The sequence below is a fragment of the Bacillus rossius genome, chromosome 8 (assembly GCF_032445375.1).
Source record: "Bacillus rossius redtenbacheri isolate Brsri chromosome 8, Brsri_v3, whole genome shotgun sequence".
Classification (NCBI taxonomy): Eukaryota; Metazoa; Arthropoda; class Insecta; order Phasmatodea; family Bacillidae; genus Bacillus; species Bacillus rossius.
This window is the reverse complement of record NC_086336.1, coordinates 68,410,941-68,466,953: the sequence shown is the minus strand read 5'-3', so window position 1 is coordinate 68,466,953 and position 56,013 is coordinate 68,410,941. Positions and strand designations below refer to the sequence as shown.

Genomic DNA, 56,013 nt, shown 5'->3' with positions numbered 1-56,013 from the left:
CAAGGTATATGTTCAGTGACTTTAAAAAAGGGCCATTTGTATATATTTCTCATTTGTTTGTGCTCGGAGCGTGGACATGTAACAGTGTTTTACTTTTTGTTGTTGGTTGGATGGATGCGGATGAAACTTTCTCCATGCTTGTGTGTCCAACAAAGGACAGTAAACATTAAGATGGCCGCCTAGACACAAGTTGGTGCTGGGCGCTGCTAGAATTCAATTTTCTGGAGAATTCTTTAACTTCCGTAGTCACAGAATAGTATAGGTTGACTTAAATGTGAGCTGACTTGTATAGTATCTCATATGTAAACAGCAGGACAGGAATAAAATTACATACAAAACTAATAATACGTAATGGAAACTTTATATTACACACGCAAAATATCACTTCATAACACAAAACAAAAGCAATGCTTGTCGGACTTATCTTAATGTCATCGCTTATCGGCATCAGCTGAGACCAGACACAACACAGCGAGCCCACACCTTTCTTACCTCAACCTCTTCCCCCTAGTCAGAACATTGTACAGCTCTCATTTTTTTGTGAAAAATACAATTTAGTCAAGTTTTCCTTTAAAACAGATTAAAGAAAGAACTTCATATATATATATAGTGTAGACACCAATTCATCTCACTAACCTAAAATATTTGTCTTTAACTTCACGTAAATTCCTTAACACTTGAAGAACTATACAGGCTGAAACTTTCTTTTAGCTCAGATACACCTGCTAAACTATTCCGAGATGTATTTTTCTTTTTTAATTTATGACTGAAAAGAACAAGTTCAAGAAATCTAACCACATAGCATATATGCAAACAAGAAAAAAAGTGTGAAATAGTCTAGCATATTGAGCTAATCTTGGACGTGTTAATCGCAGTGCACAGTGAATAACTGCCACTGATCATTTCATTGCACAGTAGAACCTCGATGATACGTTCCCGAATCATACATTTTCCCGTGTCATACGCCGATTAATTTCGGTCCCGCCGAAAGTACTATATTTACAATGATTTACTTTCCCGGAACGTACACTTATAAAATCATTAATTTCCCGTTTCATACGTTTTTACAAAGCGGAAGTTTAAACTTGACATTGTGCTGGTATGCTAAATTGAAAAAAATAAAATTAATTATTCCCATTCCCTTTTCATACACTTTCCCGCATCGTACACCATTTTTGTGCCCTCCGTTGAAAAGTGTGTGTACATGCGTTACTAAGATGTGTCGTATCGCCCACATCGTACACGCCTACCTACAGGGGGTATCTGCAGGGGTTTACAAGAGTACAAGAGTGTTGGCCGGGCGATGGAGAGCAACATGCAGGGGCTCACGCCGCAGTGTCCTTGACGACCCTGCCCGCCACGTACACCCTCCTCACGTTGCGGTCGCCGCCCACGAAGATGAACTTCTGCAGCAGCTCGGCCGTGGTGTAGGTGGAGACCACCTCCGCCCCGGAGCCCGTCGCGGACATGTCCACCACCAGCGCGTCGAAGTCCTTGCCCAGCGCGAAGTTGCCCGTCCTGTCCCCCAGCGACAGCGCTGCCAACACGACCACGCCCGAGCAGTGACAGCAGGCCCACTGTGTTGCACAGCTCAGTGTAGCATGTTCCTTGATGGAATTGTGAGTACATGTGTATTTTAACAAAAAAAATTTACAGACAAGATTTTATGTTTTTTTTTTTTACTTTTAAAACAGAAGATTTTGGTGTTAATAAAAGTTGTTTTGTAATACTCACTCCACCAAAATTGTAGTAAAATTAATATGCGGCATTTTTTTAAGATAAAATCATTTGTAATAAATTGGTCTGAAACAGATGCATTCAGAGCAAGAAAAAATAAATCAGAGAGCAGTTGTGGTTTAAAAGTGATTCAATAAGAGATGCACAATAAAACAAATTAAAATACCTAGTTATTCTGATCCATGCACTTCTGTACAATATTTTTTGTTTGGAAATGACATTCCTTGAATTTTCAAAAATTAAAACATTTCTTTTTTATGATTTGAATAATGTTTGCTTAAAGGCTACTTAATTCCATGATAACATTCGCTTTGGTGCTACATGGTGTTTCGGAATTATGCTGTGTTTTGAAATTATTTTGTGTGTTATTTCGCAATTCACCATATAATATTGTACCTACTTATGAAATATTACATACATACTTACATACATACATACATACGTACATAAAGAAATTAATTATTATGTTGCTAAATGATGTTGGAAAATCTCTACTTCATAAAGCAATTTTTAGGGGTTAAAACAAATGTACAGCAAATATATACTTTTTAGAACCTAATTGAATTTCCAGACACTGGAAACATCCTAATTAAGTACATGAATACAGAGAACGGTTAAATAAATACTCAGAAAGCTAGAAAAGCTATACAATAAAATATGCTTGCAGGCAGCAAACTAGATACGTAGTTCACTCTCAGTTAAAACACTGAACTTCTCGAACCCACCACCACCATGTAGCTTTCTTTCAAACGTACTGTGCATATTTACTCCCAGAGCCTCTCTGGTACCGACATTGCCCCTCGGTCCTCTATTGTCTGTTTTTAATACTTTTTGCAGTTTTGTCATGAAATTTTACACGCAAAAAAATCAATCATGTTAGAGCACAACTGCACAATAAAACCTGTCGAGACAGACAAGTGAAAATTGCAAATGGTGCCAGTTCACGACAATCCCTGTGATAAAAGTGAGAGGGAAAACAAATCAAAACACTACTCGATGGTTTATTTTTATATTTCCCCCTCTCCAGGCGAACGCCAGCGAAGCAGCCAACCACATCACTTGCTGGCCGGCAGGCGGCATAGCTGCGCACAGTTCACAGAGCTTCGCACACACTGCTCGGGTGTTTAAATCAAACAATTTAAAGTTACTCGTGAATAAAGAGAAAAAAATATATAAACGTCACGTTTCCCTACATGAAACATTGCACACACAGTGCGTAAGGTAGGGGCCAAGTAGAGTTGTCGGATCACTCGACCACTCGGCTACCCTCCTCACACCAAGAGGGGTGATCCGAGGTTGATTCCCTGGGGGAATAAAAATGAGAGAAAAAATGATAGAAATAAAGAGGAAAAGAGAGGGTAAAGGATGGAAGAAATAGAAAGTGGAGAAAAATTAAGCAAGATAGAAGGTAAAGAGAAGGTAAAAGGTGAACGGGAGACTCGAGGAACTCGCTGCTCCTGGTCAGCGTGGACGTTACCTGTGGCGCCGCCCAGGGTGGCGAGGTGGAACACCTCCTGGTAGTTGAGCGGCGCGTGGCGCTGGCCGTCGCGGAAGGACAGGTGGGTGGACACGGACACGGCCGACTGCATGGCGTTCACCATGGACGGGCTGAAGCCCCCCGACACGTCTGCAACACGACACGCCCGCTCACCATTGCTTCGTCCCGGCTGGCCCGACCTACACCCGGTCGTAGCCCGCCCTCTGCGACCGGTTCCAGACCGGCGGTCTCCACAAACACCGAAGGGGAGGGACTGTAATTATCTGTGATAATTATTTTCTTTTTATTACTGGACACAAGTATACATGTATTGTAATCAAAACCAGGGCGCCAGTGCAAAATTCTATGTATATCACAAGTAAAATTATATTTTCAACCAAAAATAAAGTAATATATGGGAATATTATGAAAAAAATAATAATTATATAATTACAATATCAGAAATATCATAAACTAGTATAACCAGATGAGGCACTAAATCATAGCACCTTCAAAACTGCCTAACCCTTCGACAACTACCACACACGAATAGCTACGATAGTTAGTAGTAGCAGAGGGGTGGCGCACCGGTGCCGAGGCCCACGCTGATGCCGGCGGCCAGCAGGCGTCGCACGTCGCACTGGCCGCTGCGCAGGGCCGTGTTGGAGTTGGGGCAGTGCGCCACGGAGCAGCCGCGCTCCGCCAGCACGCCCAGCTCCTCGTCGGCCAGGTGCACCCCGTGGGCCAGCACCGTCTGCAACACCGCGCCGCGCACGCCTTCACTGGTCCCGCCCGCCATGCCCTTGCATCCTCGCACGCTCCCGTCTCTCTCCTTCTGCTACTTTCAAGTTTTATTTAGTTTGGTTATACACACTGTACCCTGTACCCTTGCATCCTTACACGCCCCAGTCACTCTCCTTCTGCTACTATAAGATTTATTTAGTTTGATTTATATGTCACTCGATATGTTTCACTTATTCAGATATAATTCTTGTAGTTTTATTTATTTATTTTGGAGCAGGACATTTTTCCTCGTGTCCGAGTGTACCGGTACGTTCGTGACGCAGCCTGTCAGCATGCCAAACTATCGGCCTTCACGGTGTTTTTTGTTTCCACACCGCTGCACGGCGACCCGCAGTGGTAAGAGCTTTTAACTACAAGCTGCGACGCTCGTCGCGTGGGCGACTCCCGACGAGAGTGGCCGAGCTGTGAACATCGCGGGCTGTGGTCGCGTTTGGGAGTTTTTGTCTCCGATGAAGAAGTTGAACTTGCCCAACGGAGGAGCAGCAGCTGAGAAGATTACCAACAAGCAAGCAATGACCTCGTGCACTTCGCAGCCAGGCATCAGGCTGCGTTTGGCGTGTGTTGCGACTGCATTTTATATGCCGCGCATTTGTTTGTCAGCCCGCTTTTCTAAGGTGTGGACTTGGCATGTCGTAAAAGCTGCTGTATTTCAGCGCAGCAATACTATTTTGAGTATAACTGAGGACAATTTTTTAGATGGCCTTTGTTTCGACTGCTATTTAATTGCTCTTTGAACCTATTAAGCAGATCTTGGCACTTATAAAATTTCAGCTGCCTATAGTAATGGTTGGACACACTTTATCTATGCACACTGGCAGGTGTTTGATGCCTTTTTTTGTGCGACTGGTTCTCTTTATAGCTTCATAAGCTACAGCGATCCGTTAGCTTTAGTGTTTAGGAGAACACTTTAAACTAGGAATTTTAAAAAATCATAAGACTGTAAACATTGTGGCCATAACTATAGACATGATCTGCATGGTTTCATAGCTTGCAGGTTTTCTATAAATTCTATTAGCAATGCACCAGTAATTTTCATCCTAGCAGAGTAAACTTAAGCATTATAATACAAATAACCTCGAAACTGACCGGGGCCCCACCGCCCCGCACCCTCGGTGGCCCTGGGCGTTCCACACGCCTCCGCACTGAGCGACGACTTGCCAGTGCAAGGCCCGAGGTGCGTCCAGAGACTGAAGCACGGCCGGACAGGCGCACGGGGCTTACCTTCGGGCCCAGCAGCCCCGCGGCGAGGTACACGTCCGTGTAGTTCTTGGCCTCGGGGAACAGCGACAGCACAGACTTCACCTCCTCCTGGTTCTCCGATATGTGCGTCTGGCACACAACACCACACAGTCCAACAACATTCCGATACTGCATTCGGGAACATGCCCAATTCATTCCCAAATTTAATTAAATTCTACAAGCATCTTTATCCCCCAATCACTGTATTTACTTTAAATTTTTATAGCTACAAAGTTATTACCAATATCCGGCGAACAAATTACAAAAATCTTCGAACATCTTAGAATAAAATGTCTTTACAACTTTTTTTTCTATCATGAGTCATTTTTATAATTATAAATAAACAAAATTAAACACAATAGGTGCATGAGCAAGAATAACTCAAAACTAAAAAAAATGTAATGTAGACGCCGAAAATGAAAATGAGATCTTTAATGTTTTAATGGTTTAAATGTTAAATCTACCACAACAAGTACTACATACAAATCTGGAAAAAACCTTTTAACGTTATTATGTCTCAGACAGGAAGAGAAAAAAATACCCCTACAGCAAGTATGTTTGCATACGAACACACAATGAGTCGTACCTGAATGAGTGTGTTGTGCTTGTCGGCCAAGTCTGCCAACCCTCTCATCAGGGGCTCGCTGCACGTGATGGCAAACCTGGGCGTTATGGCCGGCTGCACCCGGTCACACTGCACAAGGATCACCACTAACTTACAAACCTGTTTGTAAGTATCATATAAACTACATTAACATTTATTATTACTTGAAGCTCTCCCATAGATGTAGCTTTCTTAAATAAAATATGATTATTTCGGCTGCAAAAATATGTCCCACCTTGCGATAAATATAAGAACAAAACAGATTAATTTTTGTAAAAAGCTAGAACAAAAATAAAAAATTTAATCATTTTGGATGAGGTCAACCATTAGAAATGATTGTCAGGGATATTAACATGAACATCCGATAGATCACAATTCACCCCTACGAAACACATACAAGGAGGAAATTACACCAAAAAACATACATGAAACAATTCTCCCTTGGCGTACTTATTAATTTGAAATATACGACTATCAATTACTATCATGCAAGTGTTATATTTTGTAAGCATTTCAACATTTGTATCCATCATGCATGTTATGTTCATAACTAACAAAATTTTTACAAAAAGTAATTTCTTATGGACGTAAAAATTAAAACTTGGGTGGTGAACTCTGGTTCAGATCCACTTGTTACTGACAGCCGTGGCGTCTGGAGGGCGTGTGAGGGCAGAGGGGGGCGGGTACCTGCAGATTTAATGCAGCTTTTTGGACAAACACTACTGCAGTGAAGGAAAAATTCCAAAAATCAAAAATAAATAAATATACAGTGTAAACACTTTATGATGTCACTCGATTTAACGACAAACTCCGTAAAACGTCAAAATTGCTTGACTTTGGTTGGTTTAGCATTTTTTTCTATACAATGATACACTCTATATAGTGTCATGCTCACTCTATTCAACGACAACAATACGGCATGATAAATCATTAAGCAGTACTTTCTAAGTTTCTGAAGTTGATAAGAACTGCAGCTGCGTACGTTCTTTTGTTTGCTGTTTCGTTGTTGTATTATCTAGCACGTGTTTACTTTGACTGACGTACCGGAGATTCTATTTAATTTTGTCTTTTGTCAAGTTGTTACACGTTATCATTATCGCAGTCGCTTACAGACTATCGAAACTGTGAACATGGCGAGTAAACGAAAATCTTTGCGTATTGACAGAAAAAGTTTTATTAATACGCTCAATAGAGGCGGGAGAAAATATCAGTGACGTTGGAAGACGCTTTGGATTCAGCAACTCTACCGTGTCTACAACATGGATAAACAAAGAAAAAATTCTGGTAGCAGAGGAGGATGGAAAAATCTGCTAATGAATTAAAGAAACCTCAATACGAGGACCTGGACCAAGCGATGCTTGTATGGTTTTATAGACATGTAAAATGTGTACTATATTAGTAATTACATATTATTATCGAATAATAAAATGATATCTTTTATTTCTCTCCATTTAACGACCACTCTCCATAATGCTGAGAAAAGCTCAGTCCGTTAAGGGGCCCGCCTACCTGGTCACACAGACGGTGTTCAGAGCTTCAAGAAAAACAACGCAATTTCAAAACTACTCAAGATATCCGAGTGGGGTATGTCTACGAAAAGCATTTAAGAGTTCGCTGAGGCCCAAGAAGTACTTTTAATTTTGGATCATGTTTTTAAACTGTATTTCTAGAAGAGTTAAAATGGCTAAAACGCATGTTTTTGAGAGTAATTTTTAGGCGTAAAACAACCAGTACAGATTATTAAAAGCACCTAAGGGACTTGCATTACACCCTTATCATCATTTATCGGCCATATAATGTTGCAGTCACCGCTCAAATTTCACAGTCATCCTGTGACGACGAGAAGACTGCGCGCCAGTCCAGAGGCGACACCGCGCTAGTCCCGCCTCACTGACACACATACACCCCTGACGAGGCGGGCCCCTCAAGTGTCGTCACGTGGAGTCCACGCTGTACGAGACGGGACGGAACCAGCGGGACGGGCACCTTGAGGGCGGCGACGGCCAGCAGGAAGCCCGCGGTGTCGCTCAGGGACCGCTCCGTGGCCTCGCGCAGGTAGGCGGGGCAGTTCCGGTCCATGCTGACCTTGCCCACGACGGCGCGCTGGCCCAGGTCGCGCACTGTCTCCGCCAGCGCCAGCGTGCTGCGCCCGTGCACCGTCGCGAAGTAGCACGCCGTCGTGGTGCCGTGAGCCAGCGTGCACCTCTGCAGCACAGAAAAAGGCGTCAAACACCTGCCAGTGTGCACAGATAACGAATGTCCAACCATACTATACAAGATGTTTAAAAAATTTTGTAATTTGTTCGCCGGATATTGGTAATCACCTTGTAACTATAAAAATTTCTAAGTAAATACAGTGATTGGGGAATAAAGATGCTTGTAGAATTTAATTAAATTTTTGAATAAATTGTGCATGTTCCCGAATACAGTATCGGAATGTTGTATGACTATAAACATACGCAGCTGAAATTTTATAAGTGCCCAGATCTGGTTTAATGGGTTCAAAGAGCAATGAAATGGCAGTCGAACCAAAGGCCATTTATACAATGTCCATAGTTATACTCAAAATAGTAGAAGTCCAAAAAAAATGTCCAGCAGCTACGACAGTTTTACTGCGCTGAAATACAGCAGCTTTTACGGCATGCCAAGTTCATGCCTTAGAGAAACGGGCTGACAAACAAATTAGTTAGCAATTTAGCATCAACGAGGAATGCTAGCTTTCGTCACCTTCCCGAGTAAACCTCACAATTTGTGCCAAACAATAATATTCATCACATCATCAGTGTTCAAAAATTAACTTAAAAAAGCGACACAAACTACGCATTAGAGCCACGTACGCGAAATGCTGAACAGGTCCACGGACAGATTGAATAGAAGACTACTTACTGGTGAAGAGACTGGGAGGTTATGAAATTACCAAGTGATAACCACGGAGCCGAATGAACGGGCAAACTGTGTCACTTTCACTGGGGTGCTGTCACAAAGCAACCAAATATTTTTAGTGAAAAAATATGGTGAAGAAGATAGCTGTGGATTACGATTGTTCCAGGAACAATAAAAGTTTTCATTCACGTGTCAAGGTTGTGAAGAAAATAGTTAAGTCGACGAGACCTTCACTATTTAAGTACTTTCTTTCTGCATGAAAGACAGGCATTACATAAAAATTTGTAGAGCTTAATGCTGCAACCAGTCTTACATGACAGTGTTTAGGTCTCTGTTGCTAGAAGTCCAAACAGATAGCAATATTTGTGTCTCTGTTGCACAAAGGAAGATCAGGAGAACTACCTTTTGAATGCAAGTTTGTGAGATTTTAATTACATGCAAAAGATTTAATGGTTAAGGGAGTGTATTCACACACATACTTCATTAGAGCCACTTTTTTTTGTAGTTGTGTCAAGTGTGGTAATTTATTAATTATTTTTATGCTATACGTGAAAGCAACTATGAGAAAATGATAATTTAGGTTACTTACATCTTAATTAATACAATTGTAGAATAATTTGTATGATTGCAGATTTGCATTGCTTGTATTTAAATAAGTATTTTGACTCACGTAGTGAATTGAAGGCAAGAATCTGCAAATTGAATTTGTTTTTCACGTATTATTTGGTGTGTTGATTGCTTGGAGCAAAAATATAAATATGGTCGTTGGTAGAGGATTTGTCGATTTTGTGCCAATGTATTTTCTGACGTAAGAATGGCTGGCGTACTTGGTGTGGCTGTGAATCTTTCATTACATTGGGTTCGTCAGGGTTTTTCGAAAGTTCTACAGGACCGCAAACATCTTCATTTTTTACTCGCAGCGAAGATGTAGGTGGTCCAACACAGGTGAGTGTTCACGTGTTGTTAAATTGTTGCACTTTTGTAGTTATATGTAATACCTCGAAACTGTGCATTAGATCCTGATAGCCTGATCCTGTACAGGAACTAGGGCTTGTTGTTGATTTAGGAAGTCGAAAATCCTATTTACTAGATCCTGATTGCATCATGTATAAGGAAACATGTTAGTGGAAAATGGCTTTGAAGTCTGGTAAAAGTATGCATTTCAGCTGATTGAAAGCATGCAAATACTGATGTAAAATTATTTCACCCGCAGTAATATCTTTGTAACAGTGAGTTTAATAATTTTTGAATCAATTTTATTGTAGTTTTTAATGGCTTCTTCTATAAACTTGATGGGCTTGCCCACCTGCGAGTTTCTCATAATCTAGCAGGAATTTGAAGGAAAAAAAAAACTGTTTTCAGTAAATTTAAGGAACGAGCATAGTACTCAAAAATACAATTTTTGATTTTTCGTTTTGAGGTGAAGTAAACATATAGGAAACTACTGAACGTGCTAACTTTGGCCTTGTTTCACACAGACACAACCTCCATTTGTAAATGTTCTGTATCAGTCACTACTTATGACATTGACACTTCTGCAGTGGAGGATTTGAAGCCAAGGTAATTTAAACTGAGTGACAGCCCCTGTATTTTTTTTTGTGAAGCTGCTGGTAAGTTCCATGCATGGACCTGTCATCTCTGCTCGGGCGAAGTGAGCAAAAACAATCTCCCCTCTCCGCCCTACTTTGCCCGATAGAAGAATGTATAGAACAGGAAGAAAAAAAAAATCAAAAAAAAATCTGCAAATACTTATTTGTTTAGTACAAGCGTTACAATGTGTTACTAATGTAATAAATGCAAGATCAAACAATATAATAATATAATACATTTACTACAAACATATATTCTGGTACAAAATTCATGCCAAATAAATTAAATTAAATGACTTTACCATGATTTAAAATTTTATTTTTGTAATTTAAGTCAAATTTCCAATTAATTAATATATAAAATATTTTTTATACTTACACTTCAGTGCTATGTGGTGTTAGGACATGTTTTGCGGTGTTTATTTGCTTTATCACAATTCGCCAAATAAACTTGTCCCTATTCATGCACAAACAGAACTTGTAAAAGAAACGCCCCAGTTGAACTACGCACCACGACGGCGGCCCACACGCGGCGGGCGAAGGCCTCGTCTGAGAACTTGTCCTCCAGGGGGAAGGTGTAGGTGTCCAGCCACTCGAGCAGCGGCCGGTCCAGCCCCAGCCCCAGGTTCAGGTACTGCTGCGGGTGGATGTGGGTGTCCACCAGGCCGGGGCAGAGGAACTGGCCCGGCGCCAGGGCCACCAGGCGGTCCTCGGGCACCGCCAGCCGGGCCCGGGCCTCTGGGAGCTGCGGCCGGCCGCCCACCGCCGCCACCTGCCGGGACGCGCCCCCCCGCCCCGCCCTTATAGGTCTTTACTGTCTAACATTAGGCTCCGGAGGGCTAAGGGAGCATCCAACTTGCTGGCGGGCTGGGTGCAGTAGGGGGCCGGAGGTGGTGCATAAGCTGGGATGGGTAGCCTCAGTCTCTGTGCATAGCCAAAAGCTCTAACGCTCTTACTGGTTGTGTATGCGGCGTATCCGCATCCATACCCCAGGGCGGTATGGCCTGACGGCTAAGAGCGCTAGGTCACAAAAGAAAAGGGGGGGTGACCCCTGTGACAGTCTATGTCTAAAAATAGGGTAATTGTTCCGTATTACTTATCAAAGTTTATCCCTTTATTCTGTAAATGTTGATCCTGTAGTACATGATGCTTGCCATTTTAATTTAGTACGTCAAAATACACTGCACATAAAAATTACAAAATATATTTCCTTTTTTTTACTCAATAACATCATAATTCATTGCTATAATACAAGTTTTCGTTATGTGCAGGCTCTGGTGATGCACCAAATTAAATCATCAAGGTAAATATGTAGTTGAGCGGTATTTGCGAAAAAAAATGTTAAAAATCTGAAAATACTTTTATTATGTGCTCTTTAAATTACTCTTTTCATTACAGCCGGTTGAGATAAGAAATTCCAAATACTTAAGGAGATATCACCGCTCTTAATTTTGCAATAGAAGATCTGTGTAATCATTCGACCGCCACAATTTTTGTTATTTTGCCGTGTGTTCCTGAATGCCTAATTAATTAAAATGGTCTATTATGTGAGGTCAGTTACATTATAAATACTTTGAAACTAAGGTGACATTAAAAATAATGTGAATCAATTTTAATTATTCTTTTGTTTTAAATCATTTATAATGTAACTGACCTGACCTAACCAACCGGGACAAAGGATGGACAGTAACAACTCACGTAATTTTTTTAAAATTATTACTTGCGCAACAATATTCAAATAACAAAGAAAACATTAAAATTTGAAACGTTAAAAACTCACCTAAGTTAGAAGAGGTTACAATTCCTTTGCCATTAGTAGAAAATGATGTAGTCGTTCACCTACATCGCGAAAAAAAAAATTCATAACTCGTAAACAAGAAACAATGGTGAACGCCACCGCATGAATGCACAGGTATTAAGATGGAAATTAAACAATTCGATATCTTCCAAAGTATTTGTAATTTCTTATCTCCGCCGGGTTTAATGAAAAGAGGAAGTTAAAGAGCATAGAATGAAATTATTTTCTGAATTTTAAATTTTTTTTTAACAAATATCGCCCAACTATGAAAATTAAAAAATTTGATATCTCCTAAAGTATTTGGAATTTCTTATCTCCGCCAGGTTTAATGAAAAGAGGAATTTAAAGAGCATATAATAAAAGTATTTTCGGATTTTTAACACTTTTTTTTCCGCAAATACCGCCCAACTACATATTTACCATCATCAAGCTTCATGTACCACAGGATCCAGATGTACAGGATCATGCCATTAGGATCAATGGGTAAACTTAGATTCATATGGAACTTTGACCAAAAAATAGTAGGTTACACTTCCAAAATGTTAACGCAGACAATTTCTCAATTATACTCTTCCACTCCCACCTTGCCATCGCACACTGCGACGAAGCCGTCCTCCAGGATGGTGACATGGGAAGGCTCCGTACTGTGAACTATCGCTCCACAAATGATGAAGCTCTGCAAACAAGATCCCAGTGTGTTGAAAGCTACGTTGGCAATGCTCCCCACTAAAGAGTATTCAAGACAATGATATATATTAATGAATTGTGAAGATTAAATTTGCAACATTTGTCCTCAGTGTTTGAGAATGAAACTACCTTAAAAGTAAAGAATGGAGGGTGAACTAGGTAGAATTTGATACTTGAACTAAAATGTGGTAGGAATCTCCATTCAAAAATTTAAGTAACAAAGGTTAGGAGAATGTTTTTTTTATTATTTACTAAAATTTGTTACATAATAGAATATTTTTAATTAAAAAAAAAACGTGCTTGCATGATTGATTGTGTAATCACTAGTTATAAATAATCGCGGCTGTGCACTCAATAAGATAACAATTAAGAAAAAGTTAACAAACCTTGGCACCAGCCTGTCCATCACCCAACATTTCTTCGTGTGTCCAATAAAACACTTATGTGAACTAGTCTGGATAAGGAGGAAAAGGGTTTGGGAGAAAATACTCCGATTAATAAGAGCTTATTATGTAAACACAAAACAAGTTTGCATTCAAGGTCAAATTCTTATCCTTCACATGCTTTCACGTTCAAGTACCATGAAACAGACTGTATAAAAAGTAATTTTCTAACATATTATCGTACACGGATCTAAGTTTCCCTCCTTTTTTTTTTTTTCCCCTCCCGCCAAAGAGAAGTTGAAAGAGAACTATCCACAAACATACAAAATTTAAAAATTACGTGTTAGCGTTTGTCAGAGCCATATGAAAAGCCTATACCAACGATTTCATTTTACAACAGAAACAAATCTGAAGATACACGAATTCAGATTATTCGAGCATCTCAAACAGGTTCAAGGAGTTTAAAGCTTGGTAATATAGATAGATCAGGTAACTATCCGGGGCGACTGAATTATTTCGACCCGGTGTAGTGACTATTCCGGATTCCCTAAGTAGAAGAACGGATTTTCATCGAACGAAATAGTTTTTTTTTTTTTTTTTTTTTTTAATTGGATAGTGGCCTACAGCATGAAGCCCACGGCCATAGTTCAGAGTGTCGGGAGCATGTTAATCAGAAGAGGAGGCTAGAGAATAAACTACATCTTCTTGGTAGAGGCCCGTCTACCAAGGGTGGAGTAGGCCGTGGAGCATGGAACAAGGAGTTGGGGAGGGCCGGTCACCAAGGAAGTTACAAGAGCAACCCCAGGGTTAAAAAGTGATACCATTGGACAAAAAGTAAGCGATGATTGCCAAATATGCAGCGTGGGTGGAGGTGTATACCATATTAGGGTATGAAAGTGGGGACGGCAATTCCAGTTCTTGAAAAGTACGTAGGAGGTGTGTTCTCGCACTCAAACGGGGACATTCCAATAAAAGATGCTGAACATCCGCAACAGGAGCCCCACAAGGGCAGGTCGGATGGGGTGTCATGTCCAGTCGACAGAGGTGCTCTGGAGTCAGAAGATGTTCGGACCTAAGACGGAAGGACATGACCGCCTGACGGCGAGAAGCATATGGGGGAAGAGTTTTGTAAACTGGAACCGTAGAGGGATGGAGAGAAGGGTAGAGTGATGAATGCGTGTGGGCATAAGCAATCCAATCCTGGAACATAATCTCCTTGAAGTATCTCTTCACGAGAGGGAGCAGAGGCTGGTACGAGGCAGGTTGTACTAGGCGACCGGTGGATATGGCTAAATTAGCCATCTTATCTACAGTTTCATTTCCCCCCAAGCCCACATGGCTGGGAACCCAAAGGAATGTAACAGGGCCCGAATGTGGTTCAATTTGAAGGCAGAGGTGTTTAATACGTAAGAGAAGCAAGTCGGAGGTCTGATGAGATGAGCAGAGGGACGTGAGAACGCTGGCAGAATCGGAAACAATCAAGGGAATGGGAACCACGTGCGACAGAATATATTGTAAGGCCATAAGTATTGCATACGCTTCGGCATAGTAGATGGAAGTGTATTCAGGAAGCCTGTAAAGTCCAGATCGACCGTGCGAGGAGTCAAACCATGCTGCACCCACACCATCCTGACGTTTAGAGCCGTCCGTATATATGCGAGAGGCAGAGGGGTAGGAAGCTAGAAGGTCCAAGTATATTTGCCGAAGCACCGCGGGGGGTTTGTCTTTACGACCCTCTATACGAACCAAGGGGACATAAGTAAGAACATCAAACGAGTAGCAGTATTTATAGCCATACGGTCCAGGATCAATGGATCGAGCAGCTGTAAGAACTGGAGTGGGGATGTCATATAGGGCGTCCATAGCCCGTCGTAAACCTGGCAGCCTTACGATACGAAGGTGAACCCAATGGCGGGCATATAGCATACGGCGATATAAGGATAATGGAATAAGGCCTAGTTCAATGTACATATACATGATAGGTGTGGATTTAAACGCACCTAGGATGATTCGCATAGCAGTATTCTGAAGTGTTTCCAACCTTTGCAACTGAGAAGTGGACGCGTACATTAATACCTGGCTACCGTAGAGAAGGATCGGTCGGATAGTAGAAATGTAAAATGAGCGAAGACTACGGACATCAGCCCCCCAAGTTTTCCCCGCTAGAGCCTTAAGGAGGTGTAACCGACGAGAGCATTTATCAATGACATAATTAATGTGAGCGATACCGAGCATCCGTTGATCTAAGAAAACACCAAGGTATTTGATGCACGGGACTATAGGTAAGGGAACACCATCCAATGAAATAGCATGAGCAGGCGTCGTAACCCGTTTTCGTGTGAAGTGTATTATCTTCGTTTTCGATAAGGACAGACTGAATCCATGCGTTCCCAACCAACTTTGAGCCTGAGTGAGGGCAGCTGAAAGAGTAGTACTAGTGTCGAGAATAGTAGAACCACGATACCACAACACCACATCATCGGCGTACGCAGTTAATTTAGCCGAAGTTCCAATGTGAAACATAAGGTCCTGAGTATAAAGAAGGAAGAGAAGAGGGCTAAGAGAGCTTCCTTGCACTAATCCTTGGGACACCTGTCGGGTGTAAGGTGCAGGCCGTACCATCCGCGGTGTATAAGTACGAGAAGAGAGTAAGGCAGAAAGGATCCTGATAATCTGACGAGGAAGTCCTAATTTGCATAGTTTCGAATACAGGATAGGAAGTTGGACATTATCAAAAGCCGCAGATATGTCCATAAATATGGCAGAGAATATCTCTTTACGTTGAAAGGCTAAACGAATTTGGGAGTAAAGGGAGCAGATTGCATCTTCAGTGCCCATACCAGAACGAAAGCCAAATTGTTCTGGACGAAGGAGGTTATAATATTCGAACCACCACACCAACCTATTTTTGAGTAACTTCTCAAACAATTTAGCCAAGCACGAACGGAGAGCGATAGGTCGATAGGAGGTGGCCTCAAGAGGAGACTTGCCTGGTTTAAGTATCGGAAGGATGTAGAATTCGTGCCAGCTAGGTGGAATAATGCCAAGCCGTAGAATGAGGTTAAAAATGTGCAATAAGAAGGACTGCGCATTGACAGGAAGATGACGGATCATACTATAAGTAACCAAGTCCGGTCCGGGTGCAGAATCAGGTGTTGTCTGGACACATTGAGAGAATTCTGAAAAAGAAAAGTCTTGTAGGAGCGAGGTACAGACCTTATCCTTTGACGCGGGGCGAACCGGAGGAACGTCAGCGAGGAAAGGCGGAGGGGAAACTGTAGGAGGAGCGACCAGTGACATGAAGTCATGGAGTAAATGGGGAGGCAGAGATGCCCAGGCCGTGGATGTGAGACTATGTCTAAAAGTATTGAATTGTCGCCATAACGTTTTCAGAGAGGTAGAACGTGAAAAAGATTCACAGTAAGATTGCCAGTGAGATTGTTTACGCTTTTTCCAGGTTAATTTAGCAAATGCTTGAGATTTCTTAAGAAGTATAAAGTTATCCAAAGTAGACCGTGTTTTGTACGTTCGTAGGGCGTTTAAGCGCTGCCGATTAGCACTGGCACAGTGTTCATCCCACCAGGGAGCCTTACTTTGTTTATGTACAGGACCCTTTAACCGGAATGGCATAGATGCACGAGCTGCTTGGAAGAGGTTATTATAGAAGCTAGAGTATAAGCGAAGGAGGTCATCATTGGAAGAGCAGAACGTAGCTGCGGTCCGAGATTCCAGCCACGAAGAAAACAAAGTCCAATCGGCCCGTGATGTAAGAAAAGTATAATACCAGTGTGCTTCTGAGTGCCTTGAGGTAGTGGGCTGTGACGTGGTGATAAGAATAGGGAAGTGGTCACTGCCCCAGTTGTCCGAAAGAACCTCCCATTTAAAGTTGCCAGCCAGATTAGACGTTATGAAAGAGAGATCGATTGCAGTAGAAGACGCAGTAGGAGGACCCATCCAGGTGTGTTGTGTACCATTTAACAGAATATAAGGAGACGTATGTAAATAGTCAAGAAGATTGATCCCAGCTGCATCATTAGATTTGTTGCCCCAGTAGATATGATGGGCATTAAAATCACCCCCAATGAACACAGCACCATCGAATTGTTGAAAAAATTCTTCCCAATCTTGAGATGTATACGAAGATCGGGGGTGGACATAAATCGAGACAATGGTGAGTGGAACATCATCAAGGAGGAGCCTGATAGCGATAGCATCTACGCGTTGCATAGAGGGAGGGTAGGACACGTTAATTTCCGTGCTGGGATGTCTTCGAGAGACCAGAATTGCCGTACCCCTATCCAGCTTTTTCGAGAGGTATAAGTTATAGCCGGGAAAAGTAACATGATGTCCTGAAGTTAAGAGAGTTTCTGTAAGAAGAACTGCATCACATGAGACTGTAGAGAGAAAATGGAGCAGGGGGAACCTATTAGCCGAAAGAGATTGCACATTCCACTGAAGAAGCAAGAAGGGGTGTCTGAGAAGCATTGTTAAACGAGCACCTGGACAAAAGCCGCGATGAGGCTTTCTTTGTCGAAGGCGTAATCAGTTTCCTTTTTAGCTGTAGCTATCATAATTTCAATGGTATCGACCAATGACTTAAGTTTTTCCATGTTAAGCCTTAATCGTGTGGAGTGTGGAGGTGGAGCTACGTCAGAAGAGGAAGTGTCCTGTAGGGCATCCTGTGAAGGATGACGCGTATGCATCATAGGGGGAGAAGAGGACAGTCCTCCGTCGGGAGGCCCCGGCAGTGCCACACCATTGGTGATGTCAGGCGTGTAGGGCCGAAACTGAGAATAATAATGTTGAAGATTGAAAGAATTCTGACTTGTGACATCCGTGATCGGTGGTACTGCTTTATAGCAAACCCTGTACCCATCCGGTCGAAGGGGTGGATGCAGGGAGTCTGAGTGAATAGCCTGTGCGTAAGAGTGATCAGAAATGGGAATGTGTTGTGGACCGATAGGTGAAGGCTGCGTCAGAGGGGGGAAGCTGGTGAGTCTCGGCAAGTGGTGGGGATCCATACGATCTTTAGGTAATGGGTATATCCGACCAGTAGCGCGCTGTACCTGCTGTCTCGCATCCGAATATGAGAGATTATTGTAGGCCATGACCCGTTTTATCTCCCTCTCAAATTCCCAAGCAGGGCACTTAACCTTGTCCGTGGAGGGGTGGTTACCCCGGCAGTTGACACATAATGGAGAATCGTTATGGGGACATGTATCCAAGGAGTGCTCCTGAGAGCAAATTGCACATGATAGAGCCTTAGATCGACATAACTTGATCGAGTGACCAAAACGATGACATCGATGGCATTGAAGGACTGACTGAACACGAGGTTTGACGATGAAACGCTCTTTAAAGATGGCAATATATTCGGGAAGAGTTTGTCCCTCAAACGTCACTTTAACTAGTTTAATGGGCACCCGGGTATCGGGAGCTATATATTTAGTCAACCGCTCAAGATGTATGACGCGTTGAGAGGACTCGATACCCTCTAGCAGATCGTCGATAGCCACGTCCAAAGGGATGCCATAGATCAATCCCTCCCGCTGGATTAGACCTTGGGGAATAAGACATTTAACCTGAAGCGACTTGACTTGATCCGAGGTAACAAATTGGTTCGCTGCCTGTAGGGTAGCGAAGGTAATCTTCAGCCTGTTAGGCCCCGAGCGCTGAATTTGGACAATATGAGGGTTAGGATGAAGTTTTTTGCCAATGGTCAAAGGGTGTAAGTTACCTATATTATGTTGCATTGATTCTATCAGGACAATATATGGGCCAGGATGGTTAATGGGGTAACGACACTCTGAACGATGAACATACCTGTTATTAGGAGAACTGTGTTGCTGTGGATCTGCAATCTTATGAGCTTTAGCTTGTCTATCAACCTCAGTAACTTCCTCAGTTAGCAATTTCCTCTTAGTTAAACTACTATTATCCACCTCCATAGTTAAATGTTCGGTAACCTGCAAATTTACATCATGCTGTAATTCACTATCCAGACTGACCACAGATTACAGTCTCTGTGAACTGTCGCACTCGATGGTCAAAACCCGAATCCGAACGAAATAGTGACTATTCCGTCTACGAAATAAATTCTGGAAGTGGATGAGACATTCCAAGGAAGAGGATAGTTTCCTCTTCCTTGGAATGTCTCATCCACTTTGTGAAGTATGCGGCGGCATACGAACTAACAGCGCTAGTAGTAGGAGAGCCATTTTGTTAAAAAAGAATATTTATCCTAATTTATTTGCCCAATCTACTATTTTTTTCCTTTTTGGGTGCTAGGTAAAGCCCTTAAAAATTTTCCTCATTTCTTAATAAAGTTGACGTGGTTTGAGAATATGTTTCGCTCTTGTATTTCGCTTGGGTGCAACTTAAAACTGTCAAAAAAAAAAAAATATATATATATATATATATATATTTATATTCATTTTTATACCTAATTAATGACTCGTTCAAAATATAAAAAAAATATTTTAAAGTACTTTTGAAAGGTTTTTTTTTTTTTTTAATTATTTCGTCAAGTTAAGTGGCATGGTGAATTAGATAAAATCAAAAAGTGACAACCGGCCAGCTAGTATTACCTTTTATCTATTTCGCGAAGTATTAAACAATTAATTAAATGAATTATATATATTTACACAAAATAAATTGGTTGTCTGTAAAGTCGGTTTACGGACGATAGTTTAACGTGACAACGTCATAACAAAATATTGATGAAATAATGATTGATCCAGAAGAAAAGGAAATACCTATCATATTCGGCCTGAGACTGAGCCGTAATAGGTTTTTCCAACCAAACCATTTAGGCATTAAAAATATTATATTCTTTGAGGAAGAATTTTTTTTTTTTTTAATTTTTCTATCTTTTGTATGATAAAATCTACCTCCGCATACTTTTATGAATAAAATTGAATCAATTTTATTGAATTATCACTATTTTGTATGGATACAAAGAAGGAGTGAAATGAAATGTATAATTTAATTAATAAATTTACTTTTATTTGCATTCATTAATTCAAATATATTTATTACATTTGAAATGTTGCGTGCGCCATTTACAAGTACAAAAAATTCGCAACTGCTGAAATTCGAACCAATAACCTTTGGAATGGAAGTCATCCATGCTAACCACACGGCCACGAGACCATATTGAGAATAATTGTTTCAGATGGTATAAAATTATAATATTCCACGCACAATATTTGTTTGATTTTCTTTTAACTAGCATATTTTCTGTTGGACTCGAAATATTTACATGCTCGTGGGCTCATAACTATAATACGGTGTGTGATTTAGTTGACCAAATAATAACTCATGACAAATAATTACCAATGTCAAACTAAAGCGTGAAAAGTATCATACCAGCAATAAATATTTAGTTACACAGCTAAAACAATACTCATACAACACTGTTTAAATATACTGATTTACACTAGTAATTAAAATAATACGTACTTGTAAGAACGCCATTTCCTTGCGAATATACTCCCGTGGCGCGGTGTACAACAATAACCTCGAACCAGGACGCCGCCACGTGCCGGCCGAGTTCTCTGTCTATACTGTCCGCAAAATACCAGAGAGATGCCACGCAGGCGTAAACACATCCGTAGTGGGACATCCGTAGTGGGACAATTTTTCGTGCGTGCAGCCAGCGTTCATCAATTTATTAGATGTTGCCACGTCAAAAATGAAAAAATTCTCTAATCAAACCGATAGTAGATTTATCAACCTTTCTTTCTCCACTGGTATAGTACCAAAAAAATTAAAATTTGCGCGTGTAGTACCCATATACAAGGCGGGAAGTAAAAGTGACTTTGGAAATTATAGACCCATTTCTATACTATCACCAGTTAGTAAAATAATTGAAAAAATTATCAAGAACAGACTTATTGCATTCCTTAAAAAAAGCAATATTTCTACACTCATCATATGGTTTAAAAAAAAAAAAAAACCATGAATGCAGCAGTTGACATTATCATTATCTAACAAACAGCCATAGCAAAAAAAAAAAAAAAAAAAAAAAAAAAAACAGGCAGCGAGACTGTTTCTAGACTTAAAAAAGGCCTTTGACACTGTGGATCATTAGAATTGCTTATAAAGAAATTCCAACTTGCCGGTATAACCAATAAAGCACTTGTGTGCCTTCAAACTTATCTGAAGAACAGAGAACAATATTTTGACTGCAATTATCATCTTAGTAAGGCCAAACCAATTACAATTGGGGTACCTCTGGGATCAGTACCTACTAGGACCAATTATGTTTATGTTTATCAATGATATCGGGAAACTTCCAGTGAAGAGAAAAATGTCCATATTTGCAGATGATACAAGTATCTTTTATTTTGCAGAGCCTGATGTAGATATGAAACAAATTATACAATATGATCTGAATATTTTGCCAAAATGGTTTCAGGAAAAACAATATGTAACTGAAAAAGGAAATAAGTTGTTAGCTTGAGGTACTTGATTGTGTGTTTATAGATTTTTCTCAAAATTTTCCTATGATTAATGGTGTAAGGTACACTAAACATAGAGTAAAGAATTGCAGATGATCTAAGTGTACAAAACAGTTGAAAAGTTCCTATTAGCAGGGATGAATACATAAGTTTTTTTTTTCCTTCCTCAATAGTAATCAAAAATATTAAATTATCAAAAACATTTTAAGTTTTCTAGAGTAGAAAATTCTTAAAAATATCCAAGGAGTCTGACCTGGGGCAGTAGTGGTTGTCACATTTTGCTCACTGCACGGCTCAAACTACCAATGGCTTACCTTGACAGTTACACTACACAACTAGTTCCAGCAAGGGTTTGAAATAAACAACAGAGAACAGTTTATCATTCAGTTTATTATAAATGACAGATACAGTGCAAATCCAGTGAACACATTACAAACTAAAATGGTGTCAGTGGACGGATTACTTTGTACAGCAACTAGTGTGGTCTGCCGATAGGGACAGCTGCTTCATGTTGTCTTCCTACTGAAGTCTCTGCCAATCACAGACGTATGGACACTCTCTCATGATAACTTCAAACACCAATCTGTACCACTGATGACTACGCGATACAACACTGGGTGAAGTCCCTAAAGTCACAGCTGCACTGCAGATTATTCCACATACAAGATGTTTCACCCCCAACATGACTAGAGACACACTTAAACAAAAAAAATATTCTGCCAAGTCCTGTAAAACTTTACGTTGTAACAGTTTCCTTCCCCGCAGGTTAAACTCAAACCTCTACGACTACAAAAGAGAATATTTTTACAATAAATTATGGAATAACCGAGTCAAAATGATGCAATGAAAGATATGGAGGAAGATTTAATTTATAGCTACTACGATCACTGGTGAAACAATTGTGACCACCACCACACTTCCGCTACTCAAGAAGGCTCAGCCTTTGCACTAAACATTCATGTCAACCAAAGATATAAAAGGCACAAACAAGACAGTGCCAAAATGAGATTGTGCAGAGAATTCCTCCATTGAAAGCTGGCTACTCGTACGTTGCGTTGCGTGTGCGAATGCGAATGTGCCTGCAAAGCAAACTGGCAGTCCACGTGCGACGTGGCGGTTCCTCGTAGCAACGGGAACACCAGCCCTCACACGACCGTCTCCTCTGCTGCGTCCGTGGACGGCTCGGTGGCCTGCAGTTTCGCCCTCAGCTCTTTTATCTGCTCGTTCTTCTTCGACAGCATCTTCTTCAAGTTGGCGTACGCAGCCGTCTCGCTGAACTTTCTCTCCAGCTCCTGCAAGTAGGAGTCAAATTTTTATGTGGGTTGCAGACCGCACGATCCTAAGGGGCGGTAACACAACTACAAAACTACAAAGTTTAGAGCCATTAGTATGGAACCATCCCAGCATGCACCTCAAAGTGATTTTGAAAAACCATGGAAATCCGAAGTACCTTAGAAACACGTTAAGACGAAAAGACTACCTGCAACGCTGTGTCAAAATTTCAAAGGAGAGTAAAAAGTAAAGAACCTTTGGAGAGTTCGATTTTGAACGAACAAAAATTTACTTTTTTATTTATACATGCATTTTTATCCTCCGAAATGCTTTGAAATTCACTCTTCAACTAAATTCTTTTTATACTACAAATCAGAGTCCCATACTCATGCGAAACCACCAGTGTGCAGTGTGTATGGTTAAGGGTGCAGTGTGCAATATGCACATTTGAGTGTGCAGTGTGCATGAGGGTTAAATCTTATACATTAGTCACATTAGCTCACTTACCATTCCTCTGTTTGCTTTCCAAATATTCAAACTTGTGACAAATACTGACTGAAGCACACACAAAAGTCATTAAAATTACCTAGCCGACCAGAGGTCAAGCTTGATTGTTCACAAATGCAGATTCTCACATCATCATAATTCACTTGAATCACCGTTTACAAATTTGTAGTTTTCGTACAGCTAACAAAGAGATTTTGTAGGGGAATGGAATCCTGTGGGGCTTGTGTTGCTCCAATCCCACAGTCGCCTGTGCCTCTGGCCAAGACAGTTACTCATAATTAAGCCATCACGACTGTGATGTACGGTTAGTTCAGGCTTAACAAAACACTGATTAGTGTGTGGGGTGTGTGTGGGGTGTGTCGCTTGTGTGTGTGTGCAGAGGCGCAACAACAAGGGGGGGGGGGGGGGGCAAGGGTACTCTGCCCCCCCCCTCTGAAACCTTGAAGTGGAAGCAAACAGGGGCAAAGAAAGTGCTGTGTAATCAATTTTTAGATAATAAAACTGCTTAAATAGCACCATTTTTCAACCTTGAAATACAAATTTTCCCGGGACCACCCGATTCAATAGGGGGGATCGATGATTCTTTATAAAAAGGTATATTGCCTCCCCCTTTGGAAATTTAGTTGTTGTGCCCCTATGTGTGTGTGTGTGTGGTATATATATAGGGGGGTGGAGGGAAGGGGAGGGGAGGAACGACAGCACAACTGAGCGGTGCCTGAAGCTGGTGCTAGTGCCGGTCACACCTGCTCTGCGAGGACGAGGCGGGCGGCCGCGGCCTCCGCCTGCTCCCGGGACGCGGCCAGCTCGCGCTCCAGCCGCTGCTGGGCCCCGCGCGAGCGCTCCAGCTCCACCGTCGCGCCGCGCAGCCGGCCCCGCTCCGCCTCCAGCTGCTGGCACGCACTCTCACGCGCTCTCACGGAGACTCCCCGCGCCGACGTCAACACAGTTCTCACGGGGAGACCGAAGGAATATTTAAATACAGCACGACGGAATTTAAAACCAGTTGCAATAAGTTGCTCCATAAAAAAACCTACAAAGGAGCATTGATTGTTCTTCTCCAAAAAAAAATGAAATGTGAAACGTAACATGCTGGAAAACATTTTCATTTGTTTCGTTTAAGATTATTTTGGTTATTTCACATTATAATGTACAAATAGGAAATATTACCACACATTTCAGTTCTTTCCTTTGAATTTTTTTTCTTTACAATTCAAGCAATTAATCATTGAAAAACCTAATACATCAAACAAAATCACTCGATACAAAAGAAATAAAATGGTTTGTACCCAAATGTAATTAAATAAATAAAATGAAGTTAAAATCCATCAAAAAGCATCAAAAGAACCCATTTATAACGAAATAAGGGTACACTAATAGAAACGAATTCCAATGATTAAATGCATGAAATGTAACGAAATAAATCAAAGGAAAGAACTGAAATGTGCGGTAATGTTTCGTAACTGTACATTTTAAGGTGTTATATACAAAATAATCTGAAACCATACAAATGGAAATGAAATATCTCCACATATACGGAAATGAGTCGGAAACCTAATACATCAAACAAAATCACTCTTGTGAAAAGAAAACCAACAGTAACCATAAACTGAACGAACTCCAAACGCCAGCAGTACAGTGGTGCGACCTGGTGGCGGGACTGCAGCTCGAAGCCGTCAAAACAAATTAACTTATTTTTGATCAGAGTTCGGTAAGTCTATGAATTATATTAACCAGTCAACTGGGACTGATTAAATAGTGAACAGGGACTAATCGGTTAAAACTAGGAGACCAGTTCACTAGTGTGAGCTTTTGAGCTAGAGCAAAGTAAATTAACATTTTATACTGAGAGATGTTACACGATTTTGGAATTGATCATTTTTGTGGTTAATTCAAAATAAAAACAGATGCTAATTTTATCCGAGTGCCTATTATATCAGACTTCAGACCCTATGAATTACTTTGTACGTGACTGTGTGTTGAATTTAAATGACCTGCAGTAAAAGACCTGAAACTTACCATTAGAGACCGGAAAAATTCACGGGTTCATTGACCTTCAGGATAGACTCCAATATCCTCTGCACACTCGGGCAAATGCCAACTGTTCATTGGCTGCTGACTTGTGAGTCGTCTCGACTGGGTGGCCTGTGATTCGACACTTCTATGAGTGAGGGTCTCTAATTGGCCCTCAGTCCTCCAGATTAACAGCGAACCAATGGCAGAAGCAGCACTTAGGTAAAATTATTCGAATTTTAGCATAACACGAAATGAATCCGCAAATTTTTCAGGTCTCTACTTATCATTGATTTTACCAGCTATATTTATTCTGTGTGTACGAGTACCAAACATTTGTGCTACGTGTGCCGTGAACGAAGTCACAGCCGACAAACCTCATCCACACGCCCTGGCTGCACGTCTGGCTGTGTCGGTGTGGGTGGCGTGCGGGTCTGCTCAGGTCTGCGTGCGGCTGCCTCCATGGCCTCTCTCAGCAAGTCCGCCTCGTCGCGAGACGCACACAACTGCAAGGACAAACCCCCAGCCCATCAGACCGTACCTTCAGCATGCCAGCGGTTATGACGTCGACCGGGGCTGATCCCGTTCGGCGTGGTTGAAGTCCCGGCTGCTCAGATGGGTGGTAGAGGGGGTTCGAGCCTCGTGGCCTAGCGCAGGTGTGTCACTCTCCCGCTCTGGAATGGTCCCAGAGAGTTCCGCAGGTTCTCGTCGCGGAACGAGATGACGAACCTGAGAAGTTTCCTCGCCGTGGTTGCGTCCCGCGTCGGCCGTCCGTGAGCACGCGTCTCCAGCGCGTCTGACGACTCCGCTGCTCGCAGCAACACTGCCCCCACGCTGCTCCGGCGATGCGACTTCCAATGTGTCATCTTTGGCTGCTCGCGCGATACTGCTGCTACACGATAATGCCGCCCGCAAAATCCTCTGTTGCCCGGTCACTCCCCTTTCCCCCGTGCGTCTTTTCCCCGCGTTCCCACACCTCTTTTCTTCCATTCATGTTATAGCGCGATGACTGAGTGGACTGTATACGATAATGATTATAGATGCCATTATAATACAACAGTTTAACCGTGAGGCTACACCATAGTACTACTCACCGCCATGATGAAAAATACGACTGACTTCCGGCTGAAAGTATCAGGGCTGCCAAATATTGGCAGAGGATCCTGGATAATGGTTGCCTCTACACAGCAGCGCAGGAAATACAACTTGAAGTATTCAGAGACTTCTCAGAAGCACTGATTACGTTGAGGTCTAATCAATGTTACTAACACAAAATTACACACACTAATACACAGTCTGAACAATTCAATTTATTTCCCCCCTTTATCAACACTCTTCCACACACGTGCACATTGGAGCAAAGAGGTGGCAATGTGCAACAACGGTCTAAGCGACTGGGAGGAGCACTTGGGGCGACTTCAAAAAGTAATATCTGCAAACATCCTGGGTCACAACAAATATATAATATTAAAATTTGAAACTCTGCTAGGTATGCACAGTGAAATATCGGCACGAGTTCAGAAATTAATGTCCATGTCTCTACATGGTATTCCATCATTTGGAGAAAGATTACACATAATGGTATCTTGTGACTGTAACGCTTCACAAGTTTTTGTACGACACAAAATAAAAGATGTAACCTATAAACACAAATAATTTCACCATGTAAAATATATAGTATGAACTAAGCATGTTTCCCATAATGATGGTAAGAGCTGTTGTGATGATTCAGACTGCTCCGGTTAGCTGTGATATGAACTGAACCTACGTAAAGCGCTTGGAAAATGCTGAAAGACTATTAAGTTATAGCATTGGTAAAGAGATATACATAGACACACACACACACATATTTGAGTTTGACGATGGTTTTGTAAGCAAAATCAAACATAATATGAAATATATATATACTATTTGCACAAGAGTGCCAACTTTTATGTAATAAAGTTAAAATCTTTCCAGAGATAATATAAACATGATTTAAGTGGACGGTTTCTAACGTCTTATATTTACTGTGTGACTATAAACTGAAGTGAGATGCCAAAAAAAACCAAAATGCAAGTTGGCAAAACGCTTCCAGTACGGCTTCCGTTCATATCGAAGCTTTTTTTTTGTTCCGGACTTTCGTGACCGGCGACGGAGCTCCGGCGCCGAGCGCTCACCTGGCGCTCGGTGTCGGCCAGCTGCCGGGCCAGGCGGGCGTTCTCGGCACCGAGCTGGTCCACCTCCTGGCGCAGCCGCCCCGCGGGGCCGGGCCCCTCGGCCAGCGGGGCCAGCCTCAGCTTGGCCGGGCTGCACGGCTTGGCGGGCGGGCAGCCCCGGTCCAGTCCCTTCAGGGCCTCCAGCTCCCGCCTGCGACACCGCGGCATCGTCTCGTACCCGCCGGCCAGCCTCACATGCTGCTGGTTCTCTTGCAACGGGGGAGAGCGATTACAAATAACATCACACACATAAGTAAACATCTTGCAGTCTCGTAAAAAAAATTGGTTGTCTGTAAAGTCGGTTTACGGACGATAGTTTAACGTGACAACGTCATGACAAAACATTGATGAAACTATTGCATACTTTTATGAATAAAATTGAATTAATTTATTGAATTATTACTATTTTGTATGGATACAAAGAAGGAGTAAAATGAAATCTACAATTTAATTGATAAATTTACTTTTATTTGCACTCATTAATTCAAATATGTTTATTACTTTAACGAAGAGATTATTTTAACTATAATTTTATATTTTTTCCAATCTGTGTTATTCTGTTAAGGATAAGACAATGATAGGAAAAGTAGGAAACAAATGGGAGTGTTTCAAGTTTAATGTGCCCTGAAAAAGTCAAATTGATGGTTGTTCAAATCAAATGGAAGAGAGATAGATGCGGTGCAAGCATACAATGAGCGTAACGGGACAATGTGTGTAACGGGACAATGTGCGCAACGGGACAATTTTTTGTGCGTGCAACCGGCATTCATAGATTTATTAGACGTCACTTCAAAAAAAATAATGTGTCAGACCAAAGTTTGAGATAATTTTTTCAGATTAAGTATTGGGTAACATTAGCTTGGTTTAAATTTTAAGGTTGCTAAACTGTAAAGATTACTAAATCATTTTAAGTTTCGCTTGAAAAATGCTTTTAACCTGAACGAGGCGTTAAATTCAACTAACTGTCATAAAAGAATATTTGCAGTACAAAATACTTATTAGAAGTTCCAAAAAAAACATAAGAAAGTTACTTACGTACTTCAATATTTGTCTTTAAAAAAAAAATGATTATTCTAAATATTAGTTTCATGGATGTTGATTGCAAAGATTGTAAAAATCTGATACACCGAAGAAAAAAAATAAATCCAAAATTAAACTTGAATAAACATATAACATTTATTGCATAGAGAAATAATCCGAATTCTAACACCCTTACGCTAGTTATGTTCCTGGCGTCGAAGTGCTACCCTCTATGATACACATTCATATTTCATTCAAGTGTCGGGCAGTGTAGCCCAGGGAAGCGGAGCCCGTCACTGCGGCAGCCCCGGGAGTAGACTAGGGCCACAGGGTCCCGGCTCCGGAGCCTACAGGTGACCAGGCCGAGGCGGGCTCAGAGCGTGTGTGAACCGTCGAAAGAGCGCACGACCGGGTGCGGCGGCCTAAAGGTGGTTCCGGCCCGCGGGACAGTTCCCCCCCGGCTACGCGGTCACCTGCTGTGCAGCTCGGAGAGGTCCGGCTGCAGGCGCAGGTGCCAGGCCTCGGCCTGCGAGCAGAGCTGCTTCAGCAGGAGGGCGTTGCTGTGGGCGGCGTCCATGAGCTCCGCCTCCACCTCCCCCTGGACGAGCCTGAGCAGGCCCGTCAGCAGCTCCCGCACCTCGTCGCCCGTGTACGTGTCCTCCAGCAGCCTGCACGGACCCCACACCTGCCACACCTGCCGCTCTCCACCTCATTCTCTCACTCTTCCTGAACAAAATTTCTAATTTTTTTCCTTTTTTTTTTTTTTTTTTTAAATTAATTAACCTAGTTCACAATTTTCGATAATAAATAAATGAAATCCAGTCTCAACCATTACCACATCTGTTTTAGTTCTCGCTCCACTTTCTTTAGTTCACTAAAACACCATCCAGAAAAAACAATGCTTTCAGAGTCTTTGTGACGGCTGACTGCAGCATGACATTTTTTTCGTCTCGAATTACTTATCACTGGGGAATTTTCGTGACTTTTTTTTTTAAAGATTTCAAGTAAATTTATTTGTATGATCCGAACTGCATTCTGTAGGAAACGTGAAAATGGCATTGCAGTTGGCGCGGGACTTATCTGAGTACGCCCCGTTTCCCTCACGTACACATTCAGGCACTGCTTCTATCTCTGGTCTGACAGTGTACTCAGTTTGACCTGCAATGAATTAGCCGGTTGTAACAGTTGCGGAAGTCTCTGTGACACTGGCCAGAGCATTAAAAATGTCTGTCTGCGTTACCTTGTAAGCAAGTCTTTGTAAGCGTCACCAAAAAAACAAGTTAAAAGACAGAGTAAATGGAAGAGTTCAAACAGAACTGTTAACAGTAGATAAAACAAATATTCCTAATACATAAATTAGAATAGCTAAATTTTGTTGTTTTGATTTTCGCTGTCTTTACTTAAGAGCTGATTGGCTAGCCGTGGCAGTTGCTGTCATAAGATGAAGATTTTATTCTTTTTAAACGATTAGCATTCTTCAACCTTCAGACCATCCTCTGATTTGTTACAACCATGTCTGTAAAGTGTTGTAGTGTAGTCTGAACTTTTAGCAATATTAAGTTAAAGTTAAAAACCAAGTGTGTGCACATTACAGCAAAAATATTAGATGTGGGGGTTTGTAAAGAAAGATTCAAAAGTAAATTACACAGGACTTGGAAGCAGTCCATTCAGACACCTTCACCATACCTTGACTCCATCACATCTGTGAAGGAATACTCGACTGCTTTAATTGCCTGCATTCTTTGCTGACGGGCGAACTTCAAATAATTCATAATGTGTGATTGGTGATGTTCATTCAGACCAAAATTGTAGTTTTTCTGAAACAGATTTTAAAAACTTAAACCCCTTGTAGAATGTGGGTAAGAAATGTTATATCAGTTTAGTTCTTCAAAGCTTGATATAAAATTATTTTACCACATCTTCCAGTTCTTGCATCTTTGGAATCTAAAATATTGATACTGAAGTAAAAGTTATTTTAAAATAAATAATAAAATAAAATATTTTACAGCCAATAAAAAATCGATTTCTTCCCTCCCTACTTAAAAAAACAAGTAACTTACGTTTTCGCTCTATATTTTGTTTAATCCTGCATGGCGTTTGGGATTTTACAAGTCCTATAATACATATAGCCAATCACATAAACAAAACTGTTAAAAATCCACGAAGCTTCTTTCCTCTATTTCACACAATAAGAGAAAAAATAGAACAAAACGCATTTTACTTGAACTGATAAGTAACAATTAACAATGTTTAGGTTACAAACAAACAATTGGCGTACTTATTTTGAACACTAGAAACGTTAGTTGTAGTTGGTAGTCTTGATTGCCAATTATTATCTCCTTTGAGATGGCTGCGTCAGGTTAGTGGAAGTGATGTTTGTCACGTGAATAAAATAATTAAAATTTTACTGCAGATCAGATTTATAGAACAGTTAATTGCATTAAGTTGATTTACTTTTCAACCAATTATTGATCAATACGTTTCATACGCTGTATAGCAGTCTTGTTGTCATCAAATCGTTTCCCAACTGGGGCGTAGCTTATGAATCACCGCGTGGTTAAAAATGTTAACTTGTATTTCAATATCATTTTATGTTGTAGCCGATACAAGATAACACAGTCCGTTTGTATCTACAATAACATTGTTAGTGGTAGTAATAATTTTGTTTTCAGGTAAAAAGGGCAAGAAAACTAAAGGGAAGACTGTTCCCCTAAATTCTTTCTTGGCAGATACTCCGGGTGGATTACCGCAATCTGTGGTTCCTCGAAAATCAAGCAATTGGGCAGACGATGTGGACAATGATGAAGGTAGGAATTTCAATTTTTTTTTTTTTCCTTTTTATGCCACTGACCATTTTGCCAATGAACAAACCTGAACAAATTTTTACTTGCTTACCTACCCGGTATTATATTGCAGGTACACACACCTGTCAGTCTAGTTTTCTTCCTTGCACAATTCTGTATTTGTGAGATTACTTTTAAAATTATTTACCATCATGACCCTGTCACCCTCACGATGCCAACATGCTTGGGTAAATATTGATTGCAGGGGTGCATCAAAACAAAAGGCAAACAAAAATTTATAAATGTGTGTTTTTGGTAATTGTTCCTTATTGTGTATTCACTTCCTACGAGAAACAATTCATGTTTTCAGGTTAAATATATTGTGGTTATGGTACAGTTTTGCATTACACACATACTTAAATAATATTGCAATTCCTCAGCAACCATGAAAAATATTTGCTATCATTTTTAATGTAGCTATATTAATCATACCAACCGTCTACAATGTTTCAAAGCAGGGTGGTTACAGACCAAGAAAATTGGGAAACAGATCAGGGATGGGTCAGAGAAATTTTTGAGACAGTTTGTTTATGCATCAAAATGATTTCTTCAATTTCCATTTGTTATATAAACGTGATTTTAAAAAAATGTGTGCATATCACTGTATTCACCTGAATAAACCATGCACAATTTTTCTTAAACACTGTGACAAAGCTGCATAGTGCCAAATTCTGTCAAGCTCCAAGGTTGATTAACTTTAATGGACTATGAACATTTTGCATGTGGTTTGAAAGTAAATGTGTTTGTGTGAAATACGTTGCAATGATTACCAAAGGGTTGTGGTTGCGATTATGTACGGTAGCTGAAAAACCCTAAAACGATAAAAATTGACAAGGAAATGGGAAATCGTGCCATATGAAGAAAGTGATATGTGCGAATGAAGGGGAAAAATAAGATTTAATTTTCAGTGGTTGTGGTAGTGCATTTTTTTTTTAAGGAGAAAATTTGTTGTTGGTGCTGCATAACCCATACGTGCACAGATCGTTCTGTCAGTCGTCGCATTCCTAATGGCCATGCACGAGTGTCTGTCACGCGTCCAAAATCCATAGTATTTGTAAACGTTAATTCCAAATTTAGTTTTTTAATTTTTTCACTAGATTGCGTGTTTTCTGTCTTTCATAAATATTTTTGTTTGTAATCATGCATGTGTTTTTTGTGATGACATTTGTTGACATTGTGCTCAAAACGTAAGTGGATTTTTGATGAAGATATTAGCAATGCGATGGATGAAAGTGATTCTGATGTTGTGGAAATGACTGATAATAGTGATAGTGACGGTGAAAGTAGTTATAGTTCGTCAGTGACAATCTGTCAAAATCTGGCTTATCTGTGCCCATCGGTTGTCGCGATTGGTCTGATGGAAAAGGTTACAAAATTATAACTTAATCCCATTTCATAGTAATGTTGGTGTAAATCTATCGTCTTTGCTCACCTACAATTTTCCACCAAACCCAACAAAATTATACTGTTTTTGGTTAGTGTTTGATCAAGATTTGTGGAGGTCTGCACTGAAACAAACGAACATGCATTGCAGCAAAACCAAATTCTAATTGGTTTCCCACAACTTGTGACGAAATAAAAGCGTATTTCACTTTGTGTCTCATGATGGCACAAGCAAGGAAACACAGTATCCTTTCATACTGGAGTGGCAAAAGTATGACTTCGTATACCAGGCATTCACGAGGTGATGTATTTGAAGAGGTTTCTGGACATCTCCAGATATCTTCGCTTCAAAAACAACAATGCCCTGAACATGCATGATCGTTTGTGTAAAATAGCACCAGTGCTAGAGTATTTCTGGAGAAAATTTCCGGAGCTGAATTGTCCAGGGGAAAACCTTTCATTGGACGAATCCCTAATGAAGTTTCGGGGCCGCTTGTGTTTTGTGTAATATAACCCTTCGAAACTAGCCAGGTTTTGAATAAAAATATATAAACTTTGTGACTCAAAAACTGGGTGCTGTTTTTTCCTTGTCTATTTACCCAGGAGAGAGAAGGCCAGCAAGCCACACTGGCCAGTGAAGCTATTATGAGCTAATGGATCTGTATCAAGGGGCTGGTCACTGGATAACTGGTACAGTCCACCAAAACTTTTTGAAGAGTTGCATAATCATGGAACTAATGCTGTTTGGCACTGTTAGGCATACAGGAAAAAACTTGCCTAAAGATGGCTGCATTCAAACGAAAGTAGTGCAGATCAGGTACAGTGAAAATATGAGTGTGGTAAAGTGGATGGACGAAAAAACCAGTTTTGGTTTTGTCTACACGCGACAGTGGAATTGACTTTGCTTTGATGAAGAAAAAAGGTCGACAGAAAATGAAAAATGGCTGTCACGAAGCGCGGAGTTGTGATTGACTACAATGCTTGGATGAGCAGGACCAACAGTTGGAATCCTTCCCCATCATGCGGCGCTTTGTGAAAGGATACAAAAAAGTTTGGTAAATATGTAGTGTACGGAATAGCGTCAAAATTTTTTTTAAAAATCTGAAATAACTTTTGTTATATGCTCTTTTACGTCCTCTTTTTATTACAGCCTGCGGAGATAAGAAATTCCAAATACTTTAGGAGATATTGAACTTTTTAATTTTCATCCTCTACACTCGTGCGGTGTTCATTGTTGCTTGTTTACAAGTATGATTTTTTTTTTTGTGACGTACGTGAACAGGGAAACCTAAGATGCACATAAAGTTCTGCCATCCCCGATTACACCAGAACAATTCACCTTCGGCCAACCTCGGGTTTATTTATTAATATTTATATTTCTCTGTTTATTTTAATGTAGCTATACTTACCTAACTAACCGTCCATAGTGTTTTAAAGTGTTTTAATGTAGCTAACCTAACCGACCATTTAATATTTGAATTCATTTTTCCTGCGCAAAAATAAAACAAATCCTGAAGTTGGCTGAAGGTGAATTGTTCGGGTGTAATCGGGAATGGCAGAACTTTATGTGCATCTTAGGTCTCCCACGTGAACGACTACATCATGTAAAAATAAAATTACGTGAGTTTCTACTTTTCATCCTTAGTCCCGGTTTGTTAGGTCAGGTCAGCTGCATTATAAATACTTTAAAACTAAACAACCATTAAAATTAATTTTATTATATTTAATGTCTGTTTAGTTTAAAAGTATTTATAATGTAGCTGACCTGACCTAATCTACCTTTGTCCCGTTTTGTTAGGTCAGGTCAGTTACATTATAAATACTTAAAACTATAAAAGTAAAATTAATTGATATTATTTTTAATTTCCGTTTATTTTGAAGTATTTATAATGTATCTAACCTTACCTAATGGAAAATTTCTGTTATTTAGGCATTCACGCGCACACGGCAAAATATAAAATGGCGACGGTCGAATGATTACATACATCTTGTATTGCAAAATAAGAACGGCGATATCTGCAAAAGTAATTGGAATTTTTTATCTCCGCAGGCGGTTATGAAAAGAGGACGTAAAAGAGCATATAATGAAAGTTATTTCACATTTGTACAATTTTTTTTGGCGCTAATCTGTACACTACATATTTACCAAAAGTTTTCTTTTATGTAATGGACACGGCACTGTACAACACATGTTTGCTGTGGATGTCAGTTAGTGGGGAGAAAAAAAAGCGAAGCATGGTGAATTCAGAATTGATATCACTGACTAAGGACATCACTATAAAGGGTGGGGACGCTGATCTGCTGGTGACACTCCAATGAGGCCTCAAGCTGGGCGTGGGCTCATTTCCCCGGGATTCGTTCCACCAGATCCAGGCGTTGCGTCGTGTGCAGTGGTCGTAACAGAGGAAGTGCAAGCGTTGTGTGGTGGCACTACGCGTGCCAGAGCGTTGTGACATAATTACTGACACTAATTATGGTTTTGATATGTGTATTTAATCTGTGTACATGTGTGTAATAAAACTAATTTTAATGTGGTGACTAAAACCGTTTTTAATCCAGTAATTTTTGTCATGATTCTATTTGTGATATTATCTTTGAAAGATTCGTGCAAAGGGAGTGCATGACTTGATGTAAGCTTTTGTACATACGCCATTGCTAAGCACATGTATGTCTGTAGAAGAAAACTACAAAAAAACACAAATGACAAAAACACAAATTAAGCAAAAAATTGCTGTTGTCAGGATATAAACACCACACAATACTCCACAACAGGAATATGGTCAACAAACAAAGAAAAATGGACTAACAGAACGAAAAAAAAAACCCACAAATGATGACAGCACAAAAATACTGATTCGGCACCAGTTGAAATGAGACAAAAACACAGCAAAACGAAAAGACGAAACATACATAATAGTTTTCCAAAAACAGAAGAGAAATGAAAAAAACCCACAAATGATGACAGCACAAAAATATTGAACCCAAAAAAATTCAGCACAACAGTCAAAACGAGATAAAAACATGACAAAACGAAAAGAGGAAACAAACAGTTTTCTAAAACAGAAACAAGCGACGTTTCGGGAACTGCTATCTGCTCCCGTCCTCGGGTAGAGACGCACACGGTACGAAAACACAGGTGCGACTGACATACAGACATTCATGTGCTTAGCAATGGCGTATGTCCAAAAGCTTACATCAAGTCTATTTGTGATTTTGTGCTAAATTAATTGGTGTAAAAGGGCTAAGTTTGTGGTGAAAAAAAAATGAGCTTTTGGGTAAAGCAGTTTCCAGTTTAATTTGTTTATAACTTGGCAATGATTTTTGTGCTTCGCGGCCAAAATTTTAAATGGCGCTTCACTGCAGCAAACCATCTTTGGTTGGTGCTGTAATTGATATTCATTCATGACCTTTTTTCCCTTTGTCATTCATTGTAAGCATGTTCTTCACAGTTCATCCATAAATAAAATATTTACTGCTTGATGTCTGTGGGAATGTGTATTTACAATTTACATTATGTGTGTAAGTTTGTTAATGTAAGTATTGAAACTTTTAGTAGTGGTCTTGAGGCAATAACAATGGTACTGAGATTGCTAAGTAGTTTTTTTACAGAAAACCTTTAAGGCAACTTAGAATTTGGGATAATCATGCAATTCCAGAATATAATATTAACAGAAATTTGAAATGTTCTAATGTGGTTCTGTTTTTAAGTGCGAGGCTTATTCAATAGCATGGCTTAGGTCATTGTAAAGAGAGCTACTTTTCTCGGGAAAAAATTAATCAAAAACTTCAAATAGTCTTGTTTTTTCTTCCTGACATATAAAATAATTCTCTAAGAGTGTTTTGTGATACAAGTGGTGAGGTTAGGTTACATGTTAAAAATATTGTGATATTGAGACTGGTCAGCTAAGTTAGTGTGGATACATTTGTACCAGTTCCATGTACACATCCTCTCCCCCCCCTTTAAACCTGATCTCAAGTGTTACAAGAAGTTTTTCTCCCATTTCTATGGACCATGAAACTAAAATATATGTAAAAAAAAAATTCCAAAGGTCACACCATGGTAATGGCTGCAATAGGAAGTCATTCTTTTAAAACTACCTCAGCTAAAACATTGTACATACCACAGTTATACTAAATAGTTTTCACTCTTACAATCATGTATGTCTGTTTTCCTGTAGATAATTAAATTAATTGGTATTTTCCAGGACACATAGTGTCGTAACATTTTTGTTTTCAAACATAAAAATTTAAAATGTATTTCAAAAACAATTAAAACAAAATAAGGTAAACTGTTAAATGGAAAGAAAAATGCAAATCCTGTTAAGGCAAATGAGAGTTGATTGGCATTGTCTTGTAAATGTTTCAATGGTTGTAATTTCATCCGTGTGTCCAATGGTAGTCAAGAGCTTGGCAGTCTTCTGACCAGTAAATGGATGCCTATGTTCAGACTATCTTATTAGCTGCAGCTTACATGACTGAAAGAAGGATGTGTCGGTGTGTCATAATTCCACATTGTGATGCAACTAGCTGCAGTCAATCAGGAATTTGAAACATGCTGAAGGGGCTGTGATAACATATGTTTTATAATGGAGCTACTAAAAGTAACATATATTGGTTGCTATCTCTGTATGTGAAATAATTTGATTTGTTTTACGGCCGGGATTACATTAGCCTTTTACTAACCCCTCCCTTTCATCTCCACTTCCTCTTTAACCACTGCTTCCTCTTTTTTATTGCCTCTTCCCTTTACCCTCTCCTAACCCACTATCTTCCCTTCCCCGTCTAACCTTTCCCCTTTACTTCCTTTCCTGCTTTACTGCCACCATTCTCCCTTTACCACTCCTTTGTCATATTTTGTCCTTTTACCCTCAATTTCAAATTTCCACCCTTGTCCATATCTTTGGGCACAGCTAGTGAAATATTCTCCAAGACAATTTTAAGCATTGTGAATATTAAATTACATTTGATAAAAATCTTGACTACCAATTCATTAAATTTTTATCTGTACACTTTACTTTAAAAGTGATGTAGGCTATATAAATAATCAGGTTGGCAGTTTCTCTAAAGACCAGTAATACAAACTAATTTAAAAAAACCTTGATATTCTTTTTTTAAAGTGTTTTAATAGCATGTGTAGTTATTAATTCCATTTAATTTTTATAATATGTGTGATAAAATTTGTTAAGTAGTAGGGGTATGTCATTCATGTTGAAATGACTGTAGGGCATGTCCTAGTAAATATGTTTGTAATTATTGATTCACATAGTGTCCACTGAAAACGCTGTGGTATTTTCTACCCCTTTCCAGCTGGTGTGATGATGCAAAAGGTTTGCATGATACATGGTGCTGCATTACCTGCAATGTTCATGCTTTTGCATATAGTGTTAAGAGTACGCTGTACTACTGCAGTATTTTTTGCAACATGAGTAATCTAAATGGAGTGTTTTAAAATTTCTTTGAATACGTTTATCCAGTCTCTTTAATTTTGGATAAACTAAAAAAAATTTAAAAATTAGCCATCTTATGCCAATTAGTCATTAAGAGACCACGAACAATACATCCTGCCCTTTACAGCAAAGTGTTCTGGTTGAGCTGAAAATAACCTTAGAACGGTAGAAACAAACTTAAAGTTTGTGGTGTTAAAGTAATTTGTAAACTGTAATTTAGATACTTATGGTGCAGGCTTACCAAGATATTGGGGTTAACAGCATTGCGTAATGTTTTTCCCAATGCTGAAACACTGTAAATTCTACCATAACACAATACACTATGTGGCCAAAGGTCACCACTCATTTTTGCATGTTTACATTATTCATTCCATGAGTCACTAAAATTGCTGACTCATTAAAATACTGATTTAGTTCAATCTGCCCAAAACTGTTCGTATCAATGTATCAAGCATGATATTTCGTAGTTTGTAAGTGTTTCTTGGTGTTCCTGACTTGCATTTGATATAAGGTTGAGAGAGTAGCCCATTTAAAAATGGAAACCCCTTAGTGGAGCAGGTATTTAAAAACCAATTGAATTTTTGTTGCCTTCACTTCACACTTTGATCCTGATACTTTTTTAGTAACCATAAGGTGAGGTGGTTACTAGGGTATATCCATCCTTTTATCATCTGCATAATTGTATCAAGACTACACAATCATGATACAGCCATTTGGTTGTAATGTGGTCAAAACTAATGTATGTGTATACATTACACATGTACTACTGCAGTTTTACTTCGCCAGTATTGTTTCTCTGGTTGAGAGACAGTTGTTGTAGTGAAAATGTCTGTTGGGCTGCTGTTTATTGAAGCCTGCTCTATTTTACCACACTACATATTTTAAGAAATGAATGTGATCTTGTGACTAAATAAAATAATTGTTCTTCACAGAGACAGGTTAAAGTTATTAATATGATTTTAAATGCCATTTAGTAAGTGGGTAGTATTAAAACTATCCCTATGTCAGTAACTGAATTCCAGTACTTATTAACTTTGATTAGAATACTCATTATGAAGAATTGCATAACTTAACTAAAGGTGATTTCAACACAACACGTGCAAGATACAAGCAACATTTTCTTGAAAATATCCTTGTCATCAAAGTTTTCACATCTTATGTAAATTATCTAAACATTTAATTATATTTTTGTTTTTATATTATGTTGTATTTTATAATGACGTACAAAATTAATATAAACTAGTTTCAAAGAATCTACTTAAAAAACAACTGTGTTTATTTAAACCATCTTTAGGAGCAGAAAGACTAATTGTATTAGTACTGCTCATCAACAGTATTTTGTTTTGGAGTAATTAACAGCACACACAAGCAATACAATTATAACAGTTCTTCACTTCTTCACTTTCCTTTGGTTGAAGCTACGTTGCTACAAAATTTCCACATGACTATATCAACAGTTCTGCTAGTGTGAGAAATTCTGAAAACTTTATCTCGAGACTGTAAATTTTTTGGAGATACTTTCTTTTGCTGTTTTTCTTGGGAAGAGAAGGAGGGCGGGGGTTGTTTTTGAAACCATCATGTCGGAGTGTGGTGATCCTGAAGTAAGAGTGTGGGTGTGTGAGCGATGCGATATACTGCACCTGTCCACGCTGACAGGGTCGAGAGAAACCAGGGGCCTTGAGTTGGATATTTTTGTCGAACCCCCTCTACTTACTGCGCAACTTTTCAAACCCTACAACTCAAAAAAAAAATTAAAGACTAAACTTTACAGTGGTCATAACTGTAAATGTGATTTCTGTGAATTGCATTATTTGCAAGGTTGTCTGTGAATTCTATTGACTGCAAATATTCAATTTTCGTTCTATCAGGGTAAACCCAAGCATTAAAAAAAATCTTGAAACTCAAACCAGAGCCAATCTGGTGCCTGGGTCTTGGGGATTTTTCCCCTTCCCCTCCTTCCCCCTCGATTGCCCTGCACTCTGATGCAGTGGTGAAGTGTGGTATGCCTAAGAGTTGCAGTTTTGAATTTAAGTTGTCAAGGAAAATTTTTTATCACATATTTGCTAGCCACCCTGTAAAATGTGTACCAGACCAAAAAAAAAAACCACCAAGGCATGTGTGTCGAGCTTTGTCACACACTTTCCAGCGATAGAATTATTGTATTACCACTAAGTGTCCTAGGACTGCCTATCAGCTCACTCCTTAGTACGTAATGGCTGCCTATCACTTGGTGCATGAGCTGGTATTTGGGGCTCAGCCAGGCTTTTACTTTGAGATAAATTTTTAGTTTTGCCCATGATACAGATTGTATTAATAATGTAACTATAGTTAATAATTTATAAGTATTTTTATCAATTCAATAAGTGTTCAATATTGCACATTTGCTGCGTGTTCAAACAAAAACCCTGTAGTTTATTATGTCTTGTAGCTAGTTTTATCCTCTGCCTGACTTTGAAATAGTTAAAATTAACTGGAGAATACTCTTTCCCTTATCAGTTCGAGATATTGAGATTTCACTATAATGATGTACAACTTAAGTAACTTCCATGAGCTGGAGTCATATTTGAGATTTTAACCAATTCAGGATCCATCTGAAATTGTCTCGCATTAGATTCGCTATGGCTTTTATTTCATCCCGAACTGCGTGTCAGGATTGCCCCTCCCTGCATTCCGTCCAGAATCGTCTGCGAGTATTCCACCGTAAATGGTGTTGCTTGTGAGCGCTGGTGTTGCTGGTCGGGAGCCGGGGCTGACGCGGGGCCGTGTTGGCAGAGCTGTCCTACAACACGCGCAAGGCGATGGTGCTGCCGACGGCTCCCCGGGCCACCCGCAGCCCGGACGTGGACGACGAGCGGATCCCGCACTCGCCGCCGTTCCTCGCCTACATCTCCAACCTGCCCTACGAGGTGAACGAGGACGAGATAGCCGACTTCTTCCAGGACCTGCAGGTGAGCTGCCCCCTGTCTCATTGGTCTCGTGAACAGTGCCTGTTGTGTCCTTGCCTTTAGCAGAGCTTGCAACTTTATGAAAATAACTTTGATTTGGGGGAAGCATCATCTATACATCCTGATGTTTCATTTTTAGTATTCTACCTTATTTGTGCTAATGGCCTGTAATAATGCTCTTACAAATATAATTTTTTTTTTTTTTTGCATTTTGGTTAGTTTAAAGAAATAGAGAGTACCTAATAATCAGGGCTTAACATCTCATTGGTCTCGTAGTTGGGCCTCAGTCCAGGTGCCAGCGATTAAAAAAATATCTATATACTTCTGTGGGTGGTTCTACTTTTAGATTTAATTTAAACGTTTAAACTCTACCTATGTAGCAACTTGGAACATATCTGTAATTAAAGTTACTCATTTCAATTTAAATACCATCCCAGTTTCGCGGACCCAGTAACAAAATTTTGCTAACCTACAAGATTGGATGATATTTTCGAAACCACTGCAGGCCTATGGTTTATATCTTGGTATCTTGGCAGAAGTTAGTCGCCAGCAAGGAATGGTTGGGTGTCATGGCGGCCTGGCGCCTGGGATTCACGGAGCCCTGCTCATAGGTGTAGAGGTCAGTAGAGATGATAGAGGATGATATGGGAGCGAATGGAAGCACCCTGAGAAAACCCAACTGGCATGTGGCAACCTCCGCCATGCGAAGAACCAGGTTTCGGCCCCGCTGTTTGAGGCAAGTGTGTTTCATTAACGTCTTGATGATGTTGAGGCATACTAGTGGAATTAAGATTCATTTGAGATTGTTCAAACTGTGAATATCAAACAAAACTTCTTGTTGTACTTGATTCAACTTCAGTTGGCAGCTTGTATCACTCTTTCTGTTTGTGCACTTGGAAGTGTTTGGCTGTGAAAGCAGCCATTCTGCTGTCAATATCACACGCCCATAACATATTTAAAATAGCAGGGCATGTGTTTTCCTAGTAATTTCCAAAGCATGCCAAACCTGAAATAAGAATTGAAATACTAAATATTGGAGCTATTATATTTTGTCAATGAGAAAAAAAACGTGTTTTACCTGTCATGTGTCTATAGTTTCACCAGAGATATGTGACTGCTAAATCACACTATATTTTTATTCCATGTTTTAAACCAAACCAAAGTAATTTTTAACAAATTAAAAAAAAATTGGGTATAAAATTTTAAAGTCTGCATGCACAATGTGGTGGTTGTAAAATGTAAATTTGTATAGTAGTGATGTGCAAACTGTAGAAATATCACTTTTCTGTCTGTGGTTGGTCAAAAACCAGATATTAAATTATAACATAACAAATTGAGTATAGATCACAGTGTCTACAAAATCAAATTAAACTGCAAGTAAGTTTGCCATTTGCTCCCAGGGTATGGATTTAGTATGGAGTTTGTTCATGACATTATTTTAGCTGTAAATAACTTGGAAATTACTTTAGATTGTATAGTTTTCCACCATTTTTATTGCGTGTATGTAATCCTTAGTGGACTTGAATAAAATATGATATTATTAATGATTTTTCTTTATTTTTAAGATTTGTTTTTTTCTTCTATTAAGTGAACAAAAAAACTAATTAATTTCAAAATATAAAAAAAATTCTTAGAAATGTGAATTGTGTATGATGTGGAGAAACTAACAGTTAAAACATGCAGACATTAAAAAAAAAATTATGTATATTACTAATTAGCTGAGCAAGCAATTAAACAATTTGTTGATAGAAGAGTTGAACATGTTTTGGTGTAGTGTTCTGACTATCCTTGCGGGGAAGGGGAGGGGAGGGGGGTAAAGTTGCACAACTTAAAAGCAGTGACTAGCATCAAAGCAGTCATTGCTTTTCATAATTCTTATGTTGATGATGTGCTACATAAATATTCCCCCAGACACCATGTTATTCTGTGCACTGGGTGATATGGTCGTATGGGGAATGACAATTTTTAGTCGCTCTTAAGGCATTACAAATTTTGTTATTTTAGGGTTTTTGTGAATCTCGGAACCCGGTTATACAGGCTGTTCGTAAAATGCAGGGCAAATTCGTGTAACTGTTCTTGCCCTAACTGAGCAACTTGCCCTAACTGAGCAAGAACAGTGATGTCCCTGACACTCTGTAGACGGTCTTGACAAACTGGCAAAAATTATACAAGTGTTTACTTATTTTATTTCGTGCAGAAACAAATACACCGCCCACGATCTAATTGCCTGAAAAATTAAAACTGTTAGCAATAAATCCAAAAGCAGAGAAAAACGTGAATGGACTACGTTCACTACACAAGACATATGGGTGTGCTAAAAATCGAAATAAACTACAGATTAAGCAAACCGTTTTATATGCCTTTAAAATTCTTACACACATTTACAATTGACTTGATGTAAGCTTTTGGACATACGCCATTGCTTAGCACATGTATGTCTGCAGAAGAAAACTACAAAAAAACACAAATGACAAAAAACACAAATTAAGCAAAAATTGCTGTTGTCAGGATTTAACGCCACACAATATTCCACAACAGGAATATGGTCAACAAACAAAGAAAAATGGACTAACAGAACGAAAAAACCCCCACAAATGATGACAGCACAAAAATTCCGAACCCAAAAAAATTCAGCACAACAATTGAAACGAGACAAAAAACACAGCAAAACGAAAAGACGAAACAAACACAATAGTTTTCCAAAAACAAAAAACAAAAGAGAAACGGAAAAAAAACCACAAATGATAACAGCACAAAAATATTGAACCCAAAAAAAAATTCAGCACAACAGTCAAAACGAGACAAAAACACGACCAAACGAAAAGACGAAACAAACCCAACAGTTTTCTAAAATGGAAACAAGCGACGTTTCGGGAACTGCTGTCTGCTCCCGTCCTCAGGCAATGACGTACATGGTACGGAAACACATCAGTCGCACCTGTGTTTTCGTACCATGTGCGTCTCTACCCGAGGACGGGAGCAGATAGCAGTTCCCGAAACGTCGCTTGTTTCTGTTTTAGAAAACTGTTTGTTTCCTCTTTTCGTTTTGTTATGTTTTTATCTCGTTTTGACTGTTGTGCTGAATTTTTTTTGGGTTCAATATTTTTGTGCTGTCATCATTTGTGGGTTTTTTTTCGTTTTTTTCATCAAATTCTGTCTAAACATCATTCACACAAGTCAGTGTGATTGAGTTAAGTAAATGTATGATTATTTTAAAAGGTTTTCGCAGTTGTGACAATACTTCACCTAGAGGAGATGTGGGAAAGTCCTCCCCTCTTAGCTAAGGTATTGTCACACTGTACAGTGTTTACCCAATCACTCATTTTTTAAACATTTTATCCACGGAACTTCTTTTTTAAGAGACTCGCACTGTGTGTGTTTGTAATAGATTTATTACTCAGTTAAGTGTAACTGATGGGGAGAAATAAGAGGGACCATATCCTGTGCAGCCAAGTATTCTAGCGAGTGTTGCAAGCTCTGCCTGGAGAGCGTCGTCCCGAGGGTGTGGCGAGAGTGTCGCTGAGGGATCGGAGGTGGTGATTGGTCGCAGATAGTGAACGTGCGCCTGCCCCGGGACGACCGCCAGGCAGGCAAGCTGAAGGGGTTCGGCTACGTGGAGTTCGGCAGCCGGGACAGCCTCATCAGCGCCCTCACCATGGGGGACACGGTGAGTCACCCCCTCACGCCCCCCAGTCTGTCGGTTTACTTGCACATCAGGCTTCCTGTGCGTAGGGAAAACTTTGAGTAATTTAAAATTTTACTAAATTAGGTAATTAATTTCATTCACATGATAACTGAGTATTTATTTAATTAACTTTTGTTACAATATAATTCAAAATAAAGAAGTATAACTTACAACGTTAGTACACACGCAGAACATTTCCATCTTATGATTTTGCTGTTAATTTATTTTGTATGCTGAATAAGCACTTTTTATTTTTGCTTAAATGTGTGTATCTTAAACTTTATTTACATACTGATAAGTCAAGAGCAAACTAAAGAGGTAATATTAAAATTCATGATTGTGTTGAATGGCTGGTTGGGTGCGTGTCGCAGATGATCAAGCAGCGCCGCATGCGCATCGAGGTGGCGGACAACACGGAGAACGACCGGCGGAGGGGCGGTCGCGACCGGGACAGGGACCGGGACCGGGACGGGCCCGACAGGTCGTCCACGGACTGGCGGGCGGGGCCCCGCGATGACTTCAGCGGCCCTGATCCCGACCGGGACCGCGGTGAGTCCCCTCCTCTCCCAGGGACAGCTGTTTGCTCGGTTTTAGCATTGGAAAAAGTTTCTTTTATGTTTTTTATCATAAAAAAATTGTTTGTAATCTCGAGTAGTACATATATTCATTTTTGAATGAAACATTGAATATTACAATTATGTTTCATTTGCATCAAAGTTTTCTCTGATGGTCAAAGTATCATAGTAATATTTTTCATTTTGAACTTGTGTTTTGGCTTCTTCAATTCAGTGACTGGGTGTTTTATTAGTTCTCTTTTGAGAATGTGAACCGTATTTGGTGATTGCAGGAGGATTAGACCGAAGAGGAGGAGGCAGTAGTCGCCGTGATTTCGGCAGCGGGGGATTCAGGGAAGGGGACCGAGGATTTGGAGGTGACAGAGACCGTGGGTTCGGCGGCGATCGAGACCGTGGCTTTGGCGGCGATCGAGACCGTAGCTTTGGCGGCGATCGGGACCGCGGCTTTGGCGGTGATCGAGACCGTGGCTTTGGCGGCGATCGAGACCGTGGGTTTGGCGGCGATCGAGACCGTGGGTTTGGCGGCGATCGAGACCGTGGCTTTGGCAGCAGAGATGGCGACAGAGATCGCGGGTTTGGCAGCAGAGATGGCGACAGAGATCGCGGGTTTGGCAGCAGAGATGGCGACAGAGATCGCGGGTTTGGCAGCAGAGACGGCGGCAGAGACTTTGGCAGTAGGCCGGGCGGTAGTTTCGGTCCTCGCCGTGACTTCGACAGGGATGGCCGCGGCCGTGAAGACTTTCCTCCGCCCAGGAGCGACGGTGGTGAGTGAAGAGTGCATGTTGTGTCCTTTCATGAACATACATTGCCTTTAATAGAGCTTGTAACTTTATGAAAAATGGTAACTTTGATTTGGGGGAAGCATTATCTATACATCCTGATATTTCATTTTTAGTATTTTACCTTATTTGAGCTATGGCCTGTAATAATGCTCTTACAAATTTAATTTTTTTTTTTATGCATTTTGGTAAGTATAAAGAAATAGAGAGCACCTAATAATTTTTAATGTGATAGTTAGCTTCCTTTCTTTGAAAATTTTTATTACTCGGTTGCGTTTGAGCTGAAACCTCGACTTGGAACGCAATAAGCTCATAGTGTTCATTAGAGGATGCAGTTGAAGTCATATTTGTGTCTTAATCTAGGATGACGTGGATTTTTTTTAATTTACAAAACTGAACTAGAGGTTTAAATGTAGGTATTTTTACATGTGAATATTTAGTAAATGTACTTTAATAATGTGGTATTAATTTATAAAATAATGGATGCTAATTTTGTGGGAAATAGATACAATTTTTTCCGGTCCCTATTCTTGAGTGTGGTCAGGACCTGGAGTGACTCGTGGAAGGGCGGACGGGCGCCGGGCAGTTGTGCCGACCGAGGACCGGGGTGTTGCAGAGTCGAAGGGCCGGCAGCGCCTGAACCTCATGCCGCGCACCCGGCCGGTGGAGGAGGGGGTGAGGCCCCCGCCCCCCGCCCCCACACAGGCGTCCATCTTCGGGGCGGCCAAGCCGGTGGACACGGCGGCCCGCGAGCGCGAGATCGAGGAGCGGCTGGCCCGCGAGAAGGGGGACGTGTCTTCGCGGCCCCCGCCCCGGGACCCGTCCCGCTCCGACGACTCCAGGTGCGCTGGACTGGACTCGGATGCGAGCCAGGATTGCCCTTTTCCGGGGCAAGAGGTTTCCACTGCTGTACAACTCTCGAGTGTTTTATTTGGTTTTAATTACTGTCTTGAACTTACTGCTGGACTGCCCTGCAGTAGCTTTTCCTCGCAGGAGTTACGATTTTAGGATCCTTTGGAATGCGAGTCGGGATTGCCTTTTTCGGGGCAAGAGGTCTCGTCTGCTATACAAGTCTCGAGTGTTTTGTTTTTAATTATGTCCTTTAACTTACCTACTTTAAAAGTTTTCCAATAGCAGACTGAAGAACGTTGGCATTTGGCTGACATGTTAAAACATTAAAAACATCATACATACTTGAATTAATCATTACACTGTAATGCTATACATATTTCAATTACAATTAATGTCAGTGTAAAATTAGGTTTTTGATTTTGCCAAAAAAAAAAAAAAAAAAAAGGAAATACCGTATTTACCTGAAGAAGGGTCGGTGTTGTGTAGGGTTTGCACTTTTAATTTTGGGTGAAAAAAATTACATTATTTTCACCTTAAGGGTCGCCCTGGAATAAGGTTTGCACTTATATCTGTCTTCATTAGGGTTCTACGGTTCATTGTGTTCCGTGTATCTGCTTATTGGCGCGTAAGGAATGCAGCACTAAGAGTTGACCCTTGATTCTTCTATTTTTCTATGGAAGGATGTGAGGCGACGCACATCTTCCCCCACCCCAACCCCTCTATGTTTACAACATCTCCAATTCCCATTACCTAACAAAAAGACAAAGCAGAAGACTGCTATTTTGATACCCTTGTTTCCCCGTTCCTCTGTTGTATTCAGTTTTGTGTGTGTGTTTTTTTTTTTTTTTCCCCCATCCCTATGCTGCGGAGAGAAAAGATTTGGCAATTTCCTTTCCTTGTGTAAACACGGTTACCAGCTGGAGGAACATAAATAGTGCACTTTTAAACACCAACAATGACTGCAGTTTTTTTCACATAATGTTCAGGTGAAAGCGTGGGAAATCTCGTGCTAGAACAATAACGATTAGGCGCGGTTGCGTTGTAAACGCCTGTCAAGATGGACATGTTAATTGTGTGAGTGCCAGTTCACGGGACGTTTACAGCGATGAGGAAAAGAAAAATGTCAACACTGCCACATGGCCTCATGCCCATGTGCTCTCTCTTGCTCTCTCTTCCTCTCTCTCCTTGTCTCTCTTCCTCTCATCATCGCAGTACAGCAGACACGTCACTTGACTGCACCCTGACCAATCGGGCGGCAGACACGGCATACGTACAATTACTGTTCACGGAGCTTCAAACTACTGCTGAGATATTTTGATTAAACAAATTATATCTATTAAAAATCAACATAAGGTAGTTATTTATACACGTATTCAAACACACAACCCAAAACGTTTCCAACCCAAAGTTGAAATCGTGCATCAGTGTCGCACTACATTTTTCAAACTTGAAATTGCCATGAAATGTGCGACCCACACTTGGTTAAATACGGTAAATCCAGTTTTGTAGAATAGGCTTAGTGCTAAGAGCTGACGAGCTGTGAGCAGTAAACCTGAGAGTGGTGATGTGTGTGCTGTGTAGGAGGGATGACAGAGCCACGTATCAGCCGCCGGGGCGCGTGCATTCTCGCGACAGGTGGGTTCTGCTCGTGTGCATGTTCCAGTTGGTTGCATGGTCGCTGTGAGCCTGTACAAACACCAAAACACGCAATCTAACATTGACCAACTTGAGCCGTCCAGTAGCCGTGTCCGATGCTTGCAAGTGCTGCTGGTCTCTCGAGACAGCAGGTGTGCACGGCACTGCAGGAGGAAGCTGCATCCACACACCTGCAATAGCTTCCTCTGTGCCGCAGACAGTCTGTCTACTGTCTTTTTTTTTTATTTAAAGTTCACGTTGCGGTACGGCATTTATTACTATTGCTCTATTCTGTCGTTTCTTACTTTTGCTTACTAATCACTGTGCTAATCAATTTTGCTCCTATTTATAATTTTTGTAAAAATAATTTTTTTTACTGATATTGTCAATGTATATTTCATAGACATTCAGTATGAAACAAGTGCGGCAAAATATAAATTTAAAAAAAAAATTCTCTAATTTGAAATGTTCATAGTACAGTAGAACCCTCTTGAAATTATTCCACTTTATGAAAATTTCTTACATAATTTCAAAAAGTTAGAAGTTTACCTATTAATACATACAATTTTACCCTGTTAATGTCTAAATTCCAGAGTCCGTTGAGGAAGTTCTAACCTGTAATGCACTGTAGTCGCTAGTTGCATGTTGCTGAGTGGAGTCTGTAGTAAATGTGGGGCGGGGAACTGGTCGGGGAGAGTGACGCGGGCGTGGTTGCAGGGCGAAGAGAGGCAGCGAGCACGGGGACTCGGACGAGGCTCAGGATCATCGCAAGTCCCCGATGGAGCCCCGCTCGGGCCCGACTGCAGTAAGTTGCTCCCAGCGTCCAACCCTCAGCGACTGCAGAAACAATCTTTATTCACGTATAAACCTTTGGTTTGCTAAAAGTAAGCACGTCAGCGAAACGGACTCTCGGAAATCAATTAAATTTGACGTACTTAGTTCGATTTTCCTGTGCAGGTCACTTCATTAGTTTTCTCATCAAAAGACAATGGTTCCTGTCGGGAGATGTAATAATACAGTTTCTGAAACCAATTATTAAATCATGAATAAATTATATTGTAGGAATCTGCTGTAATCAATCAGATTGAATTTAATTTTGGTTAATTTGTTTCTCAAAAAAAAAAATTCTTAGAGAAATGCATGTTCCACTTACGTATTTGTAATAAATGTGTTATAAATGTGAAACAAAATTGGGTAGAAAACTTCAGTACAATTAAGCTTGAAAAATGAAATCGTTGCTTGTTGTTCTCCTCCATGTACACTTGTTTGAAGATGTGATGGTAGTGGTCGCGGGAGCCTCACGAGGCCTCGGTAGGAAGTGCTGAGCCGAGCCGGGCGTGTGTGTGCAGGCCAGTGACGGCCGGGTGAGCAGTCCCCAGAGCTCCGACCCGGAGCCGGAGCACGCTCACAGGACCCGCGAGGAGTCCCCGGGGAGGAAGTACGAGCCCCCGAGGGAGTCCAGGGCGGTCCCACGCAGGCAGAGTGAGTGCTACTGAAACATGACCATGCGTTTATTACCTTAAACTGTTAGTATGTCCATGAAAGAATGTCCCGGTTATAAAATTTAATATACAGTAGAACCCCGATTTTGTGAACATGGATTTAACGAAAACAGCGATTTAACGTAAAGGTTTTCAGGAACCATCAAAAAACACCAATTTATTAAAATAATAGTATAGATTTCCAAAAAATGAAAGTAAATTGTAACAGAAACTTATTAAAAATTACACTCTGTGGTGTCAGTAATAGAATTGTGTTACTATATATTAATATGTGCCTTTGCATCATCTGTCCAAACACGAAAAAATAAAAAAAAAATTGTTCAAATTGCTTAAAAACTCCGGGCGCTGTAACTGAATTGCGTAGGTGCGTGCCATTGCGCGCGCCTGGATAGATAGACTGTCCGCGACACATGATGTCATGAAGGGTTTCTTTGTCCGCATCCCCCCTCCCCCTCTCTTATTCCTGGCTTGACTCACCACGTTATCTTCCAATCACACCCGCATAGTAACAGTGCTAGCCAATAATCACACGTTTCCAAATATTCCCTTTCCCATTCTCCAGGTTTTTTCAACTTGTGACCACGTCACACCAATACGCCATTATCATTATTCTCAGTAAGAGCTATGTGCGCGGTGTTTAGTTTTTGGAATAATTTTTTATAAGTGCTGTTCAGACTTCGTTTTTTTTTTTTTTTTCTTCTTGGATTTTGACTACAGATTGCGATTGGAATTGACTACACTGCCTGTTGACGCCCTGCTTAGCTTTTTTATTGGTTCATGACTTTATTTACTGTTTTTGGATATCGGCTTTGTTACCTTTTTTTGACGATTTGTTTATGTTACTGGTATTAGAACTGGACAAAACTGGGACACGGGCGGTGGAGCTTATATTTTTTTTTGCTAAGCTCGCTTCTATTGGCTGGCTGCTGATGGAAGGTCACGAGTCTGGGCGGAGCGTTTAGTGAGTTAATACTGCGCATGCGCAGCTCGGCAAACAAAGAGAGCCAGCCGGCGGATACGCCGCGTCGTAACAACAGCTGACCGAGTATAATTAGTTACCTTTCTCCGCGTACGGCGCACCTGTCTGAGATAGCATGGCAGCATTAGATATCGGCGTCGACCCTGTCTACGATATGGTAATGTAGGGACGCGATTATGAGTGCGGGGGTCATTGAAAATCGGTAAATCGGATTTAACGAAATATCGATTTAGAGTAAACATTTTCGGTGACCATAGCACTTCGTTAAATCGGGGTTCTACTGTATCTACTGTAAAGCATTATAGTGTCTTGGTTTAAGGTCACAATTAAAAAGTAACTCTAATACATACGTTAAGTGCATGAACGAATACGGCTTTGTTGTTTTCTTGCTTGAATCATGAAGGTATGTCTCTTCCCCGAATCAGCAGAGAGTGAACCTGTAAACTTCATTTGGCAACAGGATAGAGCCCCTCCCCATTTGAGTGTTTTTGTACGAGAGTGGTCGAACGTTGAAGTCCCTGACCGGTGGATTGGTCGTAATGGTCGACATGTTAGCTATTTTTTCCCTGACCTCCGTGTTAACCTGACCTAGTGCCATGCAATTTTTTTTCTTTTGGGGCTTTATGAAACATTGTCTATGTTCCTCAGCTACCTAATGATTTGCCAGAGCTGAGACACAGAATTGAAGAGGCTGTTGCTTCCGTTACTCCGGACGTTGTTAACCAAATTTTGGGAAGAATTGGACTTTAGGTTGGGTGTGTGCCCTATAACTAAAGGGGGGGCTCATGTTGAAACTATGTTAGTTCACCTTCAATTTGATGTATAATATGTAGTAGATAGTCTAAATTAAACTGTTATATTGTACCATTGGATTGGAACTGGGTCATTCTTTTGTGGACTATCTGTACTTTCATTTGAAGTAAAAGTAGAGTTTGTGGTCCTTGGCTACATCCCTTTAATTTTTGATCTAGTCTGTTTTAAACCTACCTTCTTGGGATGAACACAGTTATTCGTAAAGAGGTGTTATTCCTGGTGTGGATGTCAGCACAGGGGGTTGCTCCGAGAGTGTTGATGTCTGACGTTGTCTCCAGACGAGCCGGAGGAGGGCCGAGACGACCACGCCAACGCTCCGCGGGGGCAGCAGTCCAAGTCCGGGGACCGCTCCAGGCCTCGAGACACAAGGTCGGTGATCACGCATCGGAGCATCGAGCGTAACACTTCTCCGGTGACTGTAATGTTAACCGTGTTTTCTTCTTTTTTGTTGTTGCAGTGAACCCAAGAAGGATGCAGCACCAACTGCTGAGAGCATGCCCAAACTACGGGAGCAAGAAGCGCCGGTATTTAGATTTGCTCAGTCCTTCCCTGGTGTTCGCTTAGTACCTATTCATTTCAGGCGTGATTAGCGAGAGATTCATGTTGTTTCATTGCAGGACATATCAGGGATCTGGGAAAACATTTTTTCGAATGAAGTCTAAAAACTCATGTTTCAAAGAACCAGAACAAATGTCAAGTGCGGGAGAGTCTAGAGCTCAAAAAAAAATTTATATCACCTATCTCACTATGATAGAAACAATAAGCAAATATAAATACAGTCAAACCTCTCTGAAACAACCCGTCACGGTTCCCAGGAATAGGGTCGTAATAGAGGGGGTTCGTAATTAGTGATGCACCGATTATACTTTGCCGATTACGATTACGGATTACCGATTATTACACTAATAATTGCAATTACCGATTACGAATACCATGTGATTTGATTACGTATGTGATTTGGCTGTGGCCATGGTAAATATTGTGACAATAATACCATTCCCGACGTTAACTTAACAGGATATATTGTACAGTAAGTAAATGAATTGAAAGCCGTAAATACTGTAAATAGTAATACGGGGCAGTTATGTATGTACGAGCACAATTCACGAAACAAGCAAATATTATTAGGCGAGTGTATCTATGTACACTCCGAGATGTTGACATTCCCTACCTTCCACGGTCATATTCGTTAAGAGATTTCAGCCGTTTGTAGTTTCAATTAAAGAACTTATCAAGGTTTAAACTTTAAATGTATTTTCTTTTCTTTCAAGTCGTATGGGTTTCAGCAAAATATTTTTACAATAATCGGCAATTGGTTATAACCTAACCTGGTAATTGCCGATTAACCGGCGGCATAATCGGTGCATCACTGTTCGTAATAGATGTTTTCTAAAATTTTCGCTGAGGCTAGGCTTTATCAAGGCAAACACTAAAACAATAGTGGACCCAGATGCTTTTGGAGGGGGCTTGAGCCCCTTAGCCCCCCCCCCCCCCCCTTTTCTGGATCCGTGTCTATATACATATATACACACATGTGTATATATATGTATATAGACACACACACAGAGTTGTGGGTGCCATAAAAGTAATTGTGCTAGTTAAAAGCCTGCTGCTGGTGAACGTGGTGTGCTCAGGGCTGGTGTTTTCCGCAGGTGTTCGTGGCTCGCAACAAGTTTGACTTCCTGGCGGACGAGGGGGAGGAGGAGGGGGCGGGCGACCCGGAGGAGCAGCAGTGAGGCCCCCCTCCGCGCCCCTCCGCGCCCCGCAGTGCTAGTGCGGATGTCGAACTGCTTTTGATACCACCCAACGTTGCGCGCAGTGTGTTCGCTGTTTTATTTCTGTTCATTCGTTGGCCTCTTTGTAACAGCAAAAAAATGCAGTTTTTGGTGAGCAAGTTTCCTGTTTTTCCTGTTTATATGTAAATAATTTTCTTTTCCTTCCCCCCCATCATTTTAATTTTTTTTTTTATTTTGCTGTGAGCACCAGTTGGGCTAGGATTTAAATATGAATTATTAATATCCTGTACAGAGATTGCAAATAAGTTAGCTGTAGTTTCAATGTGTTTGTACAGAACTATTTGTTTTTTCTAAATCACCTGTGTCTCAGTTCATTTTAAATGTATCAATAAAATGATGGTAAAACTTAGAACTGTGGTTGTGTGCTTTTTTAATGTTCGCGTATTGGGAAGTTTCTGCGGAAGGACATTTCCTGCCGTGTGGTGGAACTGGATGAATGGAGCAGTAACAAATATTTGAAGGAATCCATATTTCATATATTTGTCAAGGTGGCCATGGTTATGGTGTTGGCGTGGTGGGGATTCAGGTTTTGTATGCTTCCTGATTTCATGTCCCTAATTGGCCCCTAAATACCGTAAAATTTTCACCATGGAGAACATTAAACTACTTAATGTAGTACGTGTTTTTCAAGTTTAATATATTAAAAAGGGTTTTTTTTTGAAGGGGGGGGGGGGGGGGGGGAGTGTACAGCGAAGTAATGTTTCCAACTGGCACTTTGTTAGTATTTTGCGATGCTGTTTAGCTCATATTCTTTGTCGTTTTTTTTTTTTTTTTCAATTTACAAGCAGAGTTATCATTAACTTAATTTTCCAATAATTAGCAGTTTTGACTTAAGTGAATTATGAAAAATAAAATAAATCTATTGTTAGTCATGTCTATCTTAACACATTTAAATCATTTAAATAGCTCTTTCAACACTCCTTAAATTTTATTTATGTTAAAGGGTACGAACCCTGGGATTAGTGGCAAGTCAGCCTGTTGCAAGTATGGAGATGGTGTGGATGTTGCTGTGAATAATGTTTTTTTTCTCCCAGTGCCCTCGTTCCAGATTACCCAAACCATTCATTCCATCAATGCACCATCCGCCATTGCCTCCGCCTAGTGTGACAACCCTGATGTCAACAGGACATATAGCCTTTACTTATTTTTGTCCATACTAGTGAAGGGAAGTAAAAAGTTACCCCTCAGGAACACAAACGATGACCCCCGTGGGACTAAAAAGTGACCCATGTTGGACCATGTCATCACTCTGGCAACAGAGACCCTTTGGGACCATTACTCATGGGTGGAAAACTTGGTGAAAATCATTTTACAGTTTCTCATTGAGAAACCTATGATTCACTGAACCAAAGTCAGATGCTGGAATACCTAGATAAGCATTCATTCGTAAGCTGTAAATTTTTTTTTTGTTTGCAAATTTTCGTTTCAAATATCAAACTTTAAAATTAGTAATATGTACACAAATTTAAAACCTGTAATTGATCCTGCTAAATTAAAAAGAAAAAAAAATGATTTTTTTTGGGTTGGGGGGGGGGGGGAGATGGGCTATATCCCTCCCCTCAAATTCCTAAGAAATTATAAAAAAAATCCTTAGTTTCCACAAATAAAAATTTTTAAAAATTTGAAGCAAACAGCTGGCTAAGAATTTCTATGACTATCCTACCACCCCCGCCACTGACCCCTTCTCATGAAATTCTTCTTAAGATCCTGTTGATAATAAGTTTCAACAGTTTTAACCTACGTGTGAAAACTTAGTCAAATTTGTATGTACTCAGTACTTGAAATTTTATTACTTCTGTAGAGTTGGTTTTTGCACATATGAGATTTATTTGGGTTTGGCTTGGGTTGAAAATATTTAAAATATTCTGAAATTGTGAAAATTTAGGTATATTATAGCATTTTTATTATTATTATTTTGAATTGTTTTTATAAAGTAACTAAAAATAAGTGTATTTGTATGGGAGGGTCCGAGTTAGGTAGGAGCCTAGGTTCGCCTCAGGCGGAGACCTACATGCCTAGTCATGCTGTGATTGGTCACATGCATTGTGTGCTTGCTCGAAGATTGGCAGTGATGAATGCCGTTACCACCTCCCCTATCTTAGATCTAGA

At 40.4% G+C, this 56,013-nt stretch overlaps 3 protein-coding genes across 7 annotated transcripts; 1 reads left to right on the top strand and 2 right to left on the bottom strand.

The window, feature by feature from the left end:
• Nucleotides 1–342: 342 nt before the first annotated feature.
• Nucleotides 343–19,099, bottom strand: LOC134535212 (guanine deaminase). The gene is made up of 10 exons (XM_063374254.1): nt 19,025–19,099; nt 13,205–13,272; nt 12,715–12,807; nt 10,845–11,105; nt 7,848–8,066; nt 5,844–5,951; nt 5,240–5,347; nt 3,803–3,968; nt 3,215–3,364; nt 343–1,537 (listed from the first exon to the last, which is right to left on the bottom strand). The coding sequence occupies exons 2-10, from the start codon at nt 13,232–13,234 to the stop codon at nt 1,326–1,328; spliced, it is 1,347 nt and encodes a 448-aa protein (XP_063230324.1). The 5' UTR covers nt 13,235–13,272; nt 19,025–19,099; the 3' UTR covers nt 343–1,325.
• Nucleotides 19,100–22,033: 2,934 nt separating this feature from the next.
• Nucleotides 22,034–30,842, bottom strand: LOC134535210 (leucine zipper transcription factor-like protein 1). 4 transcript variants are annotated; one of them, XM_063374251.1, is made up of 7 exons: nt 30,731–30,842; nt 30,357–30,487; nt 29,144–29,338; nt 27,612–27,801; nt 25,830–25,958; nt 24,186–24,332; nt 22,034–22,955 (listed from the first exon to the last, which is right to left on the bottom strand). In XM_063374251.1, exons 2-7 carry the CDS (start codon nt 30,440–30,442, stop codon nt 22,809–22,811), a joined length of 894 nt encoding a protein of 297 aa, XP_063230321.1. In that variant the 5' UTR covers nt 30,443–30,487; nt 30,731–30,842; the 3' UTR covers nt 22,034–22,808. The 4 variants fall into 4 exon arrangements, with proteins under 4 accessions (XP_063230321.1, XP_063230318.1, XP_063230320.1 ...); XM_063374248.1 differs by lacking the exon at nt 30,731–30,842 and adding an exon at nt 30,585–30,721; XM_063374250.1 differs by lacking the exon at nt 30,731–30,842 and adding an exon at nt 30,585–30,721 and having other exon boundaries at nt 24,186–24,329.
• A 149-nt stretch (nt 30,843–30,991) lies between these two features.
• On the top strand, nt 30,992–54,256 carry LOC134535209 (eukaryotic translation initiation factor 4B). 2 transcript variants are annotated; one of them, XM_063374246.1, is made up of 13 exons: nt 30,992–31,029; nt 31,343–31,477; nt 41,116–41,291; nt 44,839–44,955; nt 45,345–45,522; nt 45,821–46,312; nt 46,944–47,169; nt 48,761–48,814; nt 49,532–49,619; nt 50,164–50,296; nt 52,387–52,477; nt 52,566–52,632; nt 53,761–54,256. In XM_063374246.1, the coding sequence occupies exons 1-13, from the start codon at nt 31,017–31,019 to the stop codon at nt 53,842–53,844; spliced, it is 1,854 nt and encodes a 617-aa protein (XP_063230316.1). In that variant the 5' UTR covers nt 30,992–31,016; the 3' UTR covers nt 53,845–54,256. The 2 variants fall into 2 exon arrangements, with proteins under 2 accessions (XP_063230316.1, XP_063230317.1); XM_063374247.1 differs by lacking the exon at nt 48,761–48,814.
• The last annotated feature ends 1,757 nt before the right edge of the window (nt 54,257–56,013 follow it).

Excerpts from the sequence above, each read along its gene's own strand:
- LOC134535212 (XM_063374254.1), bottom strand. The coding sequence starts at position 13,234 with ATGTTGGGTGATGGACAGGCTGGTGCCAAG. Across the intron at positions 12,808-13,204 it reads ATGGACAGGCTGGTGCCAAG|AGCTTCATCATTTGTGGAGC; the intron begins GTTTGTTAACTT and ends TCTTGTTTGCAG. Across the intron at positions 3,365-3,802 it reads CAGCGTGGGCCTCGGCACCG|ACGTGTCGGGGGGCTTCAGC; the intron begins GTGCGCCACCCC and ends GTCGTGTTGCAG.
- LOC134535210 (XM_063374248.1), bottom strand. The coding sequence starts at position 30,605 with ATGCAAGAACTGGAAGATGTG. Across the intron at positions 25,959-27,611 it reads TGGCCGACACCGAGCGCCAG|TTGTGTGCGTCTCGCGACGA; the intron begins GTGAGCGCTCGG and ends TTGTCCTTGCAG. Across the intron at positions 24,333-25,829 it reads AGCCAGGGCGTGTGGATGAG|CAGCTGGAGGCGGAGCGGGG; the intron begins GTTTGTCGGCTG and ends AGTGCGTGCCAG.
- LOC134535209 (XM_063374246.1), top strand. Across the intron at positions 44,956-45,344 it reads CCCTCACCATGGGGGACACG|ATGATCAAGCAGCGCCGCAT; the intron begins GTGAGTCACCCC and ends TGCGTGTCGCAG. Across the intron at positions 46,313-46,943 it reads TCCGCCCAGGAGCGACGGTG|AGTCGAAGGGCCGGCAGCGC; the intron begins GTGAGTGAAGAG and ends GGGGTGTTGCAG.